The following is a 72,089-nucleotide window of genomic DNA, read 5'->3' as shown; positions in this document are numbered from 1 at the left end:
TAGAACAAATTTAAAATGGTAATTCTGATTAATTGTGAAACTTTAGGAAACATCTTTTATATTAAATGGCGGAAGACAATTTAAATTTGGAAGCTCCAGGTAAATTTGCGATTTCCTATGGAGTACAAATTTGGGGTGTTGTGCCTATACAAATGGCTCGCAGTGTGTGTGTGTGTGTGTGTGGAGGTGTTGATTAAAATGGATTCGGCGCTTATGCTCGGCGAGCGCGCTTTGCAGCGGGCTGAAGTGTTGAGCTGCAAACTTATTTATCATTCTTTATTCACACACACACACAAGCACACACGCATGTGGATAGACAAACTCAAACACATCAGCACATTTATAACTTATAGAACCAATTTTGCAGTTGCATAATGCATAAGAGCTACTCGCCATGTATTTTTAATGAGGCATGCGGCGGAGATAGAGAAAGAACTGGGAAAGAGAGAAGAGAAGTGAATTGCTGGTATTATTAAAATCACTTGCAATAATTATACATTCAGACAAAAGTTATAAAAATATGCCACAAAACAGAAGCAAAATGTATTCAAGAGAAAACAACAGAAAAGGCAATGTAAGAGGGCCATGGGCTGACCACCGAGGGCGGGCGTGCCGGTAGTGAGAGCCAGGGCGGGCAGCTGGCAAACAATGGAACGTTAAATCAACAAAAAGTACATGGCCAACACCACCCGCTGCCTGCCCAGATACACACACACACAAAAACACACTTACATTGGCAAGGCACTCAGCCGCAAAATGCAAATAGCCGCCTGCCACGCCCACCGCAACCGCCAGCAGCCAACAGCCAACAGCCAGCCAATAACAATGCAATGCAAATATGCAATAAAGGCAGCAACTAAAATAAAAAAATAAATAAAAGTACAAATTCACACTGGAAATTCACTGTGAAAATGTGAATTCAAATTCCAAATGCGTTGCCTTGCTGTGTGGTGCGGTGTGTTGAGAACACACAACGATAACAACAACAATAACAGCATCACCAACAACAACAACTGGCAAAAACAATGCAGCATCATAGTAAAAGCCAAGTTTAATCAGAATATGGCGCGGTTGTTCGTTCATTCATTCAGTTGGTTGATTTGCCTGCCTGACTGCCTGCCTGTCTGTCTGCCTGTCAGTTTTTATTTGGGTTGGTCGATTGTCCAAGCCCTGATTTTTAATTTTTTATAAGCACGCACATTTTCAGCAATTGCCACTGGACGCTGACAAGGACGATGCATGAGGATGTTAGGACAATTGATTCAACACAACTCAAAACACCCATTCATTTGTTTGCAATGATACAGATATGCCCAGAGAAAAAGGCAATGCAAATAATAATCGATTATGGAAATGACCAATTATTTTAATTCATTTATGGGTGCAACAAAGTAGTAGTAGCAAAAATAAATACGCAGTACTAACAATTGTCAGTATCTCACAAGCAGTAATTAACGTGCCCTGGTTAGTCGCCGAACTGCCAAGAATGTTGCAAGCTCCCATTAAATTATAAATGTTCCAAGAATGCTCCCCAATAAAAAGGGTCTAGATGTTCCCAGAGGAACAATCCGAAATGTTTCACAAAACATTCGGCAGACTGATAGCTAGCATCCAAAAATTTCCGAACTCATAAGAAAATAGTTAAGGAACAACCAGCAGGATTCGGAATACTCCGCAACCTTATCAAATATTCTAGAAACCACAAGCCTTCTTAAATACCAAATGATGAATTGTTGAGACTGTCGGAACAGCATAGCGCAGACAGGACAATCTAAAAGGTAAGTCAGATCCACATTATAGAATTGCCATATCGAAGTAGCTCAAGGAGCATAGCTAAAAGGTCTGTTGTTAACCCTTCTGCATCCTGTAAATTTATTAAATTCAGATTTCAAAACCGGCATTCTTCAGAGGAAATATACTAGAAATAACATTCATTTCCATTAAATTTTTTTTACCGAACTTAGAGCGGCCCTAAGTATCAGCTTTAAATAATATATAAATAATATAAAATTAAGTTGCAATACGTGAATACAATTATAATTGACCACAAGTGGACATTCTTTCTACATAAAATAATGTTCTGTAATCTTGTGAAATCAAACATCCGAGAGTAAGAAATCTTCCTAATATTCCAAAATCTTTAACTCTGATATGCTTTACCTTAATAGACATTTAAAACAATAGCTATAGTCACGAATCAAGCTCACAAACCGTGCTCATCAAGAAACCTAAACTAAGTAATTTAAAATTAGAAAACCATTGGAATCCTCAACAAATATTATATCGAATGTTACCCTCCCAGTTCCATAAAAACAAAAAAGCAAATCATTTCGTATTGTCACTTATCGCATACAGGAAGCCTTTATCTGCTGACAAAGGCAAGTTCCTATCATTTTACATGACGGTTCAAAATGTGCTCTGCGCTTATCTTTGACCCTGTTGTGCAGAATTTTGGACTTCTGAGTTTTGGAGTGCTGTTAAGTGTCACTGCCAAAGTATAATTTTTTCGTGTGCCATAAAATTAAATCAAATTCATAGTGCCCTGCCAATGAACACGATAACTAATTGACAGAACAGTTGGTGCTGCATTGCACAGTGGGCTAACGAATCAAAGCTATCAAGTTAAAGCCAATTGATTAAAGAATAACGAGTTCGAGGAATAACTATCCTCGGTAAAATAAGCTGAAATAAACATTGATACTATCTAAAACAAAAGAAAGAAAGAAATATAGGCATGTTACTAAAAACTTCAGAACTTGTTGAGAATATTACTGCGCGCTGTGTAAAAAAATACAAATACTTCAGAAAACATAATAATATAATAATATTCTATATTATGCGTTACCTAAGATATTGTTCATCGGCTTAATTTCCAATATAAACTAAATTTTAATTAACTTTCTGCGTTCAACAAATCAATTGTTTCTAAATGATGCAGTTTATTTTTTAGAATAAATGTCTCAATAGCTTTAAGCCAAATTCAAACGATATATAGTGCATACTCGTACGATCAAGAATCAATACCCCTTGGGTGTCAAACGCAACGGAACAATTTCATATTTTTGTTGAGGAATTTCAGAAGCAAATTTCTTCCATCGATTTAAATCATTTATTCTTAGGAGCTCCAATATATGGCGATGTAACCTGATTTCAAATTCAATCATGCTGTTCATTAATGAGAGCAGAAAGATCGAGTGATAGAATTGTTAGCTTATTGTTTATAAAAAATGTACACTTAAACTAAAGAGAATCAATTTTATATATTTTTGTATATAAAGAACAGCATTTGTAAATGTTGAATAAATAATTTGAACGAAGAACTACCTAATATATCATTAGCATTTAACATTTAACTTCTACGAAGAAGACAGTTCTTCTTAAAATACACCTTTTACTTTCTATTTATTTTAATTTTTCATAGAAATGTTAAATGTGCAATAAAATTTCGTTTATTTTATATTAATCGATATCTCCGATTATTCAAATAAGTTAAGAATTGTTTAGAAATATTTGGTTAATTGTGGATCACGGTGCATCGACCAGGAATTATTATTGATGATGCCATGTTGTTGAGTGGAGCAGATTGCGGTTGATAAGTCCGAAATGAGTGCTTGACATGGGAAGCAAACAATTGGCCCCCAAATGTACATAGATTGTGGCAATAACATGAATCAATAGAAAATGGATGTGTGAAGTATTTGATACTAAAGTCCATACGTTAATTGGATTTGATGTGGAAAGATGAAGAGCTGTGTAGAAGTTGCTGAATGGAAAGAGCACCTTCCATAGATTGTGCATAAATGTTATGAATAATTTGAATGATTATTCAATAAAAAAAATGTGAAGGCAATGTATTAAGCAGAATGGAATGAAATTGCAAACAGGGAGTAAAATAAAAAAGAATTCGCCACAAATGCAAATGCCAAGTTGGTAAAAGCAGGGGCGGGCAGAGAGGAGGCGCCTGCAATGCTTTCGATGATTAAATGCAAACACGCAAATATGACGAGTGTCTGTCTCCGTTTGCAAGTGAGTTTGTAAATGTGTGTGTATGTATTTGTGTGCTGACTGCTGTCTTCAAATATGTTAAAATAAAGAAAAGGAAAAAAGCAGTTGGCATTAATAATTTATGCAATATATAACGCATATCCACATACCCAGCGATATTTGCATGAGAGGCCAAATATTAAAACAGACTGACAAAACGGCAAACGGCAAAAAGCAAATGTAACATACAAAATGAAAATTGAATGCTTTACAACTTCCATAAGCTCACACCCATCCACACACACACAGACAGTTCTTTCTAACTGCTTTGGCTTATGGCCGTTTCCAATTTTGACAAAAACGCTGTCAACGCCCAGGGCAGTGGAAGAAACTTGCTTGGAGGAGTGTGCAGGGGCCAATAAATATTCGTATGTGTGTGTGCCATACATTTTTCATGATGCATTTTGTGTAAAGCAATTGGAAGAGCCTCAGACCAATGAGTGCACATAAGTCTGTATGTATATATTAGTTTATTTATGTTCTGTTTCTATCTTATCTGTAGCATTGTGTATGCCTGTGTGTTCAGCACGCGCCCAAACATATGCTACCATTTTTATATTTATTCGATTTTTGGACTGATGATATGCGTTTAATTAAGCACTTACATGGTTTTAATTTATGGCCAGCAGCTATTGGAACAGCATGAAAATGCAAAATTGAACAGACTGCTAGCATTTCAGGCGAAAAGCCATCCCAGATATGATGATATTTTGTACATGCTTGCTGTTTTATCTGCTGCCTGCGCTTATCGAAATACACACGGCCTGAAAATTGGCTAGCTGCCTAATTCTATATCTATACTCAACCACATGGCATTGATTTATGTGTACAGATAGCATGAACAGTGGCAATTGTTTAAGTAATATATTTATTTGTTATACAGCTAAATTCCGGGAACAAATGTGTGATATAATTAAATAATTTTTTGAACAATCGTTAAGATATAAAAATTATATATTATATTAATTTGTATATATAATTTAAGCATTACACTACCTTTATAGCAAAAATTCCTTCAACAGGTATTTGTATTTAAAAGAAAAAATCAGATCAACCATCCTTTATGCTCCTAGATTTATTTCTTTTTTACTTTAAAAGAATATGATGTCATGACGAAGCACTGCACTCTAATAATAGAGAATTTATTTTCATGACGTATTTGAGGGATTCTTTTGTATAACCCTTGTTTTAACTGACCAGAAGCCGAAGTAACTGATGCTTTATGCACCGGAAGATATATGGTATGAACTGGTATGTTTTCTGTATATAGAATATACTTTTAGTTCATTGATTAGTTCATTTATTAACGAGTCTATTCGGGGATGTTTTAAAGAGTCAGTTCTAAAATTCATTCGTACGCAATGTATTTCTGTAAAGAAAGTTTATTTTCATATCAAAAATGATCAAAAATTACAAAAATTCCAAATGGTCTTCTTACATAAAAACACTTCTGCATATCCATATCTCATCTATAATTCATTTTTAGACGAATTATTACTATATTAAAAATATTGTTAATTAAAAGATAAAATAAATAGTAAACTAATACCTGCCTGCTAAAAATACATACACATGCGGGAATTAACAATACATTTAGGGGAGAATTCTTTTGAAATATGTATTTATAAAGACACTGCTTGACAGATTTTGTACCTTATGGCATATTTTATTATTATTTTATTATAATTTTCCTTGATGGGATTTTGGATTTGCCTGCTTGGAGACGCTAAAGAGTCTTTATATGCTGATCAGCCATTATTATAATCAAAGTTGCTCATAAGCCATTTCTACTGTAATTGTTTTAGCCAATTTCGTAGTGGTCTGCGGCATTGCCTTGGGCATCAAACAAACATTTTGCTGTTCATTTGTCGAGCTGATTTTTATTTATGCATATTTAATATGCAGCGTACAAAGCCAGTTATTAAAACAATACAAAAGAGAAAAAAAAAACCATGGCAGAATTTATTGCCATATTATTTGTTATTTATTTAAGCTATAAATATGCATATGAAAATAAATGAATGGCAGGTTTTTTTCATTTTCGTTTTTTTTTTTTTCATTTTGTTTGCTGTTCTTTCTACAGCCACTGGTTTTCCTCTTGTTATTTATGAGGTCATAAATTCAAAGCTGAAAGCAAGGCTGTAAATGTTTCGAGTTTTTGGTTTTTCGCTTCAACAAATAGTTGCACATACTCACACCTACACACATACACACATACATATGTATGTATGTTCGCACAATGTAGCTGTTCCTAAGCCCTTACCGCTTGGCTGCCTCACGTTAGCCTAAAATGAGGAAAGCAAAAGCGAAAGCCGCTTAAGGACATGCGTCGGCGTCCATTGTGCGGCAGCTTAGGCAAAGGCAACTCAATATGCAACTACGGACAGCCGCCTCGTGTGTAACATAAATTAACGTTTGTTGCAAACATTTCCGCTGAATTTGAGGCGTGCACGCAACATGAAACACACACACACAAACACACACACAGCCCATTGACCAGCGACTATCTAGGTATGTTTTAGTATATAATCAGCTGGGTGTCATCGTAAGGTCATCATCGAAGGCTTTGCACGCAAATGTCCAGCCACCGTGCTTTTTACAACGTCAAAAAGTCGGCTAACAACCAACCCCAACACTGTCGAACTAAAGTAGAACCACTTCCGACTGTTCAGTTTAGCACGCATTAGGGATGGCAACGAGACGTGATCGTGCATCGAATAAAGCTGCAGCTTTAATATAAAGTTGAAAATTCAATTAAGAAGAATAACATTGTGTAAATAAGGAAGCTAAGCTATACATTTTTTTAAAGGTCAGTGCTAATTCCAAAGAAAACACTGCCCTTTAGAAAACACTATACTTATTCATACATAAGTATTTCATGAAAAGTTTTTCTCTTATCCCTTTTTTTATAGAGATTATTGTTGAACCAAACTTTACCACTGAGTATAATTTCTGATTTTAATTGAAGATTTTAAATTGAAGCCAAAAATAATAATTAACAAGACATTTCAGATCTAATTCATTGACCTCAATGTTTACTCCAAATTTCTGGTTAAAATGCAATCTTCAGCCGCTATCCATTTTAAAATCTCACAAAATGAAAGTGCATCTTATTTTTAACCTAATAAATAACATATCTCCCTACTTTTGCATTTTATTTAATAATATGACATCTATATAACCGCACAGTTACATGAATAAATGCATTAAAGTCTGTAAATGTAGGAACCATATCGTGAAACAGGCGAAAGTAAATCAATAAATAGCTCCATGTTTCAAATCACAAACCAAGATTTGTTGGTGAAGCCTAAAACCCTCGGAATCAGGCGGAAGTTTTGTAGGAGCCCGGTCGACAATAAGAACCAGCTAGAAATGCTAACTTGTTGACTTACCTGATCTTGATATATAGTATTGAGTTCAAATTCTACCCAACACTCACCTCAAGCAAAACTATGCACAGGATTCACAGTCATGGAAACAAATTTTGTATTTTTTCAAAAATACTATTAAAAAGGAGGCGATGGTAAGTCTGTAGGTATGGTTAACCTTAAGGTAATTGAAACCAACAAGTTATTCTAAAGTTTTATCACGCTTCCACCTCTATTCCGGTCTCCAGTCCATAGACTGCTTATCGCGTACTATATATCGCTCGTAATGTGCGCCTGACACGTCAGCCTCGGCAACGGCATTGACTTCAACTTCGCGTCGCTGGCTTGTAAACAAATTAGAAGCGTATCCTGCGGAAGTCAAAGCACAGCGCAGCAAACAAAAATGAAAAGTCCAAAATTAAAAAAGGACACAACGTGCACCAACTTTCCCTTTTGGCCACTTCGCACTGCTTTGGTCAACATTCCATCTCTATTTGTGTGTGTGTGTGTGTGTGTGTGTGTGTGTGTGTGTGTGTGTGTGTGTGCGGAAAAGGCGCGAAACTTGTTTGGTTTTTACACCGTTTGTTTGCTAGCCGCACCTTCAAATCAGTTTGTAGTCAACCGCACGCATTGCTGCCTCTTTAAGTTGCAATTAACTTTGCAGCTTGGGCTTAAAGGAGCACCCCATCAGACAAAGCCCTGCCTTATGCGTTCAATGCACGCAACACACATTCGTGGCACTTTTTCATTTTAATTGCTCAGCCTTGCGGCCCAGAAACTAATCTACACAAAACGCGCCTCTGCGTGTTGCATACCCCCAGGGGTTGTTGCTTTGTCATAATTTTGATTGAGGAGCCCTGCGCTGGCTATCGAGCGCCCATCAGTCCATCAGTCCATCAGGCCCAAATTGGTGTTTTGTGATACATGCATATTATTGACTTTGACGTTGAACTGTCGTCTGCTTAGTCATTTAGTCATTGCCTGGCAATTAGAGTCGCCCAGCTACTCGCACAACGACAAAGTGTTCACATCTACATCTACATAGCAATTATGTGTGTTTTATTTTACTTTGAATAAAAACCGAAAACAACTGTAGAAGGGTTGCTTGACGCACTTTCATTTCAATCAGTCCCCTTCCCTTTTTTGGCCCTGCAACTGTCAAGCACTTGCCTTTTGCTAACACCAATTTTCTCATTGCTTTTTGGGCTTCACATTAAAAATCAAATCAAGATCAAGAGGTAAGCACAACAACTCGTCCTGAGCCGAAGGTGACATACTCTTGTAAAAGTCTTATGCTCAGAACAAAAACAAAATATAGATTTCTAATAATATTCAAATTGTATTAAAAATGAGAACATATTTACTTTCTTTATGTTAGAAGATAGGTTCTAAAAAATATATAATACGCAAAGTATTTGCCTAAGCTTGAAACATATTTTTCAAATATATAGCAATAATCTTAAAAAATTAGAGCCTGCAACATAAATAAATATATATATACTTCACAAATACATAATCAATTTAATTAATAAAATATAACAACAACTTTATCGTTTCAAAAAAGTTTTCGAAAACAAATTATAGATTTGTTTTTAATATTACAATTTTATCATAAGCATCTTAAAATATATAAATCAAAAAGTATTTACCCAAGCTTGAAACACATTTTTGAAACTAAAAATGTATGTTTTTAAACTGTATACCAATATTTTTTAAACTAGAGCCTGCAACATCCATAACTTTACATACTACACGAGTATATAATCTAGTTCATTAATAAAATATAAATTACACTCAGATTTGTTGAAGTAACCCAAAAAAAAAAAAAAAAACTCAATCGTTTCTAAATGAGTTTTTGAAAACAAACTATAGATTTGTTTTTTTTTTAACCTAAAAGTGAATTATGAAAATCTTAAAGCTGAAAACATAGTTATTAAACTAAAAATATATATTTTTAAAGTATCTACCAATTATTGCAAGATACATAAATATACAATCTATATATAATCAAGTTAACCCATAAAATATAGACTATTTATGGGTAGTTTTGTACAATTTTTCTCGCATCCACTGCCATAATAGATAAAAAGATAAATAAGATATATTTACCTAACTTGGGAATAAATAGAAATTGAGAAATATAAACTACTCCCAGGCGTGTTGATGTTGGGTCCGCTCGTTTAAATTGCAGCTAGAAAGGTTTTATTCCAATCACATAAGGTAAAAGTAAAGCTTGAATATACAAATTGTGGAGATATCGTAAGACACAAATTATTCGTATAAAAGGAAATGATTTAATTGGTGAATAGATATGTTACAATATCTGAAACAAATCTAATATGCTGAAATTATGAAAGTAGTGACTTTTAATAAAAATAAGACTTCTTTTCGATACATTTTAATATGAAACTGTTCATAAAAACAAAGATCTGAATATACAGGACTTCTTTACATTTATCATAGACTTTCTTCAGTGTGTTGCAAACATTACCACAAATGGAGCATACTCAGATGTTACTCTTTGAGCGTAGGGAAAAGTGAAGAAAAGAGTAGTACCCTTAAAAATATAGCCGCATATTGTTGTGTTTTATTGTGCAACTGTTGAGCAACTTCCCTGCCCCAGCCGCCAAACTGTCGCATTTTATTTCAAGTTGAGTGATTTCAATCTGTCGCCAGAGACTCGCCAAGTTTTTCTTTGTGATTGTGCGTTGCCTTTCAATCTCTCCCCTCCCTCTCTCCTTCTCTGTGCAGTTGTTTTTATTTTTTTTTTAACAATTTGACAACCCTTGGTGCATATGGCAGCATTAAAAAATGTACACACGTACAATGTCCAAAGAAATTAGATGTCCTGTGTCCCAACGTGTGACACAATTCTGCGCTGGCTAAGGGCTAGATGCAGCAACAACATCAACAGCGAGAACGACAACACAATGGCCAACACGCCCGCCCACGCCTGGGCTTTTTCTTTTGGCCAAGACAAAAGACTCACGTCGACTGATGAGTTTTGCCTTTGTTCGAGTGCTGCGCCCACGCCCACAAATTGCTGCACATTACATTTTTGTCGTTTTTAATTTGTGTCCCCTGTACGACCTGCTCTCTGCTTTGGCTTTGTTTGGCGCACTTCAAACGTGTAATGCGAAAAATGTGCAGAGGGTTGGAAAGATGTGAAAATCATGGACACACATAGGTATTAAGAAAATATGTACCATGATTATTTAAATGACTCTCCATTTAATACACAAAAGTGGAGCTGCTATTTTACTTACAAATACAATTAGTTCGCTAGATATGGACTATTTGTTTTTTATCTCAATTCTCTAAATATGATGAAACTCAACGATCTATCTGCTACGTTGAGTAATACTACAAATACTATAAACAAAGGTATTCAGATTGATGTATCAACGATTCTTCAAGCAAATGCACCCACATTGCTCTTGATAGTGCGCACTAGAACAGGCTTGGAGGCAATTCAACCCAAGCATGAGGGAAACTTACCCAATGCTTCTTTAAAAAACCGCTAAGGCATTTCTCTCAAAATTGCTTCAACTATTATTCTGTGGGAATTACGAATTAGTGGGTGTTAAACTTTAGAAACACGACTTTTATCGTGACAAAAAAACATATATTGTTTTTTTTTTTTTTTGGAAAATATTATATATGGAAATATCATCGCACAAATAAATAGATGCCTTTTGGTGGAAGACCTCATGTAGCTACAACTGCTAGCTACTACGTCAGTTTAGTTGTCAGTTACATAAGCTCTTTGAATGCACTGGACAACGCTTGTAAAGCGAGCCAAAAGGACTGCAGGCTCTCTAATAGAATCAAATTAGTTCCACTTAAGTAATTTCTAAATGGACATTGTGGAATGTGTTATAAATGCGCAATGATGGTAAAGCGTAAATAATGTATTAATTGTTTGTATCATAGCGGTAAGAGGTTTTAATAGAATCGATATAAAACATTGAGCTTTCCAAGAACAAGTAAATAAATACTCTAATCCGAGAGCATATTTACTTCCTTGATAAAAATATGAGCAGACCAGGACATCGGTATCTCTAATTCCAAGCAAGCGAAACGTTTAAATGTTTTCATGTAAGCTCTTCAGACTAGCATAACTATTATTATTTCTTCTTTGTTAATACTTTCTTCTTTTTGTGCTTTCCGACTATTCTTTCTTCTTTGTTAATACTTTCTTCTTTTTGTGCTTTATAGAATGTATACGCAGAAATGTAATTTTCTTGCAGCTTCTATTCGAGTTTTGAACTTGAAATGCGAATGAGAATGAAATAAAAACAGCAGGCGTTTTGTTTTATATATTTATTTATGTATATAGATTGTTGATTTGTTATATAAAAATACGTAAATTGTTGTTGTTGATGTGTAACGTTTAGTAAGAGCGATTTTAAATCGAATAAAATAAATTAATTAAGGTACAACAAATTCGAGACTGAGAATTTTTCATAATGAGAAATGGCTATAACAAAAGTTAGTTATAGCCAAATGAGTTTATAATAATACTTTGCATTAATAATAAATTATGATGATGTTTATAAACTATGCGAGTTGTTGTTGCTTCTGTGTTCGAATGTTGCGAATGTTATGAGTTGAGTTTTAGTCACTAGCATAAATTATTTTTTGACATTATAAATTATTTTAGCATAAATATTTGTGTTAAATTCTAAGCAGTTTGTCTTTGCGAATGTTTTAAGTGTTTTCATGTTTGTTTGTATTGTTTTTTTTTTTTTTTAATTTTCTTTGAAAATAATATCACTTTGCCACGATCATGCAAATCCAGATGTGTTTGGAGTTTCAGCTCAGCCCTAGTTGCCGTTGTTGTTGCCATTATTAGTGCTGGTAGTATTGATGTTGTTGCTATTGCCACTGCCTTTATGTCTGTTGTGCATGAGCTGTATTAGGCGATTCCGCTTGGCCGAATCCGATTTGCTGTACTCGTCCAGAAACTGTCAACGGGCGCAGATACACAAAAATGGCGATAACTCTATGGATTAGCTTAAATGAACTTACCCCTATCTCGAAATCACGTGATATCACCTGACGTGCCGCCGCATTATTGTAACAAATGGTCACCAAAAATGGATAGATGACCGGATTGAATTGAGTCGACAGCTTGGCCAGACTCTTGAAGATGACGGCAAACTGCTCCGAAACGAGCATCTCCTGATGCTTGCGATTGTTCAGACTGAAGAAGGCGAGTGTCGCTATCAAATCGATGAGCATGGTCGTGCTTTCATTATTCGCCATCACTTCCGCACTCGTCGCACAATAGTTCAGTATTATGGTAACCACATCGAGCAGCTTGAACGAAAGGGCACCCTCAGCGCTGAGCACCTCCTGTGAGAGCAAATGATGGAGCTCAATAAACAAATGAGTGCCACTTAATTGGCAACAATAACAAATACAGCAAACAAGTAGCCGGAAAAAAAGCAAAAAGAAAACAACAACAAAATAAAAACCCACGACAAGTTCAAAGCCAACAACCCACACACCCGGCAAACTAAAAAAAAATGTGTGGAATCGCTGGGCAAATGTTTTAATTAAGTCAAAGTAAATAAAAGGGCACCAACAACTACAAATCGGCAGGAAGAGTAGCACTTGTTTAGCAGGAAATGAAGTGCATACATACGTTATATACTCGTATGTATGTACAAGTATATGTATACTAGGGGTGTTCCGAAAAGTTCATTTTGATGAAAATGTTAAAGAAATATTCGCCCTTAAAGCTTCTACATTTCGTCTAGAATATGTTCAAGTGAATGGTTTAAAAAGAAACTATTGAACTAATTCATGGACTACTTTTTATTAATTTTCCCACTTTTTCAATTAATGTCTGCTTTTCATATTATTTTTTAAATAAAATCTTTTCATTACAAACTGCAAAATAACCTCTGAAAAAATTGCTAAATTTTCCAAGTATTAAAACTGTCCTTTTAATACAAGAAGTTAAATAAATCAAAAACAAACAAAAAACTGAGTAAGTTCAAAAACTGAGCCCTTTACAAATATATAATTAATTTACTAAATCTTTTCCAAGAAAAAATAATATAAAAGTTATCATTAGTAGAAATTGACTGACAAATTGGTATAGCTACTAGTAGAAGTCCATAATCAGCTAATAATAAAAACAGAAGAGAATATAAAAAAGGATATAAAGACATACATTGAGAAATTTATGTCATCATTACTAAAAATTTAATGTAAAATTTGGTGAAACTACGAGTATAAGTCCTTGATCAGTTAAATAATAAACAACATATTGAAGAGAATATACAAATAGATAGATATAAAGATAAAGAAATTTATAAAAGTCATATATGTATACATATTTTTCTTCATGAGAAATGAATTAGAATTCGTTTGAAGATTTTTGAATCTATAAGTCCCAGAATTAGCCACTAAACCCGGACTGAAATGTAGTTATATTTCTGGAATACACCCCTGCCGTGTGGGTTATTTATTTTTGTGTGCCTGGTATACATTTATTTGCATAACGGACCAGTAGTAGGCAGGCCGCTTGGGCTCGCTTTAATTTGTTTACTCTGTCAGCCGTGCGAGGAAGCGGCAGCTAAAAAATATCAAACGCAACTGGCAACTAAGCAAATATTTGGCCAAACAATTGACGTACCATGCCAAGTACAACAGGATATGAACGAGGATTTGTTACGCTGCCTGACTCGATCTTTTGCTGCCGCTGCGTTGCACACAAAAACAATCAAAATGCCAGCTAACAAGTTGGCCAGCACGTCAGGGCAGGGCAGGGCAGCGAGGTGGGGAGGCGGGGGTCGCGGCTGATTTCAGGCATACTCGTACTATGTTGGGTTAAACTTGAAAATTTCATTTTACAAAGTCAATATTTGTGCGAGACGCAGGCTGGCTGGCACTTGAAAATTGAGTTGCCTCAGATTGGTTGCCTCTTTTCTGGGCCTGTAGCTGCTGCCGGTGATGCTGCGTCTGATGTTTGTCTGTTTGTCTGTTTGTCTGTTTGTCTCGCTGCTGATTAAAACCTAATAAAATTATTTGCAAACTCTGCCAACATTATATTTTGTGAAATAATTTAGAAAAACACGCAGCGAAGCAAACAGACAGACAAACAGACTGACGGACGGACGGACGGACAGACAAACAAACAAATAGACGCATCTATCCGTATTTTTGTGGTAATTTAAAACAAATAGCTAGCAAGTTGGCCTAATCTGTGGCAGGCAAGCAGCCAGCCAGCCAGCCAGCCCGGCAGGCAGGCAGTGGGCGTGGCCCACCACCAAAGTTTGCGCAACAAATTAGTTTGTCAAGTGCGCTGCGCTGCGTGGGCGCAACTTCAAGCCGTCTAAATATTGACAGTTGGAACAGGAAATGAAATGTAGCAGGCAGGCAGGCAGTCCGTCTGTCTCTCTGTCTGTCTGTGTATCTGTATGTCTCTCTGCTTTTCTGTCAATGAATATATGCTCTTTCAATTCGTAGCCACCAACTCTGTAGAACTCTGCTCCTCAATTTGTACGCCCGTTCCTTCGTCTGTCTGTCTGTCTCTCTGTCTGCTCGTTACGTTTGTTTCTGTAAGCGCGTTTTGAACTGACACGTGTGAAATCAGGTGGCGGAGGGATTCGTCGTCGCTGCCACAACTTGATGCATAGTCGTCCATACATATTTAAAATGCCATACCAAGGTACTTACAATCAGAATCAGATCGACGATGACGACTTCACACAGTGTCTCATACAGAATTCTTGAGATGACAAATATATTGCCTTTGAATATTACCAGTATGCATACAATTTGAGCAAACCATTGGTATAGAAAGGAATTCCACTCCTTTGACGAAACGAAAGCGATTATGGGGGCTTTCCTGCAACTTACTGAATATTCAATTGAAATGGGTGCCTTATTTTTTTTATATTTAAAACATGTTTTGTGTTTTGTTAATAGTTTTTCTAAAATAGATTTTTTTTTAAAGGCTTAATCCTTATTTAAGATTCGTTCAAGGTAGGACAATTATTACATTTTAAAACATTGTGGGATTCCTGCCAGCTCATGAGCAATGCCAGGCCTCAGGTTTTACTATTACACTTTTTTTTAGCATCTTTTCAAAGCAGTTACTAACCAAACAATTCTTGGATAGAGCAAATATAATGCTTCCAGAAGGCTTATCGCTCATTGCTTTCAAAATATTCTCTTGTGTTCTCATTTCAAAATGAAACCAAAGAATTTTTCACTCTTTGATCTGCAAATTACGCGGAAATGAAATTATTTTAGAGTTCACTTTCCAGTTTTGCTACCAAAAATAGGGGATTTGAATAGCACTTATTGCAAGAGCTTCTTTTCCTGTCATTTAATTGTGAGTCTAGGAAAACAAACGAACATTTCAGGGAAATGAAGCTGTCTCTGAAACTTGAACGGGAACATTGCCAAAGCAAGTAAGCTTTTGTCGTTATTTCTAAAAAAAAATAAAGTACTCGTATGTAACCACTGTGCCACACTGTGACGCTGACAGCGAACCCAAAGTAAAGTGTCAAAATATTTGCACACCAATAGGTGGGCTGTCAGGTTGCTCGAAATGTCAACGCAGCCAATGCCATTTTGGCACGACTTACGGTTCAATGCCGCGCGCTGATGTTGTTTGTCATTTTAGAGCTCCCTCCTATGCATACACACAAACACACATATTTAGACGTGTAAGTGTGTGTGTGAGTAGGACTGTCGCGCCGTGTCACTCAAAACGCGCCTTAAACATGCCCCGCCAAGTCATGACATTTGGCAATATGCAAATTCTCACAAATGCCTTGCGCGCCGCACACTTCGAAAACTGCAATCGGAAAGTTTGCAAAAACATTTAAGGCATGTTCTCTTTTTTCCAACCCCGCCAAGCGCCAAGCGGCAAGCTCTAAGCTCCAAGCCCACCCCAACACCACCTAAATGTTGGCCACCTAACTTTTGTTGTTGTTTTTCAATTTTGCAGCGATTTCACGTTCGACAAACTTTACGAGAGCAAAGCAAAGAAGAGAGCAGGCAATGAAATTTTCACTGGGCTCATGCTTCGTTGAACAAGCGCTCGTTCGTTCGTTTTGGCCAGTGGATTAAATCGGGGAAATTGGGGGAGAGGGGGTAGAGAAGTGGGGCGCCAGGCATCGAGAGATTGTTGGAGGGTTGTTGGCAAAACTTCTTGATTTGTTTAACCGCCGTCATCAATAAACAACAACGCCAAAAAGTAACCAAACTGTCTCTGAATGCATTTTTGTTTGCCGCTCATTCCCACTCACCTGAAATGTGGCCACATCGAGCGAGGCAAGTGACACGTAGAGATTAAACGCGGATGCCGTCAGAGCGATGGTCCGAGGGGGTATGCATTCACCTGCAAATGGAAAAACGGAGAGCACAGAGGCAGGCATATATACTATAGTAGTTGGTGCTCAGTGAAAGCCATAAAAATAAAAATCAAAACTAATTTCCGCCCAAGTGTCGAGCTCACGCACAAATGCAATTAGCACCCAAGCTATAGATGCAGATGCAGATGCAGTTGCCGTAGCCGTAGCCGTTCCAGCTACTGTTTGGGTTGATTGTACAAACTCACCCAATGGCACAACACAGGCATTAAGCATAGAGACGGTGCCGAAGAGCTCGGTAGACTTGGCTGCACTCATGAGGCGCGTAGGATCGCCAGGACCTGCCATAAAAAAAAAAAAAACGACAGAGGGGAAATATGTCATAAAACAAAATACAAATAAATAAATAGTCATGCATGGCTGCCTTGGCAAAGGTGCGACTTACCCGGCTGGCAGACATCAATGAAACGCGACAGGAAGCCCAACGTGGTCAGCAGACTGAGCATAACGCTCTGATTCTGTTCAATTGACTCGCGCACCTTCACGCAACGACGCGATAGCGTTTCAATCAAACCCGTGATCACCGCATAGCTGCAAAGGAGAGAGGATTAAAGGATTTGAATTAATTCACAATACATTTGCTTTAATAAATAGCTAAATGACTAAAGTTTCTCTGAAATCTTATGTTTCTTATTGGTTAGTTTTTAGTTTTCAATATTCCCCGAATGTTGCTCATTTCAGTTTATTCTGATTAGTTTTGAGTTTTTGTTAAGTATTTAAATAATGTATGATTAGTTTATAATGCAATCTTGATTAGTTTTGAGTTTTTGTTAACTTTTTAAGTAATTTATGATTAGTTTACAACGGAATCTTCATCCACTCCCTGCTGCACAACCTCCAACAATCGATACACCGGTCTGTAGGCTAAAATCTAGGATATGCTATTCATTCCCTAACACGTACTATGCTGTCTGAAGGTATCCCTCTTAACGTGATTGTATACGTGATAGCAACTCTAAGGGTAGCTTCCAGTCCCAAACACGGATATAATAGACATTATAATGCCAGCGTTTTATACTTCATACTTGAGCATCAAAAATTATAGTAAAAAACAATATAACGACATATTAATTGCAATTAATGGCAGATACAAGTTTAATTAAAAACAGCTTCAGAGCCAGCTAATAATTCACAAAAAGCCATCATCGCGACTGTAGAGCAAATCACTTTTGCATTATGGAATGCATAATAATGTCCTGGGATCTTCTGCCTAATGTTGTAATCAAGACAATCAGTAGACTGACTATAACTATAATTATTTTTGAATATATTCTCAACACAAACTTGATATATTTTATCGCCATATTGCTACTGAAAAATAAATGCAAGTAAAAAGAATAGAAAAAACTTTAGCAAAGCGCATGCAATTAAAAGTGATGCTAAGTTTCTGCGATTAACATCTCGATAAAATACAGCGATTAAACCAATTTCAATGAATGTGCAAAATTGAAAAACTGCGACAGTTAGTCAGCCCAGTGAGCCCCCTAACCAGCAGTGAGAACAAATCGTTTCATGTGTAATGTGACCTCCATTGGTGAATATGCAAATGAGCGACACGCGCTTTGCATTAAATATGCTCAAGTGCAGAAAACGATTAGCTGGGCAGAAAATGCTGCTAAGTAAATAGCAGAAAACTCGGGCAGAAACCAGGCGACAACGATTTCGGTGAGTGAGTGGGTCCTGTGTGCCTGCCTTTGCATGCATTGAGCGGCTCAGTGGCTGCTGAACATGCTCAGGATGTGAAAGCGCTACCTAAACTTGCTTAAAACTCTAGAAACACGGGGGCGCACATTTTGCGGCCCACTGTTGCCATTCCATTGGCATTGTTGTTGTGCAAATACGAGCATGTATGCACAGAGTATTTGGCCATGTTATGCTATCAATTAGTCCCTGTTTGATTACAAACACTAAAAATATCAAATCAAACAACACACATACACAACAATTTCAAGAGCGCACAGAGAAAACATTTTGCGCTGATTTATCATAATAAATGAATGACAAATCATCATCAATTACAAACGAATGAACCTAACAACAAAACCAACACGAGGACGGCGAGTGGGCGAATGGAAGCCTCTCTCCTCGTGCGATTTGTGTACAATAATAAATGAATGCCACAAACACAATTTTTACTATTTTGGCAGAGGGTTGATCGTTATTGGGGCACTGGGGGCACTGGGGACACAGGGGGCACAGGGGGCGCTGTTGGGGTTAAGCAAGCAAACTCGCATCAAGTGAGCAACTTGCATTAACACACATGCCAAAATGGTTGCTTGATTGCTCGACCATAGTGTAGAAAATGAGTGATTGATACGGCATGACAATGTCCAAAGCGAAATAATAATATTGAAGCCAAAGAGGAGAAGGGAGGCGGCCAAGGGTGACCTGAAACTTTTCGGCTCTCATAATTACATTTGACATTTGGCATAAAATAGTCGTGCTATGGAAAATGTAGATTTTACTCAATCAAGGTCTACCGATCAAAACCGTTTCATCCTACAAGTTATAATTCATTGTTTTTGATTTCTTATTGCCATTTCAAACTCTCCCTTTCCTTTTTGTTTAGTCTAATAAAGTTTTTGACTACTCTCTGCTTTGATTCGGGCTGGCCGTTTGCAAATAAAATTTCCCCACCAAGTCGGATTTATTATTTTATTTATTATTATTATTGAATAAACTAACATGAATAATAACCTTATTGTTTTATCTTTTTTCAACATTTATTCGTAAGTTTTAGAAACCCTGAAGGATTCTCTGGTAAAAAGATACACCAAAAATTAATTAATAATGTGAAATAAAACTCCCCCACCTAGTCGGATTCGTTATTAGATATTAAAGTATTTTCTAAAGCACTTTTATTCTTTATTTACGCTAAATAAAAGTATAAGTTCTCTATTGTTTTGATTTGTTTTTAAACAAAATATACTAAAAAAAATAAAAAATAAACTTTCGCTTATTCCTTTTTCAACTAATAGAAGATAGTAATTCGTAAGTTTCAGCAACCCTGAAGGATTCTCTGGTAAGATATAAGCCCAAAAATGGATAATACTAGAAAAACCAACAGTAATTTATATTTATTGTAGAGTATAATAAACATGCAGAAACCTATTCAAGTAGATTTATATGTTAAGACTAAACCAAGATCCTCTAATTGATCCAAATTTATAAATACTTTTCGGCTGGTATGTTGAAAAATAGCTATGTAATTCAAATTTAAACCATGGAGCATTGTAAAGGACTCTTATTGCCATTGCACTCTGCTATTTAATAATAGCTGATGTGAAAACTGCTTTCCTTAATATTTAACTTTTTAAAACTAGAGAACTAATCCATTTTCTTTATCGTAAGTTTACAAGACAAGTTTAAACAGGATTGGTCTCAGCAAACATATTTTTTTTTACTTTTCCTATAGCGCTTTATAATTGTTTCACAACTTACTTCATAACTCGAGAATAAAAAGGGCTTGCCTCTGTCTCCCAATGTCTTCAAATTTTATCCTAAAATGAATTCTCATAGGACACGTTTAGCTTTAATACTTTAGTCGAATTTCTCAAGCAGCTACTTGTTAGCAAAGCGTTTCTGAATGTCATTGAAAATGCATGACTTAAGAGGTGATGATTGAAAAAGGATTGAACTGCAATCAGAAGTTCTCGATACAGATTTATGTGTGTAACATGCGTGAAAAATTCCGAAACCCAATAGAAAGAAGACTGGAAATGGCCACCCTGATGAGAGCTTCAAATCGGATGCCCCCAAATAGCTGCAGTGGTTGCCACAACCCGAGCAAACAAATACAGTCGGAAAATCCATTTTGACCCCTTTTGACACACAGAGAGGCAGGCAGCGAGGCAGGCAACCAGCCAGCCAGCCCACCAAACAAGCGAGCCACGAACCAACTAACTGAAGGACCAACCAACAATGCGCGTTGCTTGACTCTCAAATAAAAGCGTCCATTACTCAAACTCACACACACACACACGCACCCACACACATGAGCGCACATACACAGCGGAGACAAACAAAGCCAGCTTCTACGTGCCTGAGCGCCATATATCAAGCGTTGCTTTGGATGATGCTGTTGCTTCCGCTCCCGCTCTTGCTCCCGCTCCTGCCGCTTGGTTAGCTCTGGCGTTGTCAACTGTAAACATACTTGAGCTTCCTGTTTTGCTATTTGTGTTGCGTTGCTGCTGACGCGTTGCACACTTAACGCTCTCACACACACACACACTCAGTCCACACACACTCAGTCAGTCAGTCAGCCACACACACGGACTGTCTCCACCCGCCATCGCACATGCGATCGCTATTGTATGTTTGTTTGGTCAGTCGCCAAAAAGTACTCGGCAAACTCATCAGCACCACAAAAATATCCTTTATAATTTTCTTAAACCAACAACAACAACAAAGCGCGCAGGATGCTTTTACCCAGTCACAGTCAACAGTAGCAAACGAATTGTGTGTCAAGCACTGCCCACACCCCCTCCCCCACATTCCTCCTCCCATAACCCACGAACCGTCATCACCCACTCTTGGTCAACAGCAGCATCACACTGTCATCGTTTGTCATGTGTCCTCGTCCTCTTCCGCATCACCATCACCATCACACCATCATCATGACCATCAGCTTCAGCTTCAGCATCATGATGATGGTCGCTTGTGCAAAGTATTTAGTTCGCCGGGCGCATCAATCCAAACACAAAATGGCCACACAAAGTATCGGATGTGGCTGAGGTTTCCCTTTTGCGGCGCCCAGACCGGGACCGGGACCGGGACAGCGATAGAGACAGAGACCGGGGCACATAATCGTCACTGCCGTAAAATAAACAGCAGCAGTAGCAGGCAACAGCAGCGGCCGCTCTCAAAGTGTCAGGCGAGAAGAAAAAAATACAAAAAAAAAAAAAAATAAATAAAAAAAAAATACGAGGACTATGATGTTGGATGTCGACATCGTCTACTTGGTGTGAAGAGGCATTTGTGCAAAGCTCTAAATAAAATAAAAATAGTGGCAAAAGTACGTGCAGTAGAGTAGCAGTGGCAGCAACAACAAAAAATTAACATCCTTGTTAGTTGGAAAAACACGTTCGCTAAATACGCGAGTGTCACAGCAACCCCAAGAGAACTCCGAGACTGAAGTTTGAAGTGGACGCCTCACACAGTGGATTAAATGGAAAATAAATGCAGGAAAAAACAATCAAGGAAATTCCATGGATAGAGAGAAGCTCCAACTATATTTTTCAGTAATACAGAAACCAAGTATACGTGGTGTGTTCTAAAAGTAAGCTGACTTTTCATTTGTCTGGAAAAATATTTATTTCAAAGTAATCTCCCTTAGAAATACGAAAATGCACTTATTCCAGCGCTTCTTCCAATCCGAGAGAAGCTCAAACTATATTTTTTAGTAATACAGTAACTAAGTGACTTTTAATTTTTCTGGAAAAATATTTATTTGTTTAATAACATTTATATTGTCCCCTTTAAAGCAATCTCTATAACGCATTTATGCCAGCGCTTCTTCCAATCCTCGAAACAGTTTTCGGTTTCGATTCTGACTTTATCTCATCAATTATGGCAAAACGCTTTCCTTTTATTATTGTCTTCAGTTTTGGGAATAGGAAAAGGTTACAGGGAGCCAAATCTGGTGAATACGGTGGTTAAGGCATGATTACGATGTTGTTTTTGGCCAAAAAATCACGAACAACGACGTTCCTTTTGCTCAAAATTTAGCAATTTCGAAATAAACTTCACTGCCACACGTTTCATGTCCAAAGCATTCGAGAAAGTTTCACGGCATAAGCCGATTTATATGCCAACATCCTCTGCAACTTCCCTAATAGTGATTCGACGATTTTCCAAAAACAATTTTGTTCCAGGACGCTCGTCGTCATGGAATTCCATTTTTAATGCAAAATTAAATATATATTCCTTGATCCATTTCAAAAGTCAAAAATCGAAGAACACACTAAAACGTTGTGTTGTCCACAACAAACTACCAATCCAAATTGGCTCATAATGCCAACATATGATAAACATATGTGTATCAACCAAACAAACAAACAAAAATCAATAATCGAATTAAATTGAATTGAAAAGTCACCTTACTTTTGTGGCTACTTTTAAGCACACCTAGCCCTCGCTTAACACGAACTCTTTTAATACGAATTCGGTCTAACACGATTACAAATCTTCTACCTTTTCTTTTTTAACACGGTGAAAAACACCTTTCTTACATGATTTCCAAAATCGATTTTGTATTTTGTCGATTGATGCGTGAGTATTTTTGTATATAGTATGTGTCACCACAGATGAGATGCGTGTAGAAAAAGGGAAGTCCCACTTTCTAGACCACCATCAGTATAAGAATGAGTACATACATAAATTTTTGTTGAGGCGAGTAGTTTTAGTTCTTCTTTAAAACTTTGTGGTGAGCTTTACAGCTCAATTAAATAAAATGTAAAATCATACAAATTGCCGTTTCTACAAAGGCATAAAAAGAAAATAAACCACCTCTAAAACGAAAACAAAAGTGGAAATTCTCAACCGCTCATCGAAAGACAATTAAAGTTTAACAGAGAATTAGGTTAAATTTTTTTACTCTCTAAGGAGAGCTACTATGCAGCTTTTACTGCTCTGATAATAAATGCCACCAAATAAATATCCATTTTTGAAAACGTTTGCCTTTTGAATAAACTTTCGTAATAATAATAATAATAAATTTAAACAGTAAAACTATTTCTTATGAATATTTGGAAATATAGGAACGTAACCTCTTATTTTGTAATGGTAAATAGCTCATTCAATAGTTTCCATTCCCATTCATGGATACTACTATTGGTTAGAATTTAAACGAAACCGTCGTCTTCGAGACAGATGAAGACACTTTACAAAATTTTTAATTACAGTGTAGAAGGTTTTCTTCCATTCCGATTCACTGCTGCTTATCAACTTTTTATCAATTGGAGCTGTTTTAATCCTCTCCCCCTTCTCCCTCCAATCACATGCTATAGACTTTTGCATACTTATTTTATAATTTCACCCACTGTGCCCCCTTTCGCCTGCAGTTTGTTTATACATACTCGTTATTTGGGCGTGTGCGCGTGTATGGCGCGCAAATATTTTAACAAGTGTCAAATGCACACGCTACTTAAGTTTTTCTTCTGCTCCTTTTTTTTTGTTGTCCAGCTTTGCTCACGTGTGCAACTTCACAGATTCGGAGAGAGAGCGTGCAACTGAAGCATTCAACAAAATAGGCAACAATTGTAAAACAAAGTTTGCACATTCCCTCCTGCTTCAGTCAGTTTGTAATTTGGCCATTTGTGTGCATTGATTTCGGCACTTAAGGCGCATAATCAGCAGCGTCAGCGGATTTGTGTACAACATGGAACTCACAGAACGCCTCAATGCACAACAATGAACGGTGGCAGGCAAACAGGCAGACGGGCAGGACCTTCTCTTTATGTGTATCACCACTAGACTTGCGCTGGCCCGGGGCTAGTCCGTTCAACTTGCAACGGCATGCTCGCCCGTCGCATAAGCAGGATTAAAATCAAAACAGATTTGCGTTGACAATGACAACAGGCAGCAGCAGCAGCAGGAGCAGGAACAGCAGCGATGCCAAAACAACAGCCAGGACATGTTAATGTCGCAGAGAGGTTAAGCAGCAACAGCCGAACCTTGTTGATATGTGAAATGGAACACCTTGTCGCAGTTAGCGCTGAGGATGTCAATGCAGCAAATGAAATGTCATTTGAAGTTGAGCTGGCAGGGAAGGCGAGCAGGGCAGCGTATGCGTTTAAATCGTTTTCAAATGATACGCTGGGCATTGTATTACCCCATTTATTGTTGCCACAATGCCCGAGGCGCTGAACAAGTGCCGCACCAATCAGACGGGTAGATGCACAGATTGGAAGGCGACAGCCACACATGGAGAGATATATTTAGAAAGGAATGGGCAGCATATGTTCAGTGAAATAAAAACATTCTGAATTATTGTTTAAATTAATTTACGTCTGATTTAAATTTTAATAGCTTTACAGATATGTCCATTTCTGAAATAATTATTTTTAAATTATTGATCCCGACCCTGACTGATTGTGACGTATGTAAGGGTCGCGAAATTAATTCGACAAATTGTTGGCACGTATTATTTATTGTCCACAAAATGCAATTCTTTATTTCTTCGCTTCCTCCTATACACCTAGAAAACCTCGTGTTAAGCGAAATCGTGTAAAGCGAGACATCAGTTGGAGTTGCGTTCCTAAATTTCGACAAAAGTGAAAAAAAAAAAGTTTTGCTTTTTAAATTTCCGCCGTTCCTAAGGTCCATTCATTTTTTAAACTAACAAAAAGTTACAAGTGTTGAATATTTATCAAAAAAGGGAAATATTTTGAATTCTGAGCAACCCTAGTCATAATTTCTTCCAATATCCATTCATTATTTTCTCCTTAAGTTCTTTTAGAGAAAAAGTAAACAATTCAAGGCAATAGGAATAGGCAGAACTGATAACACCGATGGAGTCAGTTTTATTTTAATATTCAGATTCAGCTAGTATTAATTGCAGTTAAAGTAATACGATTCTTTTTTAAATATTTTCAACTTCTATCGTGTAAGAACGAGAAAAGGTAGCAAAATTTTAATCGTGTTAGACCGAGGTTGTGTTAAGCGAGGGCTAGTTGTATTTTGTTTGTGTTCCCGGTATGTTTATTTGTTAGAAGTCAACGTTGACTTTTGTGAAAGAAATAAATAACTAGGACAGATTACTTTGCTTTAATTTGAACTCTTTAAATAGAATTCTGTTCAAGCCATAAGTTTAATTAAAAATAACTGAGTTTCAATTTAAATCAAATCATTTTAAATTTATATGTCCCCACATTGATTTGATTGCATAGCTCTAAAGAAAGGGATCAGTTTTTTGCATCGCTATACCCTCGATTTTTACATGCCTTTATTGAATGAGTTTTTTGAAATCCGCAACAAAAGTCAACAACTGCCTAATGTAGCAGCTGTAAGGAATGGGATTCTCATTCAATGTGGTTGCCTAAAACAACACTAGAATTGTGGAAATGTAACGACAACGGCGCAAAGGTGTTAATGGAAAAATAAACCAAGGGGAAAGGAAAGGGCGGACACTAGGTTTCGCTTGGCATATTCCACGCTTACACGCGTCGAAGTTTATTAAAATTCAATTTGAAATGTTGTGCTGGTTGTCAACACTTGATTAAGAGCGGCAGGAGCAGAAGCAGCAGCAGCAGCAGCAGAGGAGGAGAGCTACAAACGTGCAGCCTGCAACAGAAGTAAAACAATCGCATTTAAGGGGTGACTGCCACGCATGCGCTACCAACTTGGCTGTCCTTTTTTTTTTTTGGTGTCATGTCAAAACAATGCAACTTGAGCCGATTTTAGGGTTGGACCCCTGCTCAGTCACAGTCACAGAGACTTGTACCATGCGCACTGATTGCCCACAAGTACAGCGAAAGCGGCGGCAGCACCGACAACAACAACAACAACTGCAACAACAACACCAACAACAACAACAGCAACCCCAAATGCAATTTGAATATGTAGTCTAGCAATAGAGGCGGAGGCATGAAAGTATCGTACATAATTGAAAGTGAAAGGCAAATGCGTCCAACAGCGGGTACAAAAAAAAAACAGGCATCTTGTTGTTGTTGGTTTTGTTGTTATTATTATTGTAGCTGATGCTGCACACCTGGTGCTGAAACCGTTACGTTTGCCCCAGCCAAAAACTTTGGCCATGTTTATGCATTAGCCATGTAAAATAATGTGCGGCATTGCAGCCTCATTCTGGCTTCCCTTTATGGCCATAAAGTTCCAGTCAACAGTCAGAACAGCTAGCGAGAATCTCGCTCCCACCTGATACAACAACAGCAACAACACACACACAACACGAACACATTTAATGGGCAGTTTGTTGCGCAGCGCAACGCAAAATGTTAGCATGTGCAGTTAAGTGCGCCCGCTTACAACATTATCAGCAACAATAACAACAACAACAACAGCAGTCAGTGAGCAGCAACACGAGTGACACGGAACAGCGTCGTTATCATTAACAGGGACATCATCATTTTATCATCATAATTATCAGTGTTATTAGTGCATGGCCAAAGGGCAAGCCTCATCGCACACACACACTCTACTTCTGCTCAGTATTGTAGTTGTTGTTACTCTTAATATCAGTATTATTATATGGTTGTGGTTGGGGTTGCTCCTAGCACGTAGCTACCTTCCTTATAAATCCGTTGAAAAAGTAGCCATAGCTGTCACATAAATCCGAAAGCCACTTTAACTGGCAGGGACTAAGACAATTCGTCATGGTCGTTGTCGCAATGTTGCATGTCATAAAGGAATGTGGTTGGGGTTGGTGGTTGGTGGTTGGGGGTTGGGGCGCAACAGCAACAGCAACCACAACAATGCTCTGATATCTCAATCCACCTAATGGATAGAGACACACACACAGAGGAAACTTAGATTAGAGACGGGTGCGTGAAATGATCGTGGAGCTACTGAATCAGAGAACGTTTCTATAATGCTGAATACAAGTAGAGAGAGTTTTGGAATTGTGGACAGCAAACTTGATGGTTTCATTGCAAATAAGAAGAATAAAAGTTTACATTTTCATAATTCGGAAAAAAAGAAAACATAAATTAATATCATCAGTGGAAGGATAGAGTCAGCGTTTTTTGATTTCTTTACTTACATCCCAAAACAGCTTAACAGTCTTCTTCAAATCAAGTAAGAAGGAGAATAACTCACAGAAAATGGTTTACTGGATGTCCAGGATTCTTTGAGAGAACAGCAACTATCTAACGATGTCTGTTCATATTCATAAAACGACGACAACTACCCATAGTTTGGAAAATGAGGGAAAATTGCTTTTGATTTCTTTACTTACATCCCAAAATAGCTTAACAGTCTTCTTCAAATCAAGTAAGAAGGAGAATAACTCACTGAAAATTGTTTACTGGATGTCCAATATTCTTTGAGAGAACAGCAACTGTCTAACGATGTCTGTTCATATTCATAAAACGACGACAACTACCCATAGTTTGGATAATGAGAAAAAATTACTGTAAAACTTAACGCAACCGAAGTATCTGCAGCTGGAAGTCAACAAAAAAAAATCACTTTACTTAATTTTTTGCCGAAAATTTAAGCCGTTTAAGTAGGATTGACTGATCAGTTGAGATCATCGGTATCCTCGGTATACTTATGAGCTAGTTGACCAGCTGCTGGGCCGTTGATAATGATTGCTTCACTTTAATTGTCCGGCAATTCCTTAATAAGCAGCCTCGTTCCATTGCACATGCTAAGAAGGCTTTAATTTCATGTGGTGGCAGTCTAGAAGGCTTTAGTGAATTGAAATGGACTGTGTCTTTGATATTAGTCACGGTGTCGATGGATATTTGAATAATATTTAAAGTGACCAAATTTTTTGAAAAGAATTCTGAACTAACAGCATCCTGTTCAGAAATTTTTGTTAGGGATTTTTTTGTACACCTTAGATTACATTATTGGCGTTTTAGTGAGGATCCCTATCTTATAATATAGCTTACTGGGAATAGGAATAGTTTAGCTTCCCAACAGTGAGAGAATCCTTTAATTCGCTCCAGTAGCTTCGGAGCTTATTCAATTCAAATAAACAAACAATCAAATCTTTCCTCTACAATATTATTAGTACAGACATGTCGTCACGCGCTCATCTCTAACGCATTGCTTACCAAGTCAAGCACTATGGACTGTGCTGGCCTAATAACAATAATCAACGCCTTCTTATGAATTTCAATTGGGCAAAATCTGGTGCTTTTGCTGTTGATGCTGCTGCTGCCCCATAACTGTGTTTGTATTTGTGTGCTAATATGGAACGCCCACACAACAACAGAAACAACAACAAACTAAGCTACGTGCGGCACTAATTCACAGCGGGAAGGACTGTCAGAGCAGCGCTGGCATCCCGCCGCTTGCCATCCTGCTATCCTGCGGCGCTAATAACCCACTTACTTATAGTTATCCCTTTGTGTCATGGCAGACTATAAATTATGTGCGTGTGTATGTTGATTTTGATTGTTCGCCCTCTATGTGTATGTGTGTGTGTATATATATATTGCATAGGCCAGGGCGCAGACGCGAATGCGAACCCAAAAGCTGACCACAACCGTCCAAAAAGCGTGGCAAATCAAAATCAAACGATTAAATTATTAAAAATCAACAACCGAGCAGCAACGAAATGATGAAAGCGTCCCTGTAAATTCGCCAACAATCGAGCAGTCGAATGAATGACGAATGGACGACCAATGAACAACATTTCGATTGCCCACCCATGGACTTAATTGCACTTTAAACTGCAGCCAATTTTATAGAGAAAATTCAGCTGCTTTGTCGCTCTAAGTGCCTCAAAATATCGCGCAATTGTCCACGCCCACAGTTCCGAAAATGGGCTGCGGCCATAATGCGGGAGATTTGCAGTGCAGCTGCTACGGGCTATTGGCCATATCGAGCTAAGAGTCAACGTTTTGCGGAAATGTTTCTAATTTCGTATTTGTGCACACACGCCATTAAGCGTGCATGTAAAAAAGTGTAAAAATTAAACGCAAATTAAAAAAAATAAAATAAAAAACAAACAATAAAAATCAAATGACAAGCGAAACGCTCGCGTCTCGTGCAGCTGTGCCGGCCGCGCCTTTGCCTGATAAGCGAGAGAGGGTCTGGAAGCCCCGAGCCAAGCGCAGGCAGCGGCAGCAGCGGAGACAGCCCAAGGTACATGACAGCCACAGCAGCGATGCGGTACAGTGGAACGATTTTCATTAAGTTTGACTAAAACATGGTCACAACAAATTGAAACCATCGAATCTAGGGGAAAAAGTTGAAAGATAGATAGAATTATTTTTCTTTTTAAGAAACAGAATTATTTGAAAAATACACCAAAAATATATATGTTAAAATGTTGATGTTTCCTATAAGAATTATTTGAAAAATACGCCAGAATATTTATTTTAAGCGGATCAACAAATGTTAAGCTAATTTTCTTTAAGAATTGTTTAAAAAATACGCCTAAGCTAAGTATACATTTTAAGGGGTTCAACAAATGTTAAGCTACTTTCCTTTAATTTAGATCATTAGAATTTCAGATTGCTCACGTTTCTGATGAATTACATTAATTATTAAAAAGGGTATAAATATTATAGAATTATGCAAAGTATGTAATATGCAGAAGAATATGTATCTTCGACCCATAAACACATATGTGTTTAAACGCTTGCTTGACCAAACTTGGTAAGTAATTTCTCCTAGTCCTAGGTTACACAAGTCTCTTTAATTTTTTTTTATTTCACCCCCCTTCCCACGCTACAGAACTTTTTTAACACTCCATAATTCCATATAAACCAAATTTTGCACACGTCATTAATATATAATTCTTAATATTGTTTTAAATCTCATTAAAATCTTTTAATTTTAAGAAAAGATATTGACGAATCAATTACACTGCTTCTGCTTTGGGATCAGGTTTTCTTCCTTTTTGCTTGACTAGCAATCTCTCTTGTTTTCTAATTAAAATATTTTTTGATTTTTACGTTTACACTTTGAAAGTCTTGTTTTGACCATAAACATAGATAATTACCTTCCAAATTGGCGCATTCTACAGGCTGCTCAGAAAACGACTCGTGCTTAAATAGGATCTTCTTTTTTAATTCATTTGCAATCGTACTATTACCTTGGTTGACAATTTATCAATAGTCCTTAAATGTTAAATTGGTACAATCAGAAATCCAAAACGGTTGTGGACAAATGATATTCGATTTTGTTTAGATACGAATCAGAATTCTTTGGCAAATTCTACAGTTTCTAAATAATTTTATGTTATTAAATATAACCTGGTGGGAAAACCCACTCACGAACTAATTCGTATTATTTATTTTGAATGAGCCACATGAAATGGAAATTTTAAAATCAACTACATTTGTGCCCCTTATTTTTCGTCAACATATTTTGCTGCCTAACCACCACTGTGCGGTTGCAACGTAATTAATTTTAACTTTCGTGTCGCGCTGTCGCTGATGAATGCAAATGAATTTTTACGTATACGCAACGAGCTCTGTTAATTCAGTTACCGGCCGATGAAACAGATGATGTCGAAGCCGATGATGTTGCTCTTGCTGTTGTCCATGATGATGATTCAGTAGCGGTGACGCAAATTGATTTTCAGAGACAGGCGTTGCGAAGCCGCAGGCCCCAGCCACAACAACCACACGGGCAACCGCAGGCAAAGGATTGTGTATTCGTGTGTATAGTGTGAGCAGAACTCGTATGTGGAGCATCATAAATAATGCCTGACAGTCGGTCGTGACCCTCTCTTATCATGCAACGAGAGAGTTGAAGAAGTTGCCAAACTTTAAAATGCTGCGGCTCATTAGGCGCCAATCTTATGGCCGCTATTAGCCCTCAATGCCCATTAATGCAAATTAAGCGCAATATATGTGCACATATGCTCTACTGCCTGAGCAATGTCAGGGCGCATTATCATTCATAAATCACGGCACAACTGGAGAAATTGCTTAGCATAACGGAAGGCGTTCGCCACTGAAGCGTGTGGCAGGCAGGAGGAGGCATGAACAAAAGAGCATCAACACTGATACGAGTTTATAAAAATTGAAATGTTATGCAGGGGCTGCTTACTGCTGTTGCAACATTTGATAATGTTATTCAATTTAGCACCCCTCACCTCACCACACCACACCACACCACACCGCACTCTCAACCCTCGCATCCTCTAATAAACCTATAAAAAGTTATGAATAAATTAAAACATTTGGCTGGCTGTCGAGTCGAGTCGCTTCGCATCGCGTCACCATCGAGCTCTTTGTTAGAGGGTTGCTCATTTTTGCGTCAATGCCTCACCGCCGTCTATTAAATTCGCATTAAGTGGATGAAAATAGCTCACGGCATTGGCGGAGAGGGTTGCCAAGTGGCTGGCTAGAGATTGAGTTGTCAAGTGCATGGCGAGTTTATGCCGCACTGCATGCATAATCATGAACACAATTACAAAATGATACAATATGATATGTACAGGGAATTCGAAGAAGTTATATTAGGAGGAAAATAGTTCCGCTTTAAAAATATATGTGTTGTATGAATAAATGTGCTATCTGGATGAACCACTTTTCTTCAGAAACAGCAGAGTCCACATTAAGCAAACTTGGTTAATAGAGTTGCCAAACTGTCCAAAGGTCCGAAACTACACACTCTCGAGTGTTGAGTCGTACGAATGGTCGTTTGAGAATGAGCTCAACACAACAATCAGTTCAAATCACAACCTTCAAATTCATTTATGATCATTAATGATCGTGCATAATATTCAAAATCATACATACATGCGTGATCAAAATGTTCGCTAAAATTCGAAGCGCTCAAAGCCCCGACCAATGATCAACACGATTATAAACGACAAGCAAAATAGACACAGACCAGACTATTCATAAATTCGGCTTAGAGAAATGGATATTTTTAGGTTAGAGTTTAAGAGTTAAAAAAGTTAAAGTCCTCCAAAATCAAATACTTAAAATTATCTATAGCCTTCCATGGCATTTTTTTTAATAATTGTTCCCGCTTTACTATTGTTGTTTAACTTTTTAAGAAAATTAAATCACTTTAATTGAATTGAAAAAGTAAGAGTATAGAATAAAAATATATTTTTTAGTTTTAAACGTTAGTTTCTTTTTCATATTTGCAAAAATAGAATGAATCATCTTTCATTAAGTTATATAGCTTATCATTTGTTTAGTAGAGGAACAAAATTAATAAACCAGTTCACTTTTCGTCGAGTGAACGAACAAAAAAAATGTTTAGCACATTGTTGGCACAAACTAACTTTTATTTCTTAACCTACATTTCAACTTTCTTCCAATTGGCTAATTGATAAATAAAGTTATTAGTGAAGGAATCTTACTCCAAAACTACAAATTTGTTTCTCTAAGCACATGCAAAGCCTTTTTTAAATGCATAGCATTTTACTGTCGGCCTAGCTCGACTGCCAGGTTCTCTCTAATGTGGAGTTCTTTATTCATAATCCAGAAGTTTGCATTTATTTTCCGCATAAACATTGTGATGGAAAGCAATCGACACCTCAACAACTTTACTTTCCAGGAAAATGCGCAAATTTTGAAAAAATGTGTTGAAATTCGAGAGCATAGACAGAGAGAAGATTCGAGTATATCTTTGGATGCGGTAGGGCCGAGACGAGAGTCTGAGTTGCCCAAGACAAACACGGATATGGCAATCACAAATCCTGTCGAGAAATTAAATGAAAATTCGTCAACACGTCGCGCACTGACAAGAGCGTCGTCTGCCTTCCCCCCTCCCTACCTGCCTAGCGATACATTTTGCTTCTTGTATTTTCTTAGTAACGCCACCCAAAGCGTTTTCCATTTAAAGCGTAACGGGGTAAGCGTTGCTCGCTTGGTTTTTATATATTTTGACAGACAGTCGGGAACGCGTCAGACAGCCAGCCAGCCAGCCAGCCAGTCAGCCAGCCAGTCAGCCAACGGGATAGACAGCTGCTGATGCTTCAGATGGTGGGAGCGGGGATGGGTTGTGTGCGTCTTCAATTACGCACAGAGCGTGTTGAAAATAAAATTTCAGCATTGTCGTGCCCGTCGCCATATGTGCTTTGTCAGAGAAGGCTTGCCTACCGCAGCAACTAGACAGGAGAAATCACAAGACTCGCATATAACAACAATGCGAGCGCAAATGGGCAGCACACGTGGGGAATGACCCCCTAGTACCACCCGCTCTTCAAATATGTGGCTGCTGCTGTTAAAAAGCCAATGCCAAATAGCTGCGAAAAGTAACGCCGCTCGTAAAACTCAAACGAGGCGAGCAGGAAAGCACCAGCACATTCAGGCACATATAGACACACACACACGCATACAAAAACATGGCGCCAAATAACCGCAACCATAACGACGACAACTACCAGAACAGGGACAACATGTTGGGCTGGATGGGGGGGGGAGGAGAGGGAGACTTGCAAAGACTGGCGACGTTTGCCGCCATTTTGTAAAAGAAAAGTGCATATAATAAAATAAAGGACCAACACACGACACGAAGGCTACGAGGAATCATGGCTAAAAATGGCATTAAAATGAAGCCATGTTGGTGGCTCTGAGGTTTGAGGTCTGAGAGCTGAGAGCTGGGGCTGTCTGAAATGGGCGCCTGTGATTTCCTTTTGTGAAAAGTGGAAAATTGCGAATATGTCGCCGAGAATCGTAAAAAATTATGCCCAAAGTAAGACCAGGCCGTCGAGGCCCTGTTAAAAAGCCAAAACAAAATGGCATCAATGGCCGAGCAGCAGACAGAGGGAAGAAAGGGAGCGAGAAAGAGAGAGAGAGCGAGGGGGAGCGGTAGAAATGGCTGCATATGGATGCTGGGCAAATTGCGTTCTTATAGCACTTTAGTGGCAAAATGAAATTAGAATTTATGTTAAGTTTCGTTCCACGTTGCCCAGCTCAGCAATCATAAATGGCGCCCAACGTGGGGCAGGCACATTGAAAAGTCATAACCATATACATATGTATATACATAGTGAGCCAAATGAGCAAAGCTATTTAAAAATATATATGCGGCCATAAGTGCGACGCGGTTTTTAGTTTGCGTCGTAAACTTTTACAGCGCTTTCAGTGACTGGCCAAAGTCGTTGAGCTGAAGCTGCGGGAGTTGAGCGGTGAGGGCTGTAGACTAAGGTATAGGCGCCTTGGATTAGTGGCCTTGTAATGTGCGCCATCTGCTGGGCACACTTGAGGGCATTACTCACGCCACATTTGGCGCATTCAAGTGCTTAGCGAGTTAATTTGCACCAGCGCAGCGAGAACAGACCAGACCGGATCAGACCAGACCAGGGATGTACCTATGCGTGTGTGTGTTTTTGTGTAAACTAGCGAGGGTTGCAAGCTGCGCCGCTGGCCATGTTAAGCCCTCACAATTGCCGTTTGATTGAGTGATGCGACTCTCGTAGTTTGTAGTCTGTAGCTGATAATGTTATTGCTGCTGAAGATGCGCATTAACTGTAACAACAACAACAACAACGAAAACTTGCCTCTTGGAGGGTGCGACTGCGTGTGCGGGTTTTGGGCTTGCTTGCATCGCTTTGACGAGCATTAAATTAACTGCCCGAGTGCTGTCTACCTTACTCTGAATCCTGCCTGCTGCTCAGTCTGTTCCTTTATTTCTGCTGCACTTTACACATTTTACATATGTCGCAGCAGTCTTTGTGGGTGGCTACTCATCCAGATTGCCGCTCTGCCTGGTTAGCCCGTGCAGCCAAAGCGCGTTAATATTCCCCCGAGACGCAGCTTGTTCAAAACAGCACAAAAAAACATGAATAGAGAAGGATATTGTCGGGCGCACAGTTGATAATCGAATACCCTAACACATGGAACACATGGTGTAATCAGAGGTCATTCGGCTTAGAAATATAATGACCATCTAAAATTATATAGAATGGACCAATTTTGGCTTAAACAAGTTATATCGTAGTTTTACATTTATAGAAAATATTTAAAATTAATTTGCTGCCTTTTTTTATATTAAGAACTCTCATAAATGGCTGCAAAACTATTTCAAATATATTTATCAAAAATTGAAGAAAAACTCGATCTACACTGATATCAGAGCGACGCTTTAAAGAATTTTAATGGCCATAACCCCTAATAGTTATAGAAATGAAGACTTTCAGACAGTCATACACCGCAAGGAGTAGACAGGTGGGCAGGCGAGCAAAACTAGATTGAATCAGCAGGGAACACATGGACAGAAAATGAATGTACCCTGTTGCCTCTATTGGTTATAGGATATAGGGCAAAAAAAAAAAAGACAACAAGCCAAATCAAAGCGTTGCACTCAAAGGGCGCCGAGACTGAGACTTAGCCAGAGCCACCGCCCCTTGCACGTCCTCTTCGGTAGGTAATTCAATAGCTAAAAGCCGCATAGACCCGTTGGCTAGGTACATAGGCCTTTGACATGCGGCTGGACAGGCACTCATCAAACTTTTGACATGCACTACACACCATTACATGCAGTAGCATCTGAATTAAGAGGCATAGGCAGTAACAGCGCCACCACCAACGCCACCAGCACCACCACCACCACCATTGCTGCGCCTTTTTGCATGCAAAATGTCAGCGCATATGTCAGACTTTTGCATATAACCCAGAGCGGGCAGGGGACGCGGGCATGGATCACATATTTTTTCTGCCGCCCTAGCCAAATGCATTTTGATGCAAATCTAGCCTGAAGGTTGCCACTGTCGCTGCCACTATTTCGCTCTTTTCAGGGCGCACTTCTTTGAGTTGTGTCTAACTGTAATTGATGCTGACTTTTTGACAGTTTGAATGTCGTTTGCGAGCGGGCGGACGGACAGACGGACAGCCACCGGGTTACTGTTACAACAGCAGCTCTGACAACTCTGATTAGTTCTGTGACAGTTTTTGATTTGAATTCAATTATGACATGCAGGTGGATGCCAAAGACCAACTCAGAAACAAGAACTACACGAACAACAAGTGCAGCAAGCAATCTAAAGGATAATTTCATTTTAGTGCCACCACTAGAGTTCCGAGTTGTACATTTGGTCAGAGTTTTGAGACAGACCGAAGCGGGAGGGCGCAACCTTTAGGTAGGGCACATCAATAAACATGCCGTTAAGAGTCAATATTATGATTTGAGGGACGGCAGGAAAGGAGAAAAGAAAGAAAGGAAAACGAAGAAAATTAAGGGAGCGACTACGCTGGGTAAATACAAAAACTTTGCTCGTTCAAACACAAAGCGAGGACGATGACAACTACACTGTAAGAAATTTTCAATGCCTTTTCAAAAATCAACAAAAACTTGAAATCGGATATTAAATGCACAACAAACAATAAACACAACAAAGAGAGGGCCAAGCTGAAGAGGCGAACAAAGAACAAAATGTGCAGAATGTGCCACACATGAAATTAATATGGGAACGTTGGAGGACAGACAGCACAGGACAGAACGGAAAGAAAGACAGACAGACAGACAGACTAACTAGTGACAGAGAGACTGCAGTCAGTCAGTCAGGCAGCTAGAAGAATGGGAGAAAATCAAGGGGGTTTGGTTCCAAATAGATGCACTAATATATCGTTGGTAAAATAAAACCCACACACGTGCCGATGAAACAATGGTATAGCATGGGATAGGATGGGATGTATTTGATAGGATGGGGTTTGAGCCAAAGTTCAGACATTGAAGTTGACACGAAGGACGCAGGATACTAGTTGGTTGGCTGCTCTAAACTGCATAAATCCAAATGGCCATTCGATATGGTTACTTAAAGGGTAATTAAATTAACTGTGCACAACAGCAACAATAACAATAATAACAACATTAGCAGCAGCAGCAATCGCCTCAGCGTGTTGTCAATGTTGACATCCACAGAGCAGCAGCCCAGCCAGGCTGACAAACAAAAGGACACGCGGCGCTTCACAGCAGGCCAATTTTTTTACATCTTTCCTTTTCCAGTAGCAGCAGCAGCAGCAGCAGCAGTACTGCCTTTCCATATTTTGTATGCATTTCTAAAGGGGGCAGCGGGTTGAAAATGAATTCACCATATACTCGTATATAGTATTCGTTTATGTATATGGGGGTTGAAGCGGTACAAGCTTATCGCGTGTCAAATCATCGTTATGATTGCCGTTGCCTTTTTTATTTGTTTAGAACGCGCGCGCCCCGCTGAATTGATGATAAAAACATGATTAAAATATTTGCAGCTTTTTATGAGCTGCTTCTGCTCCTCACTGCTCACTGCTCTTCTACCTCACTGCCTCCTGCTTACAATGATAATGATGATGATTACTGGTGGCTGCTTGGCTGCCTGACTGCCTGGCTAATGATTATGTTGATTAATTATGAATCAATTACATTGTAAAAAAGATTGTTAGACCTCTATGAAATATTGAGGTGAAGTCATAATTTGTTATGGGTAGCTAAACAGCAGCGCTGTCTTTTGAAGGTGGGCGATAAGTGATGAGCAAAGATTGTGTTCAAATTACTTGTAGTTGGGTTTTGGTAAAAAGCGAAGAGCAGAATATGAGAATTGGAGACAAATAAACTAGGAATAGCAAAAACTCAACTGCGCAGCTTCACATCGCAAGATATAACAGAATATTAAGTTTATCTAGAACGGGTGAAAATATTCACTCAATCGGTAGAAAACACATTTAAATGTTGAACTATAGAGTTAAAATTTGAACCGAATCATTTATGTACACAATAATTTAAAATACATGTCCATCGTAAAGAATTTGTAGCTTAAGTTTTTAAATAGTTTTGAAAACCTTAGTAAACATTGGTCTATGAATTCGAAATCAGACCTGTTCAAAGGTTTATAGGCTTACAACTGGTTTTGAACCTGGTTTAGACATTTTTCTACAAATATACTTAGGCTATGAAGTTGAAAATGGTATATAGGCCAGTGGTATGGAGTTAAATAAATTTTTAGCTCAAAACCGGTTCGAAACTGATTCATTATTAATTCATAACCGGTTCAAATGCACACTAATATGAAGCTTGTCCATAAATGGTTCAAAATATGGGCAGCGCTACATTTCTAATTATTATTTTGGACATGATTAAACCAAATTAAATTTGGGGAAGAATATAAAGAAGTAATAATATGTGTGAATATGTTTTGCTCATCAAGCAACAAGCTTTAAAATATTAGTTAGAGCTAATCTTTTGTCAGATCTCGAGAACATGGAATACTTCGAAATTTAAAGCTATAACTATAGCTGCTGTATTAACTGTTTTAGTAGAAGCATAAATCTTCCTTATCTTTCTAGATATACTTTAAAGTATGTCATATCATAAGAGCCCAAACGCATTACCTAATTTATAATAGCAATTTGTTTCCCAGATAAGATACATAAATGATACATAATGCATAAATTGGCTGCACTATTGGGCATATTATTTCATTTTTAAATTCGGAATTTAATCGAATCTCGTCTTAAGCTTAGCTCGACAAATATTCGCACTGCAATGATTGCATAAAATTTGGCTTGGCAATGCAAACGAAAAACCAAATTTACATCTTCCTATGTAAGCGTGTGCTGTTCGTATTGGTGTGGGCTTTTGGGCCAAATTTGTGCAAAATTCAAAACTGCAACTAGAAAATACAAAACTCTAACCAAATGTTGAGAGTACACACATATGTATGTATGTAGGTATGTAATTTATAAAAGGCAGCACTTCGGGAATTGAGAGAAAGGGGCCAAGTGAAGTCAGTCACTTGATTTAATTGCAAGCATCAAATTTATAATTAAAATCAAATTTTTGCTACATTTGTACAAAAGTTTTGTGCTGTCCACGCGGGCTTTTCATTCGTTGCTATTCGCACTCGTTCCCTCTCTCTCTCTCTCTCTCTCTTTCTCTCTCTCTGTCTGTCTGTCTGTATTTCTCTCTTTCTTCATTTATCTTCCACTTTCAACTCGCGCCAATTAAAAGTAAACAAAAATTTAATTATGCAGCTACAAAAGCTGCACGTAGCAACAGTGTGGAGATGAGAGACGATGAAAGGAATGGAGGGTATAAAGAGTGGCCCAGCCAAAAGCTGAAATTGAATTACAACAAAAGAATGTTACAACAACATCAGTAACAACAAAAACTTTTCTATAGCCACGTTGAATTCAAGTTTATGCGGGCCCCCATTGAAGCTCGACGAATTGGATTTTTATTTCGTCTAAGTTTGTCAAAATGGCGCAGGGTGAATGTATATGTGTATGTGAATGGAATGGATGGCCTGGAAGAGGGGTGCAGAGGGGCAGGCCAGGCAACCCAAAAAATTATAGCCAAGGAAATTTGATTTTGCTGCAAGGTACACACACACACCCACACACACACACACACACCCTCACACCCATGCACCCATACACACAGAGCGAATTTCGTTCGCTTTGTAATTGAATTGAGCGCAGAAAAGCGCGCTACAAAAAATAAAGAAGACACACAACCACAACCACAGAAGGCACTAAACAGGCGCGCATATACACACACACACACACTTACACACATAGACTCAGGGGCATAACAATGGCTGCTGAAATCTGCTAATAAAATAAACGAAAAGCTTTTGTAAGCAAATTGAAAATATAAACAAACGAAATTGATAAAAAGAAGAGAAAATAAATGAACAAAATAGAAGCAAAAACTACGCGGCCAGCAAATGGACTAACAGCACGAAAAGCAATAAGCAAGGAGGGGAAGGGGCAGCTACGGGTACGGGTACGGGTGCACACGACAGCGCACAAAGGATAAACAAAATGTTTTTACTAGCGTGCAAAACACAGCAAAACAAAAGACTATGTGGGGCCCAAAAAAAAAAACTAAAAATCGAAAAAATAAACGAAATGGACAAAAAGCAACAGACAACACCATATACATACATACATACATACATGGCAGCAACAACGAAAACTACAACAAAAGCTGAAGGCAGCAAAATGCATAACAACAAAGTTTTTATAACAATGAACAGAGCAGCAACAACAATAACAGCATACAAAAGATTCAATTTGTGCGAAAATAAACAAAATGGCAGTCCAAGCGTGAGTTTTGTGCATGTGTGTGTGTGTTTTTTTATTTAAAAAACTGGCGCGCAGCAGTGGCCAAAACAACAACAACAACAATTCGATTAAAACTTTTGCATGGCCAACAACAATGGCAAACGCAAACACATACACACACACACACGCTCACATAGACCGACACACACATACAAAAATAAGGCGCAAATTAAAGAAAAACAAGCGGAAATGGGAATTGAAAGAATGGCGAAAACGAATGAACAAACGAACAACGAAGTACAAATGAAACACACATTAAAGTTGCAAAAATTAAAGCGCAACAACAACAAAAACAACAGCAATAAGAATTGCTGCAACCATCATCATTGCCGCAATCATAAAAACGCAAGCTCGGAGCAGCAGCAACAGCAACAACAACAAAAACCATGGCACAAAATGGCAACTTGATGGTGTGTGTTGAAAGCGCAATAGCAAAAACAATGGACTGGGTATACTGGCTATATAGTCAAGTCGTAGCTGGCATAAGCGCATGTACACATAAAGCCGGCAGCGGCATAAACGTCTGCCTCGCCGCGCAAGGAGCAGTCGTCGCTGTTCAAGTCGCGTCCCAGTCTCAGTCTCAGCTGAAATCTCACTCTGTTCCCAAAATCGCCGTTACGTTTGACGTAGCGCCAAACGATTAACGTTGCGGCTAAACGCAAACGATGTCGCCGACGACGACGACAACGACAACGCCGACTACGGCGTCGGCATATTTACATAAATATATACATATATTAACACATAGATAAGACCGATTTACATACACACACACACAAATATATATGTATAAACGCACACAGCTATAGCTAGCTCGCTCACTCCGCAAACAGCCACGCCCACTGCATGCGTTAGAGTAGGACAGTTATAGCAGCTATTAATGCCATCCTGCTTGCACGCAAATGCACGCATTTTCGAAACTGAAGTTCGAATATTTCCCCTTCATACGACTTTTCTTCGTCGTTTTTTTTTTTAAACACACACACACACATGCGCATATATAACAAAAAGAAGTTCATTCTACTTGTTGTTATATTGCCTCGCTGTTGCTTTTGTTGTACTCACTTTATCATGTCCGGTAGGCGTTCCGGTACTTTAGGGTGGGTGTTTTTCTTCACGTAGCTCGATGATAGCGCTTCGGTGCATGCCAGCATTAGCTCGGTGGATAACTCGACCGGATGTTGTGGTGATTTTTCTTCGGGTAACTGCAAAAGGAACAAGAACGGCGACAACAACAACAACAACAATATTAGTAATAATAACAACAACACAAAAGATAAGAAAACATAAATGTGGCTATACATGAACAAGAAGACGAAGAAGAAGAAGAAGAAGTTAAGGAACAGCCGCAATTAAAGCTGACAAAAGTCAAAAGTGACAACACAATGGCGGCTTTAAGTTCAGTTTCTTCTTCTTCCAAGTGTTTGTGCTCTGCTCTTGTTGTTGTTGGTGCGGCAAGTTATTTGCAGCATAACACAATTGTTGCATGCTTTTGGGCGTGATAATTAAATTGAGCGCCAAAAACAAGCTGGCGTTTATCAAATTAAAACAATTGCAAATGCGCAAGCCACATCAATCAAATTATTAATTGATTTTTCGCATTTACATATTTACACGCCAAGTCACGTGGGCGCGCTTCATCAGCGAAGGAAGGGGAAGAAGGTGTGTGCGGAATTGAAAGTGCCGCATTGAAAAAATATTTTTATAAAATAAAAAACAACCAAGTATCCAAAAGAAATAACACAAACGCGCGGGGGGGGAGGGGGGGGGGGGGGGGAGTTGGCATTTTTCACAACTGCCTCGAACTGTGAATATTACAGTGAAGATTCTCCATAAAGAATTTACCAGAAAGTAAAGGAAAAATAATTTAAGTTTGTCGATTAAATTAATGTAAAATATAGTTTTTTGCATGACGTAATATTTAATACACTTTTTCTGGAGTTTAGTTATTTGTATGACTTGGTTAAATTTTTAAATGACATTGTGACGTCATTGTTATTTATAAATATTTTTAAGCAGCTCTCTCATTTCTATGCTGATGTGTTGACTTAATAACACTTTCTGGCGATAAAGTATGATCAATCTACATAGGAATTTGGATAATTGAATCTAATAAAACTGTCACTATAAAACCAAGCAATAATTCTATACTTAAATATAGCTTCTGTCTCAAAAAGCTTCAGGAATAATACAAATTATTTTTATATCGTATCGAATTCTATGATTTCTAAATAAAATTGAATAAAAAGTGAACTCCCTTAATACGATAATTTTAATAAAATTCGAAATGAGTCCAATATTTAGAGACGTAAACAATTTAAATTAGGGTAATGAATAAATATTCTTAACAAAGAAAAAAGGCTACCAATCGTATTATTCTTTTATAATCCATCAATCCTACACGAATGTACAGAAGTTTTATTTAAAGTCCAGCTAAGGCATACAACTTAAGAAACTTTTCTATTACGACAAATTACTAACATGGACTATCCGTGTGGCCCTGGCATTCTACATATGCATATATTTAAGAAAGGCTACAATGTTTTTCTTTGATTTTCTGCCATCAAATATTATTTTTGTTAACAAGCCATAGGATATATGTTTACTACTTATTTTAGATAAAAGTGTAATTAAAATTCATCATTCAATATAACGAAGTATCACCGTACATACGCACATCGTATAAACATTTAAATCGTCGCGCTTTACAAAAAAAAAAACTAAAAACAAAGGGAAAAGGCCAACTGCTGCCAAACACTGACAAATTGGCGCATGGCAGCGCTAGTCGCCGAGAGAGATGGGGCCAACAATTTATAGGCCAGGCGACCAGTCGACGACGCAGCCAGTAAATAAAATTCGAATAAAAATGCCACACAAGCACACTAGAGTGTCGTCGAAATCAGGCGGCAAGGCGCATGAAATAAAAGCGTCAAAGAAATGGCAAATAAACAAAAAAAAAAAACCCAAACGAAAACATAAACATTAAACTTAAAAAGCGCCAAGCGCGGCCAAGTGTTAAGTGGCTGGCAAGCAGGTCGGGACATTTAACAGACAGACAAACAGATACACAGAGTCGGGCAGGGTAGAGTAGAGTAGAGCAGAGAGCAGGCCAGGACCAGTGCCAGTGCCAAGTTGAAGGCGACGCTGGGGAATTGCAGCCAAAACAAGTTCAAGTCGCAGCTCCAGTCGCCAATCTGGCGACACTTTTATTGTTCTTTAACTCACCTGGAAACTTTTGACGATGGCATCGAACATTATTGTGATGGAGTTGCCCAACAAGGCGTGCCGAGCAATTTGTGGACACACGGAGCAGGCATTCCGATACAACTGCACGGCCAATGTGGTAGATCTGCAAAGAGATTCCAACAAATAACGCTATAGAAAAGGAGAGTTTCTAGAAAAAGTTATGGGATCACTCACTTCCTTGAGATCTCAGAGTTTTCGTCCAGGCCTTTGCTTATCACATGACTAGCCAATATACCTAGGCCATCCATATTGAGAAAGGCTTGAAAGTCCACGGTCTGGGCCTTGGGTATCACTCGCAGCAGATTGCCCAGCGTGCGATCAAGACCCTGAGCCCCACCACCTTTAATGACCAGATTCAGCAACTTGGGTACACTGCTATCACGCTTTACATGAGCTGGTAGCGGTTCCAAACCAGCCAAATATTCAGCGGCACTGGAAGAAAAAAACAAAGCGTTACAAATATGATACTAAACAAATAAGCATAATAAAATAATTAATCGAGTGTTTTTAAACTGAGCTCGAATATATTAAAATATGATGTTTAATATCTTTGGAATATCCCAAGAAACGAAAATGTCACTCTAGGTAGGTTTTCTAATCAATGCGGTCCAACTATATGATATGTATTATATATCATGGAATTGCTAAGCAATGAAATAATAATGATTTGTATTTCAATTTCTGTATATCTAGCTCAACTGGTCTACATTCAATATGTACTTGATTGATTATGCCCAAATTTTAGCTCCACTCAACAAATTATAAATGAAATATCATTTATAACAATAAGGAATAAACGAAGTAAGAATAATAGATGTGTTTAAAGACTCTACTTCGAATAGTCTGGCAAACATCAACGTTCATACAGACAAACAAGCATCGTTTGCAATTTGTATCTCTTATTGAGGGCCTACCACAGTTTCTACACAAGCTAGCCTACTCATCACATAAATCAAAATGTGAGACTACTAACCATTGGGACATGCGTTGACGCAGCTTCTTCATCTTCTTTTTGAAGCTGCGTGAGTGCTCGCGACTGCCGCCCACATCGGACAGGGTAGAAGACATATCACAATCCTCGTTGATTGTAACAGCTGCAGCATTGGCACTGAGTTCCTCATCCTCCTCCTGATCGCCGCGCTGCTCGTCAGTATTACGTGTGGGTATAGTCAGCTCCAAGGCACGCTGTCTAATCTGCTCAATATTCTCTTCGTGGCGACGTTGTGATTCCTTTTGTTTTTGCTCTATTTTGCGCTGAAGTTCCTCTGTGGTCTGCTGTTGCTGCACTTGGCGGGCAAAGCGTCGCTCCTCGCGATCTCGTGCCTTCTCACGGGCCAGCGCCTGACGCTCACGCTCCTTTTGTTCCTGCATCTTGCCTATGCGCTGTTCCTTCTCCAGTCGCGTCTCGTTCATTTTCTCTAGCTTTAAAAGGCGCTCTTTTTCTAGAGCCTGACGGCGTCTCTCCACCGCCGCTTCTTTTGCTGCCTTTTCCTCCACACGCTTTTGTCGTTCCTGTTCCAGATCTTGCAGTCGACCCTCGGTTTCCTTACAGGATTCCTGCAGATCTAGACGTTTGTTCTGCGCCTCTATGTTACGTATAAAATTAATTTCCTTCAGTTTCTTCTCCTCGTCATGAGCTTTCTCGATAATTTGGCGTAAATATTGCTCCCGATTTTCAGCGGCACGTTGCAACCGTCCCTCCATTTTCTGACGCTTGTCCTCAATCAACTGCTTCTGGGCCGCCTTTACATCCTCGACGCGTGCAAAAAGTTGTTGCAATTTGGCAGCTTTCTCTTTTTGAAGCAGGTCGCGCTTCTGTTGCGCGCGAGCCTGTTTGGCTTGATATTTCTTCAGTGTTTCCTGCAGTGAGCGACGACGAGAGGGCGAGGAAAGCTTCTGGTGCAGCTCCTGGGCGCGTCCCGGATGACGTGCCACATAAGCCTGCAGCGTGGCCAACGTCTCCGCACGCTCATTCCAGGACATCTCGGAGAGAAGGGCCTGATAGCGCAGCTCTAAACTAGTGTTTTCATCATCGCTCATCGTGACAAAGACTACGGCTGAGGCATCATCAATCGCCAGCTCTGCGTTGTCCTCGTGATCCTCCAGCACCACTTCGCAATCGGTCTCATCGGTTTCCGTGTCCACATCAATCTCGGTGCTTTCTAGCTCACGTATTTGTCGCTCCAGCGACTCTTGCACTTCCACTAGCATACGCTCATTGCGCTCCTCGTCCCCATCATCGCCATTTTGCTCATCGTTCTCATCACAAGCGCTGAGCTGCAAGTCCTTGACGCAACCATTGGGCAGCTTGCTACGCGCAATGCTTTCGTAGAGCTCGCCTATGGTCTTAGAGAACTCGCAGTTCGTTTGTATTTTAATGTCAATTTTGTTATGGTCTCCATAACCTTCTGCATCGCTGACGGCTGCTGAAAAATGAATTAAATAAATTAAATTCTAGCCACATTTCCAATATAATTTTGGTTTAAATTAGATTTTAGTGATACCTTAGACGGCTGAAGCTTACAAAAGAATGCTCAGCGACCACTTACCATCCACGACTGTCTCCGAAGACGAGCTGATATTGGAGCTCTGCTTGTGCTCCTTCTGCTGCTTGCGCAAGGCATTCTTCTCGCTTCTCATATACTCTTTGTGCAGCGAGGTCATCTTGAGTCCAGTCAGATCCGATTTCTGGCGTTTGATTGTAGCTGCGCGACTATCTACAGTGCTGTTGGTGTTGTTGTTTGAGCTGCTAGTGCTGCGTGTGGCATTGGAGATCATGGGTTTGGTTTTCTCTGCGTTTTTCACATTGTTGCTATTATTGCTCGTTTTGAGAAACGAGTTCACCTTGGCCTTTGCATTCTTAATTTCCGGACGTGCTGGGACCGAAGCCAATTGCTTCACTTTCTCTGAAGGCTTAGCTGCCTTGGCTATTTTAGGTTTAGTCTCTGCCGTTTTAACCGGTGCCGATTTAACTGCGGGTTTGGCCCCAATCGTCTTCTCTTTTTCCTCCTTTTCTTGCTTCTGCTTCTCCTCCTGCTCCTTCTGCTCGTTGAGCAGTGTCAGCGTTGGCAAACTGGCATACCCAGTGGGCTGATTGAAGCGATTGGCCCAATGCATGCTGGATCGTCGTCTATTCTTCACTGTCAGCCACCCATCATTGGCGTCCGAGGATAGCTGCTTCGGCTCCGAATGCCGTTCGTCCAATTTAAGCGTGCTCCGTGAGCTGGCCAGCTGCTCATTGCTGGCCTTCAGCGTGGATGTGGAGCTGCCAATATCCTCGCGAGAGCTGCCCTTAAGGCTGGCCCCAACCGCCGCGGTTCCCCGGCGCGTGGCTTGGGACTGCGCAGTGGTGGTCAGAGTTGTGGTTGCACGTTTAGGCAGTGATTTTGCGTGGCTGGCATTGTTGGCACTGGGCGGATTGCCATTCATGTCCAGCATTGTGCGTGAACGGGCCGAGAGACGTGAGGCCACATTATTAGGTGGTCCATAGCACTCGGTTTTGCTCGAGGGACGTGGCGGGGGCTGCACTTGGGAGCCACCCGAGTTGCGTGCGACGCGTCCGGCTACTGGCTTAACTTGGTTGCTGTTACTGTTGTTATTGTTGCTGTTATTGTTCGCCGTACGGCGCAGGCCGTTTATGGCGGGCGCTGCCACTTTGCCTGCGACTGTTGTGGGCTTAACAGTATTGGCAGTAGGCGTAGTTGTAGCAGTGGTCTGTTGCCCTGTCTTTTGGTTGTTTGCACGCGATGTTGCAGGACGATTTAGCACACTGGAGTATTTTAAGGGACTGTTCTGTGCAGCTGTGTTATTGCTGTTGGTGCTGAGTGGTGCGAGGGGTTGTGGTTTTTTGAACAACTCTGCGACCGGCTTGACCACAGTTGTGGGCGGCGTAGGCTCCTTTTTGGCCTGTTGTGCGAGCAGAGCGTTCTCCATCTCGTCTAGACGTGCCACAGTCAGCTCGACAGCTGTAGGCTCCACCTTAATCGGTTCTATATCTGATGCTGGACTAGCTTTAGCATCCTCTTCCTGCACTACCGGCTCCGCTAGTGTAGGGAGATTCACCTTTTCTTGCGGAGGTTCGTCAACAGCTTCAATTTTTGTCTCGGTTTCGCTTATAACAACTGTTGGTAGTTCTATAATTGTAGACTCACATTAGTATATACTTAAAACTGGTGCTTAATGGTTACCTTTAGTTGCAGAAATCGCCTCTAATTGTTCAACTTGCTCCTGCTTCTCAACCATTATTTCCACATTCTGTCCCTGGTCCTCTAAGGCAGCAGCTTCAGCGGCGGCTGCAGCGGCCGCTTCGCGTTCTTCCGCCTCAAGGCGCATCTTTTCACGTACATCGGCTAGTGTAAGATGCGGGTCCTCCAGATCAGTTTGCGAGTATTGCGTGTTTAGCTGCACATAGGGCTTGTCTGTACTAAGCTCCGGCTGCGGTGCCTCGAGCATGGGCGGATGTAATGATGTTTCCGAACTTGAGCCTTGTCCTGCACGTTTACTGGCTGCGAAGAGTTCACGTACATTGACGCGCATCGCTCCTTTTGGCACTTGATCGTACGCACGCAACATTTTCTTTGGCGACACATTTCCATCACAGCAGGGCGAAGTCTTTCCCGAATTGCAGACGTATAGGGCCGGACTAGATTTGCCGGAAGTTGTGGGACTGCACAAGCTTTTCGTGCGAACGCGTGGCGTGGGATTGCTTTTGCGCACCTCCCAGGCCAGACTCTGTGGACGTTGCTGCAAGGGCCGTGACTCATAGTCCCAGGATACCTTGAACCACTCGCTCAAGGCCTTGAAGTCACGCACATAGTTCTCGAGGACCAGTATGGCCTCCTGGCAGGAAGATATGTTTTCGTAACACTCGACAGTCTGATAAATTTCGTTGACAGCGCGCTGTAAATTGCCAAAAAGCAGCGCCCAGTAGCGTGCCTGCAGCTCCGACTTCTTGTCTCGGCCCGTGGACGCGCTACGCACACGTGGTCCTCCATTTTTGCCGTTCGTACCCCCGCTGCCGCTGTTGCTCTTGGTGCGTGCAATGGTGGGCGATTGGCATTTTTTCGGCGTTTGCATGCCATTTGGCGACTTGGGCGGTGCCATGGGCGGCTTGCGGCAAGCGGAACCAGCAGCAGACGCCTGGTAACCTGAAAACGAAATCGCAAAGTGAGCATAATTTTTTCTTTTCGTGATCGATATGGGCAAAACTCCAACTTACAGTCGCCATTGACGACGACATCGATGCCAACGCCTCCGCCTCCGCTCAAATTGCCATTGCTGTTGTTGTTTGTGGTCGTCTCGTCGCAAAACTGGTAGACGAGCAAATTCTTTGCCTCGCGCCCCTCACGACTAAGCACCTCGCGCATTTCCATATCGTGTTTTAGCTCAGTTTACAATTCACTTAAGTTTCAGTTTGTTGTTGCTAGGTTTCAAGTTTTTTTTCTTCTTTTTTTTAGTACGATTACGTTTTTGTTTTCAACAGCGTCGCCGCCGCCCACGCACGTAGCCGACGCAGCTGTTCACGCACCTTTTCCTTTTGCCAACTTCCAACAGGTTAACCCACAGAAACTCAATACTAATTGCTGTTGCGCTCCTTAAACTACGGCCTAAATCTAATTTCTAAGTGAAGGTTTCGTAATTTGCGTTGCAATGCAACGCATGTGTTTCCTAATGTCTTTTTATTGTAACTGTCACTGTTGTTGTTCTAGTGTATGCCTTTTGTCTGCTGCCAATTTCGCAATACCAGAACATTTTTGCGCAACACACACGCAGCAGCGAAAAATATGAGAAAACGCGTACTTATATTTTGCCTACGTCTACTTAGACTAACACTGATTTGTTCGTTAGTTAGTAGTGAATGTGCTGTAGTTCGACATTCTTAAACGCAAATTTACAACGATTTTCCATTTGAGAACATCTGAATTGTGATCCGTTTGGCAAACTACTACAAAGCCAGCTGTTTGCTAGCTGTCAAACTTTAACGGCTTGGCAGCGCCGCATACGGTATTTTAATACTTAACCTGAGTCGGCTACACAGCTGGAAATTAATTTGAGTAGAATATCTAAAAGGCAAAACATTCTAGGCACATTGTTGGCTCACATACCTTTATTTTTACTTAAATAATTTACAAAAAGGGAGTTTTTAATTATTTTGGTTTTGTTTAGAGTACATCGATAATATCAAGAGCTCATCGATGGTGGTACAATCTTTCAGCTATCGATAATTGGGTTTGCATTCCACCACTATTGCGCATTCCGTAACAAACTCGCGTAGTGCGACGACGTGATTGCGGGTTGATTTTTTGTTTGGAATAAATAAATTAAGCATTTAAAAAATTAACAATTTTGCAAAAACGCATATTGCGTGCCGCCAATCCGTCTACTGTGCAACGAAAATACGTAAATTCGCTCTATTTTTTAGGGCAAACTGCACAAGTGTGTGGAAAAATGTTTAAAGAAATGAAAGTGGAAATTGTGTGATGTCATTTTAGAGCTGTTCGCAGTCGTTGTTTTGTTAATTGAAGCAACTTCCTTTGCTCGCTGTTGGCTACCCGCGGTACTGGTGCATGTTTTATGATTGTGTGTTGGATTGCTTTGGTTTAATTTGTGTGTAAATGCATTGGCATTTGTGCAATTTATTATTCGTTAAACGGTAATTTGCTTATTAAAGTGCGACAAGTGAAACACATTTAGGGCGCATTGGAGAAAAATTCCAATTTTCATTCCACTTTGCACGAAAGAGAAAAGGTGAAACGGAACACACACACGCTCACGCACACACACACAGAGCGAACGTTTTATTGTGTGTGGAGTTATGAGTGCCGTCTATGCTAGTGTGTGTGTGTGAGTTTGTATTTTGGGAGCGGGCAGTAGCAGCCCGCATCAACAGAAGCAGCAGCAACAGCAGCAAAAAAAAAAACGCTCAACGTCCGGCACTTGTATTGATTTCCCTCCAAAATCAACGAAATAAAAATTAAACCCACACACACGCAACAACAACAAACTTACGATTCCGCCCAAGCAACAAGAGGAGCAATTGCCACGCCCACGGCTGCAGTATTTGACCGTCCGCCTGTTGGAGCAGCAGAAACAACAACGCTGCCATCTTAACACACTCACACACATTCCTCCCGCAATCCCCACCAGCTGATTGTCCCTCTATCGATCATGTCCGGCGCCAATAGTGGGTCGGCCACGAACGATGCTGCCACAGATGGTGGCCAAACCATTCTGGAGCTGCAAATGGAAGTAGAGCGTCTGACACGCGAACTCGATCAGGTGTCCAGTGCGAGCGCCCAGTCGGCCCAATATGGTCTCTCACTGCTGGAGGAGAAGTCGGCGTTGGAGCAGAAATGCGACGAGCTCGAGACGCTCTATGACAACACAAAACATGAGCTGGATATAACGCAGGAGGTGAGTTTCGTCAGCTGTTTCCAAGTAGATTTTTGCTTATCGGCAACCCACACACACACATACAAACACTCTCATAACACTCACACACACACACAAACACCTATCGTTCACACCTATGGCAAAGAGTTTTGCAATCAGCGGCCGTTGCGTTCAAATTGTCTCGTTGGCAAATTAACTGGCTCGCCAACGCCTCCGCCGTCGCTCTCCTCTCTTCTCTCTGCCCACCGGCACTTGTTTCTCTATACTACATAGCGCAAATAATCACGGCCAGTTATTGGCATTGTTTTTGTTGCTGTTGCTATTGCTATATACATAGCTGTTGTTGTTGGTCACGTGGTGCTCGCGCTAAAACAAACTGGACTTGCGGTTCTTTGAGTCGCTTCAGTGATTCAGATCCCAACCTTACTTGTTTCTCCCCTCCCTGATTTCTGCTCTCTTTCACTCTCTTCTTCACTCTGATCATGCTCAATTTGGCTTGTTGGTCGAGCAATTCATTGTTGTTGCTGGCTTTTTTATTACAGCATGGCCAATATACACAGTTTTTCCATTGCGCTTTGCACCTTTATTTATCGCTATTCGTTCGCCATAGTTCGCTCGCAACTTTGCCATATGGCCAACAGAATAGTCTGCCAATTAGGCAGCCCGGCCCCTTCGGCATTTCCGCTACAAATTTATGGAGCGCAGAATGAAGGCAGAGAAGGAAAAACTTTGTCCTTTGTCTGGGCGGGTAGTCAGGCAAAGCAAAATCAATGCCAAATGCGCATAAACAGTTTTTTTTTCTAGCCCTACCAACCAGCCCAACATTCATTATCTAATTAATGGCGCCGTCAGGTGTTTTGCTTTCCGAACAAAAGGTTTCGAATACTCCGCGAAAAGGATATCCATTTGTTACAGTTGTTTAATTCAGAAATGGATTTAGGATTTAGGGAAGTATACCACGATACAATTAATACCAGAATTCTTTAGAAAATATACATTTTCTAAAAATGTCCCTATCTGATCAGACGCCCATTTTAAATCCCGATTATATTACATTATAAAAAAAAAAATTTTATTTAGTTGCTATTCTTGTCGGCTACCTAACAAAAACTTGTTTTTCGATCAAGCGTTTGGTGACAAAAACCATTTGAAGGCAATACAAATTGCACAGTATTCTTTGTAGCTTTTATTCTTATTGGTAAATCCGTTCATTTTCCAATTCAAGTATGTTTACTTCAATTACTAAATTAAATTAAAACGATTTAAATCAGATTTCGGACTATACCGAATGCAACTGCAACTAAATAGTCCCAAGTACAAACTCTCGTGTTTAGTGACAAAATAATTTGAGGACCAAAAAATGGTGCAACATTTTTTTTAGTTTTTATTCAGATTGGCAAATCCGCTCCTTTTCCAATTCGAACATTCTAACTTTAATTCCTAAAACTAATTTTATCTGATAAAATCGTTAACGGATAATACCGAATGGAACTGCTAAAGTAACCGAACTTATTTTATGAAAACACAACTTAACCAAAATACCCTTGCACCTTATTTTCGTCTCCCATTATCATCTGACTGTCAATTAATTGGGCGCCACTTTAATGGCGGGCGGGTCGGCGGACCACTTTAGGTGATAGTTTCCAGCTTGTTGACTTCTAACTCAGCCGAACTTTTATAGCACCTGACATACACACACACAGACACACACACTCATTCACACCCACGCCTACACAAAAACCAGCGTGCATTGCACACCCAAACATATATAAAAGCCTGCTTAAAAATTAAAATTTTTGCAAGAGCTCTGCAGGCAGTTTCTCCGTACGAGCATGTTTGTTGGTCTGCTTTCGCGTTCCTGAAACTTGGGGGACATTTCCACTTATAATCAAGATATCAGCCGTGGGCGTCGCGTCGCGTCACCATCGTCGTCTTCACCGTAAGGCAAATTGCCATGAAAGTGACATAAATCGGGAGCGAGTAACACGCATTCCACGTGGGCGTCTTTGCCGCCGGCTCGGAGCTTAAAATTAGCCTGACAAAATTAATAGAAATTTTCCAAGCTAGAGCAGCGTAGGGCTGATTCGAAAATGTAATGGATGTGCTATACAGTGTGTGGGCTTGGCTTTTGATTGCACAACTTCTGAGAATGGGCGAACATTGCAAATTGGCAACTGCAGCGATGTGCAGGGCAGAAAAGCAAATATTTGGCCAGGAAAGTGTCACCAACATTGGGCAATTTATTTAGTTACTCAAAGCGCTTCTATGTGTGAGTGCGTGTTTGTGAGTGTGTGTGTGTGTTTGTGATGTGCGGGGTGTGGCTCGGACATGTTGTCGCACGTTTGTAACTGCAGCAATTAAAAAGCCCAAAACAAGAGCCATAAAAGGACGCGCCGACAGAGCAAACAACAAAACACATGCAGACCGTATGTATAGTACTTATATGTGTATGTTTGGACTCCTATGCATGAGTGTGTGTTTGTGTCCGTGTTGGCCATATTTTATGACCAGCCCCGGCCAAAGCAGCAAGGACAACAAGCCCAGGGCTGTTGACTGTTGCGCAGTTTTGTAAAATGTATGACTGGCTTTTGAATTTTGTTATTTTTACTTCTTTCGAATCAACAATCAGCATTAAATAATTAATAATGGCACGAATTTTATATAATGGTCAATATTAAGTAAGAAAACATGTTCTATAAAGGCGAAAAATGTTATTTAGTACATTTGTCCACTCATTGAAAAATAATTCAAAATTATATTAATCTTACGAAAGTAAAAATTGTAATTCCGAACAATAATGCATCCTTAATACTTATCTTTCCCAAGCTATCAAGATTATTGCGTGAGATTCAAGACTTACCAAGTGTTGAGAAAGCAAGATCAATATATCTATAACCATTAACCAATTTGTAAGCAGTTTGGATTGAAATCTTCGGAGGATGAAGCATTAAAAAAGTATCTTTAAAGCTTTGAAATATTTGTCGTGATTTTCGTGATGACGATGTCTGGCATAATTCTGACTGTTTCTTGTGTAATTTTGCATTCTCTAGAATTACTAATGGCTACAAGTTTATCTTTTTCGCCTGGTCTATATATACATATGTATATATAAGACATCTTATAACTATTTAGGAAAAGGAAATGTTCTGCGTATCTTAATCCCAATATAGCTTAACTGTAATACCAAACCATAAATTGTAAATTCACAAATGAAAACGGTTGTTAATTTGCAGTCCTTTTTCAGAGCTGAATTCATAAACGATTACAAAAATATTCTCTTAAAATTTCACTTTTTGATCAAAACATCGAAAATGTATCCTGCCTAGAGATCGTTTTTCAAAAAGCGTATATCGAAAACATAATAAAGAGAAATAAAATTAAATGTTTTCAAGAATGTGGTTATTTCGATAAATGTGAACAGTAAGTATTAACTTTTGGTAACCGTACTAGACCTTTGCTTAAAATCATGTTAAACAAGTTATTAAAAAAGGAGGAGAGGTTTTCCAAAGGCCACTGATTGCGAAATCAGAAAATGTAGTGACTGTAATCAAGATTTCGGTATAAGATTGAACAGAGAGTGTACTTTTACAGCCACTTTTTGTTTACCTCAAGGCCTTATTTTGATGCATTTGGGTTCTTTTACAGTGCATATATCTAAGCTACTTACCACTTAACACCGGAAACCACTGAAGTGCTTTGCTGGCGAAAAACGACACCTTTCAGTAAAGTTATCGTTTAAGCAGATTTCATTTATTATAAACAATATCCCATTAACTATCGAAAAAAAACTTCTCAAACCGATAGCCTTACAGATTTTCGGATTTAAACACATTTCAATTTCGCATAATTAGACTTAATTTGTAAACGGTAACCTGCCCGATAATTCCAGTTTTGAGCATGTAATCGATGACTAAGTAAATAAAGATAGTCTTTATCAATAGCTGCAAAGGGCTAGAGGCCTAGAGTAACCTTTGATAATCACTCGCAAACCTATCAACACTTTCTAATCAAACCCGTCAAATATTCAGGCCCTTCAGTCAAGTGACATCAAAGTGCGCGCCAAATGCCAACTAAACGGTCATGAAACGGGGGAAGTGGATTTGAAAGAGAGCGGTTGGGACTTAAGCGACAGTCGGCAATAAAAAGTATCCCGACGAAGAAATTATAATGATTTGACGCTGATGTTCTGTTCTGGCGCAAATTACAATTCTACGGCAATCAAACCAGCAAGAGCAGGAGGAGCAAGAAAAGCAACAACCATGTCGCGTCGTTGTTGCTGCATTGTGTGGCTGACTGAGTGCCTGACTGAGCGCCTGACTGGGTGGAATGTTGGGCGACTGTCTGGCAGTGGATTTGTGGCCCCTCTTCTGGATGGGGATAAAGATGATGGTGGCAAGGGTTAAATGTGGCGCTTGAGCACTGACAAAACATGTTTCCGTTGTTGCTGGGAAAGGAAATGAGTAGGAAAAATATTGTTGTTGTTGCCAACAAGCAGCCGACTGCATTGAGACTGTGGGGTCCCCGAGCACCAGCCCAAGTACGCCCACTCCCCAGGGGGGCCGTTGCAATGAATTGCAAGCAATGAAAATGTAAAATGCAAGCTTGTTGTGCATGGCCGGGCGGGCAGGGGCGGCTAGGGTGGCACGGTATGGCAAGTGTGGACAAACTTTTAGCACAATTTGATGTTGATGCTGATGAGTTCTGTTCTCTGCATTGTGTGGAAAATCTCGACGTGGGGCAACTGTCACAACTTGCCTCGCCCTGCGGCACATAATGGCCTGCAATTTATTTGCGTGAACTTCGCCACTGATTGGTTGCCAACAAACAACAGCTGGACACTTTGTTTGGGGCAGCACTGTGACAAATGCCTTCATAAGCCTTGGATCGGGGCCAATGATCAGAAAGAGAAAGACACACATTGAGTGCAAATTGTTGGCATTTTTCTTGCCACATTTGGCCATGATGATTATGGCCTGTTAAATGCAACTTTATAAAGCTCATCTTTGTGCTGCTTATGCAACAGACCAGCACCCTTTACACCCCACCTCCTCCCATCCATATATGGATATGCACACCCACAATGGGTGCGGGCGGCACATTTTGAAAGTCGGACTGCTGGCAGCAACAATGCCAAAGATTATATTGTTCCATGCATCTGCAAGGATTTCCGCCTTGCGACATTTTCACAACTATTTTTTGCTTCCTTTCTTTCATTTTCTTTTGAAGAGCGTAATTTCTAACGTTTTCTCTTTTATGGCCAAGCCAGCAGGCAACGAAACGCTATTCTCCATGCTGACATTTTCATTCCACTTTTTGGCGGCGTTTCAAATTTGTCGTGGCCACCAACGCCCCTCCCCAACCAGCTCCTCCTCAGCCTTCTCAGTCCACAAAGCTGCAAAGTGTCAAATGCGTGCATTGACATGCAACTAAAAATGCGCGTGTAACGCTACAGTGAAAATTCAATAAATGTAACTACTTTTATTATTCACCAGCATGCCAGGCTGCACAATCTGTGGACATTACTAAAGAGTAGTCAGTTTTTATTGGCTTATGAGGTCAGGTTGTTGCATTTAAGCCTGTTTAAAATGGTCATGTCGAAGTGATTTCTATTTATTGGCAACAGTCGATAAGTTGGCAGGGCCATTACAAAGAGTTGGCAGAGCGACCACTATAAAGTAATGTTGACTGTCTGTAAAAAAATAGACAGATTAACCGTCTTTTTAACACCTTTTTTTGTTTTTTAATATTGGTTTTAAATATAAGTAGCTAAAAGAAGAAGAACTAAGAAGAAGCGATGAATATGTTAAGGAAACTCCACAATTACCAAAAACATTAGAATACAAAACTTATCAAGCAAAGCGGTAGCTAAGATTAAGTTTTTATTTTAGGCAACCAAAAATTATTCTCTTAAATCTAAGTGATATTCTTTATTATATTAACACCACATCTTTAGTTTAGTTTCTGCAATTTATTCTTTTAAATTTTATTTTCGTATTTGGAATTGTTATGCCATTTAACAAAATTACATATTTACGTGTGCCATACGAATTAATATTAATTCTTGTTTAAAACTAGTACTACATAAAACAAATTTCATTTTCAAACCATTTTGATGCATTTTAATTCGTAAGCTTAAACATTCAGTAAAATTAAATTCTCTTTTTTTTTAAATATGTAAATAAAAATTGTTTATAGGGCTAAAAAGTTGTTTCCCCATCGCCGTTATAGATATTCTCATCTTACGCATCGAAAATGCCAATGTTTTAAGCCCAGCCCCCAACAAAATTCCTTTTAAATGTTATATAATTGATCATAATTGACCTACCGTATAATTGTAATCTAGAGACAAAGATCGTGACCGAGATACAGTTTAAATTGCTTAAGAAAAGCTGTGAATGGAAGAACTACAACTTGTTATTGATAACATCATCGAGTAACACTCTTTTCCATTCTACTTTGTATCATTATTGCTGGGAATAATTCTCTCTAAATTATTTCGAAAAAGAATTTCAACAATTCGGATATTTGATACCTCCAGGTCATTTTGATTTCAAATAGCTGATCAACCGCCCACAAATTCTACAATAGATCTATTCGAATATTATTTAGGAGTGTTTTATTGCAAATCAAGTAATGCTCAAAAAATTAATAAAATGTAGAATCCAAATCGAAAAGTTCTATGGCATTTCATGTTTTTCTAAATGGCTCGACTAAAAAGCAATCATCAATTCATCAATTGGCTTTAGAGAAAAATGAACTCTTTTTCAAATCAGCAACCCTTACCGGAAATATAAACATTGTTTGAAAATCACTTTTTGTGAAAAATTTGTTAAAGCCCACTAAGAAATGTTGAACTTCAATTTCTGTAGCAAAAACGATTGTCAGATTTTGCGAATCCAAATAGATAAGTTCTGTCTGATGCTGTGATGTTTCATTTAAGCACTTTTCACTGTACGTGCATAAATATAAATGTGTAGGCACAAACATATCTATTTGTATGTGTGTCAGTGTGGCTTAAAAAATTACACAGCGTGCCGCAGCAACAACAACAATAATAAGAACAACAAAGACAACTACAAATGTGTTGCCGTTTGTATTTGTAAAGTTGTGGGTATATTTGCTGCTGTTGTTGTTGTTGTTAGTGCTGTGACAGATTTAAATTTCCATGCGACAAAATTGTGGCAGAGGCAGAGCTGGCCGTTAACTGTACATAACGACTGGGGCGTTGCTGCAGCAGCAGCAACAGCGGCGGCAACAACAACAAACTGCTCAGTCATTCATGGCATACTTTATCATTATGCACGGCAAACAGGCCAGCCATTCAGCCAACCGTCCATCCAACCATATAGTACATCCATATAGCCAAGCACCCACACATGATATGGGAGGGGAGCGGTTATAGTCAGAGCATCGCGCGTCGTCGCATTACAAAAATGAGCACGTAGATAGTGATGTTTTGTTGTTTTTGGTGTCGTAATGTGGGCAATCTGCTCTATTTTTAATGCAACAGCAGCTGTTGCTGTTGCAAATTTGTTGACGATGACGATGTGGGAAACAGGCCGAACAACAACGGCAAACATTTTAGACCCCATTTAGCAGTCCAAGTTACTTTTCCAAGCCCCACCCTTTTAATCCAACCGCAAACACAAAACGTGCGTTGCACTTTAGCTGAGGTGGCCTAGAGGGGGTGGGGAGAAGGTGCTCCAACTACACTTCATTATGCAGAGCCAGTGTCTGGGCAGGCTAAACTAGCCGGAGAGCCTGCCCGTATCCTGCCGGTCGTGCTGAACCTGCGCCCTATGATAATATTTGCACAAGTTAATTAAAAATTTTCTAATTTGCATGAAGTTGATCCAGTCTAGGTGCGGGCACGTGCTTCACAGGTCTGTGTGCATATGACTACTGTGTGCCACTGTGCACAGTGAGACCAACTCAAATTTCAAACGCCTGCCTTCCTGGCCCACTTTTGTTTTTGACTTTTCACTGCCCGCTTCTTCTATTAATTAACGAAATGCACTCGCCACTCTCGGCTTTCCACCGGCGGCTGCCGGCTTGATTGTCAAATTAAGATTACAACAACTACCAGAACAAAGGAGGAGGGGCTGTGGGCACAATCCACTTCAGCAATACCCGCCGCTAGCAGCAAGCACAGCCAGTTGACAGTAATTACGAGGACTATAAAAAGGATTGAGAAGAAACGAAGCTGAGCACAAAAATGCTTGTGGGTGTTTTTGTCCGTTTCGCCTCCTTTTAACACTTTTGTGGCAAACGTTGGTTGCACATTTTTGGCGCACAATTCACGTTTCTTAATTCCACAGAAAAACATCAAGACTTGTTTTTTTTAACAACTGAAATATATTTCAGCTTTTTAGGGTAAGCCGTTATTAAACTCTAAACTTAAGCATCATGACGTATTTGGTTTAAAGGAAGATTTAGAAAATTAGAAGCTGGAAAATAAAAAGCTTAATTACATGTATTATCGTAAATAGTATATATAGTACATATTAAAATCTTTGCAATTTCATGGTCTCTGGAATTGCATTGCTGCTTTACTTTTAATAACGAATTTTGAAGTGACGACAATACTTTCCAGTTGTGTTTTCTTGTCCTTGTGCTCTTCTAATTTTTCAGAGAAAATAATTTGATTCATTACTCGTACAAGTATATATCATAATACATATCATATTAAAATTATAATATTATTTCCATTATAACTAAAAAGCATGACTGTTGTCCAAATTCAATCATTTTTGAGGAAAAAGCACTAAAAATTCCATTCAAAACATCTCGTGCAATATTTAAAAACCAAAAGTATCCGAAAAAAAATGTAACGTAAACTTCTAAAATGGGGGGTATCTTTCTATACAAAGTCCTGTTGGGTACACCTTTCTTAAAAACGTTCATTAGCCTTCAACACCTTATTTATTGTAAGAAACGAATCCGACAAAAAACCATCAACAGCGAACTCCAACCCGTCATTATTTCTAGTTTGGAAACAGGAAATAGGGTGGATGAAGAAGAATTTCGAACTCTTACTCATTGATTTTGGCAATAGAAATAAATAAAAAATAAAAAGCATCTCACGTGCAGTCCCATAAAAAATCACGGCTTCGATTTTATTTTATTTTATATCAATTAAAATTTCTAAAATCCGCTTTGGCAAAATGTTCTTTTTTAACCAAATGGCGTTATTTCTTACCTCTTACTCGTTTGTAGGTAGTCGAATCGAATTCTCTAAATTCTTTCATTTGTTTGTAATTGAAGATTTCATAAAATTTAATTCGAGAAACGGAGCATGCTCCGATAAGTAATTGAGTGTTAGCTTTATGATGACACCAGTGAATTATCAAATATATATAATAATATTTTAACAAAATGTTATTATAATCTAAAATATAGTAATAACTATCCGAGTTTATAAAGGCCAACTTAAAACATGAAAACTTGAGTGAAAACACTGCAACGTAAAATTTTTTGCATTCTTGAATATTTGTACTCGAATTGGGCCATCAGTGGGTTAATACTGTCGTCTGTATTTGTCACTGTAAGAACTTTGTCGCCTGCTAATTACACAGCGCTTAAGCCAGTGGAGGAGGTGGCATTCAAGGAAAGAGTTAAGGAAAATATAAAGAATGCATAGTCAGTTGGTTGCTGGCTGTGGAATGCATTTTCTTCTCCCCGCCGGAGCGCCAGGCCGATTCCTCCGGTCAGTTACATGCCACAGCACTGCGCAACATTTTTCAAGTATTTTGCCCTCACTATGCAGTCGACCGGCGCAGTTTTGATGATGAAACTTTCGCCATGAAGCACGTCCTTCAAATGCCCATAAAAAAGCGCTGCTGCTGCCTGCTGGCTTCATCGCTTTTATGTGCAACTACCAGCGAGATTTCAATTAAAGCTTAGCGCTCTTTGTATGTACATACATATGTATATGTATGTATGTATATACTTTTGTTTGTCGCATGCTCATGGAAGCAGCAGGATAACAGGATTATGGCCGTACATATGGACACGCGCCGCAGGCCTTCAATCAGCTACATACATGCGTCTCCAAAGCGCAGTTAGGGCTTGGCCAGGTTGCTTCAAAGCAGTTCAAAAACATGATACGATGTGTGTTTAGGTGTGTGTGTGTGTGTATAGGTGTGGAGTATATGCTGTTAATGTGTTCATGTGCGTGTGCATTTATTTACCTTTTTGACCAACGGCTGGGTGTGTCCAGGACGCGCAGCCACATGAGCACGGCGCGCCCATCAGCCTTTATGGGACCTGGGCGCGTTTTGCAACACTGCACGCACCATGCAATTAACGAAAATCCAATAAAAGCGCGACACAAGCCATAAAAGACACGCAGCGAAGGATGCTGCTCCAGCCGAAACAGCTTCTGGCCTCCAGTGAGGCAAAATCTGCAATAATAAAAAAATATACAACGAAAAGCGGCACGCCATTTAATGAAAAATGTAACCAGCTGAACAGCTCAAAAGGGGGCAGGCGTCGTCAGCAGACAGTGCTCCCCAGTGGCTGAGAAGTGCTGCTCGCAACGATGCTGTCCCACTCCTAGCCAGCCCAGCCATCCACTACACATGCAAATAAGAATATCTGTACATGCATACATAGTATATGTGCAATAAAATTGCGAAGAAACTTTTTTATTGTCTGCTTGCTAACTCAAAATTTCAATTTTCTCGTATCTCGGCAGGCACTCACCAAATTCCAAACCTCGCAAAAGGTTACCAACAAGACCGGCATTGAGCAGGAAGAGACGCTGCTGAATGAGTCAGCCGCACGCGAAACATCCCTGAACTTGCAAATTCTGGAACTGGAGAATGAGATCAAGCAGCTGCGTCATGAACTGGAACGCGTACGCAACGAGCGCGATCGCATGCTGCAGGAGAACTCAGATATTGGACGCGACAAGTCGGACAATGAGGCCGATCGGCTGCGACTCAAGTCCGAGCTGAAGGACTTGAAGTTTCGAGAGACGCGCATGCTGACCGAGTACTCTGAACTCGAGGAGGAGAACATATCGCTGCAGAAGCAGGTGTCCAGTCTGCGCAGCTCACAGGTGAGTTGACAATAAAGTTTTCCTTTCTAATTACCTTGAGTTAATTGTTTCTGCTTCATCGTTTCCAGGTGGAGTTTGAAGGTGCCAAACACGAAATAGGCCGCCTCAAAGAGGATTTGGAATTGCTGCATCAGCAAGTTGATGAGTTGGCCAACCTAAAGAAGATCGCCGAGAAACAAATGGAGGAGGCGCTCGAAGCGCTGCAGGTGAGAAATACACTCTATAGTATAATGCAATTAGAAAGCAACTCAAGCACAAATCTTTCCTTTTCAACTACAGGGCGAACGCGAAGCCAAATATGCACTGAAAAAGGAACTCGATAGCCATCTAAACCGCGAGTCCATGTACCACATCAGCAATCTGGCATACAGCATACGAAATATGGATGATACCACCAGCACTAATTCCGATGGCGAGGAGGAGAACTTGGCGCTTAAGCGACTCGAGGCTGATTTAACCACCGAGCTCAAATCACCCGATGGCACAAAATGCGATCTCTTCTCCGAAATCCATTTGAACGAGCTGAAGAAGCTGGAGAAACAGCTGGAGAGCATGGAGAATGAGAAATCGCATCTGACGGCCAATTTACGTGAGGCCCAATCGAGTCTGGACAAGTCACAAAACGAACTGCAAAACTTTATGTCCCGCTTGGCCCTGTTGGCCGCTCACGTCGACGCGCTCGTGCAATTGAAGAAGCAAATCGACGTCAAGCAGCAGACCACCGACGAGCAGCAAAAGGATGAACTGCAGCAACAGCTGCGTGGCATCATCACACAGTATGCCAATTGGTTCACGCTCTCCGCCAAGGAAATTGACGGCCTCAAGACTGACATAGCCGAGCTGCAGAAGGGCTTAAACTATACGGACGCTATGACCACGCTGCGCAACGAGGTGACAAATCTGAAGAACAAGCTGCTCTCCACCGAACAGAAATCGCTGGATCTGCAAAGCGATGTGCAGACGCTCACGCACATCTCCCAGAACGCAGGCCAGAGCTTGGGCTCGGCGCGCAGCACGTTGGTGGCTCTCAGCGATGATCTGGCGCAGTTATATCATCTTGTCTGCACAGTCAATGGGGATGTGCCTACGCGCGTGCTTTTGGATCACAAGAGCGACGATATGAGGTGGGTCATACGGAATAAAAATTTATAATTTAGAGCACCTTTTAATGTATTTTTGTGTATAGCTTTGAGAACGACTCCCTGACTGCCATACAGTCGCAGTTCAAGTCGGATGTCTTCATTGCACGCCCACAAATTGTTGAAGATTTGCAGGGACTGGCCGATTCGGTGGAAATTAAAAAGTATGTGGACACCGTCAGCGATCAGATCAAGTATCTGAAGACTGCAGTGGAGCACACTATCGAGCTGAACAAGCACAAAGTGCGAGCCGAAGGCGGAGAGGGTAAGATCTTCAATCGTTGCAAACAAGAGCAAATATTGGATAGTTTTCCTTTTCCAGTCACTGAGAAATACAACCCTGAGGAGATGGAAGAACTGCAGGAGCAAATTGTCAAGCTAAAGAGTCTTTTGTCTACCAAACGCGAGCAAATTGCCACACTGCGCTCCGTGCTCAAGTCTAACAAGCAAACCGCCGAGGTTGCGCTCACCAATCTCAAGTCAAAGTATGAGAACGAGAAAATGGTCGTAAGCGAGACCATGTCCAAGCTGCGAAACGAGCTCAAGATACTCAAAGAAGATGCGGCCACCTTTTCAAGTGAGTAGAAGCCGATTATAGAAACGAAAAAGATTTGAATTGCTTTTCTAAAATGCAGGTCTGCGCGCCATGTTCGCCGCACGTTGCGAGGAGTACGTCACCCAGGTGGATGATCTCAATCGCCAGCTGGAGGCCGCCGAGGAGGAGAAGAAGACCCTAAATCAATTGCTCAGGCTGGCAGTGCAGCAGAAGCTGGCACTCACACAACGTCTCGAGGAAATGGAAATGGATCGGTGGGTGCATTTGGGTCGCTAAACAAACCAATACCCATTATCTGCAATTTATTTTCACAATATCACTCAATAGAGTCCCTTGTAGAGTAGCCCCCTATCCAGCATTTGGTAAGCATTCCAGTACATGTTGTTGCATGTGCCGCTTCCCCCAACTGCTAACCACAGCTGCTGGCCTAACCCACCCACAAACTGCACAAATTCCTGCGCTCTAATATAAGCTTAGAATTGCCACTCAATATAAAGAATGTAATGGCGAGGTAAGGGAAAGTCTACCAAAATTAAAAACGTTTCTGAACTTTGTAACTTTCCCTTCCTCCAATTCTTTTCACACATTTATTAACTTTGCTCAACTAATCTTTTCCTTTTCTATTCACCCACAGGGAAATGCGGCATGTGCGTCGTCCAATGCCACCCCAGCGCGGTACCAGCGGCAAGTCATCGTTTTCCACACGCCCCTCCAGCAGAAATCCGGCGGGCAGCAACGCGAATCCCTTCTAACATAGAATAAGCGTGCAGCGTAAACTTTTGGCTTTAGTTTATACATTGCTTAAGTTGTAAATTAGTTCGGCATGCGTCCTCGAAGGCCCTCACAAATCCACAAGCTGGCACACACAGGAAATACTACAAAATGTATTGCCAACGAAGGTATAACTAACTATCTTACGTTCTACTGCGTATAACTATTTGTATCTGTTTGTATTTGTATTTATTGAAAGTTTAGTTAGACGAAAGTTTTTTGTTAGGTAAAAAGTCGATGAAATGGTTATTAACGGTTAGTTACTTAAACGTCCAATTAATTTAATTAAAAAAAACCAAGAGCTAACGTAAAGTGCCAACAAGGCCATCGTATTTTTCGATATACTTAAGTTAACTGAAAGTTCTCTCAACTTTCGCATTAAATGATTTGAGTTTTGTTAACAACGCTGCGCGCAAGCGATTAAAATTTAAATGGTGAATCAGATGAGATATTTTGATCAAATTTATTATTGATAATTGACAAATGTATTAATTGGCTAGCAAACCATGAGTATTTTCTCAGCTGCTGCCAAAACGACAGCGTTAATATGTACGTAAAAACAATTAAAAATGAAAAGTAGAAAGTGTGCAGCAACACAAATTTTTCAAATGTGACTGCCCCCGAACGCAAATGTAAAATATAAATCAGTATAAAAGTGTAAAACTCTATAAAAGTTATAAGTAGCCATTGGCTACGTCTCAAAGACGTCGTTTCTCAATGATTTTTGTATTTATTGTGCGTCCCATAGAGGAGACGACAGCAACAGTAATCAACTAGATTAATTATCTTTGTTTGCAATGAATGAGAAAAAAACCTAGTTTTTTTTGTTTATGTAGCCTAAGCAGCTGAAATAATAATAATAATTTATATTTTATGTGCATTATTATTTAATTACAATTTAATTGCAACAACAAAAAAAGTAAATATACCTTGATAAAACCATTAACATTTACTAGCTAAATTCATTTGTATTTACTTTAAGTAAAACAGAACTTAGACATCAACCTACACATTTGTTTGTTTGTATTTTAAAAGCACGGCGCTGCAATTTCGATTTTCGGCGACGCCGCAAAGTATGCTATACTATTTTATCGTGCACGCTCCCCCAGTGGCGGCCTAAGAGCAGCAACTAAATTTATACTATAAAACATAAAATAGCCAGCATGCGTTAAAGTTTAACAAAGTATTTATGTATTAGTAGCAAATAACTGAAGAAAGTAGTGACAAAAGCACGCACTTAGCACTTAGTAGCAGTTTTTCTCTACCCTTTCGCCAACATTTGTTGCTTCTATTTGTGTTCGGAGAAATCCACTTGAAATTCAAAAATATACTGAACGTGGAGAACGTGAAGAATATTGTGTAAATTACCGAGCCATTAAATTGAATTTATATTTAATATATATATGTGAAATTCTCTCACACAAACACACACATACTCACCAGCACAGCAACAACAACAAAAAAACAAAATAACATGAACAGACAACAAGTTGTCAATAGAAATTATTTACTACATACGCAACTAAATGGAAAACAAACATATTGTAAATATATTTATACAAGCCATTAAAGTTAGTAGAATTTGAAGAATGAAGTGAAATAATAAGCAAAATGACGACGAAGCAAGCTATTTGTTAAATCTAAACTAATTATACATTGAGCGACAAAATGCATATTTCAAAATGATTTTATTGTAATTTTTACCGTCCCTTTTTGCAAACAGACCGATCGGTGAGCCGCGGTTTGAAGTCTATTTATGCAACTCACTGAACCAACAAAAAAGAGAGATATTTAAAATGAACAAAAAATATAACAGACAACTTTATGTTTCATGTCCAAGCAACAGTCAGAGTCTCAGCCATCAAACAAATATACATACATATGCATCGATCGTAACCCAGAACAGGCCAAAATATTGATAAATTTAAATACGATATATAAAATAACGGATTACATATTTCAATTAGTGAATATTACTATGCGCCCAGCAAACTAAACGACAAATTAAACATAAAGCAAGATAGTTATCTATTTCGTAAAAGCAATTGAATTTAAGAGATTTCAGAGATATCATATTTAAGATAAGTTTTACGATAAACAACGGCAACCAGACATTGCCTCCGAGTGGTATTGTGAACATATGAGAATGCAACAGAGTATGCAAAAAAAAGTAAATAAATAAAAATTAAGAGGAAATAAATGAACAGTATAAATAAATTATACAAATATTGATTGTATTAACTATGAAATATGTGAAAAATAAACAAATTAGCAAATAAAATCATTTTGTCTTTTCCTTTCACTCTGTCTATACCATTCGCCAGCATTAAATTAATTCTAAAATCAAATTCAAAGTGAATGGAATGATTTATTGAATTGATATTCGCGAAGGTCGATTTTCAGCTTCTGACAATTAAATATTGTCACGTAAAGGTAATAACTTGTAGTGTACTTATTTTATGTGTTTTTTCCCCGATCCAACTTATTTGTTAATAACCTCTCTTATTACAACTAACATAGCCCAACAACCTACAACTTTTAAAGCTCTCTTTAAAGATCTTATCTTGTTATTCTAGACGAAACTGTTGATTGTTTTAATAATTTGTTGTTACCTTATAAAACAGATATTTCTTAAAGGAATTCTTCCAGTGCCAGTACTCGTGAAGCTGTGAATAACTCAGACAAATTTTTAAAACTTGTGGGGGGACATGTTTTAATTTGGAAACTAATAAATGATTACGAAAGAGAACTGAAGAATGAATATATCAGCTCAACTACTTCCACTCCACTTACACAAGCAAACTGTTTATATATACTTATATAGAATTTGATAGCGATCTTGTGCCGAATAAGGCTCTAGCACACTTAATATTGCAGCCAAGTGGAAGCTATTGCCTATATACAATGAACAACCCAATCAAATCTAGTCTGCTTTCCTAATCAATAAACTTTAATACTAACCAAGAACTGCAGTCAATTATTCCTTCTCTTCGCCCTAAGCCTAGACTCTTCACAAGTACACGATATAGTCAACAGATTTGATTAAAAATTGATAATGCGTTGATAATTTATACTAAAAAGTAAAGAAGCTACGGCTGGCTTCAAAATATCAACATAAATGTTTTTATTCATTCCAAGTTATATTCAAATATTTTCAGTGTTTTAAATAATTTGTAGGTTGTATGTTTAACAGACACTTTGTAGCTTGCTAATTAAATCTTAAAAATGGTTCAAAAGCAAAATACCTGATATGGCACGTTATACTTATTACGTTTAATTCGAAAATTAATTTCACTCTACTTTTGCAATATTTTTATCACTTTTATTTATTGACAAACTTTGTTGCTTATATTCTTTCAATTTTTAAATTTGCTTTGAATATTTAGCTTTAGTGAATTTAAATTTAGAAAATTGGTATTAAAATAATAATAATTAGCCAAAAGATATCTTCATGTTAAGAGTACAGGCAGCTTACCCTTTTCTACTTAATTAAGCAAAAAGGTTAAATAAAAATTGTAACAGCATTAAATGAAAATCCTTTAGCGTGGAAACCAATCGCTGAATGAGGCTTTTGCATAATGCGTAATAAATGTCCTCAATAAAAATAAATTTGCGGGGAACTAATGATAATTGAACAACTATGTGGCTAATCCAATCTCTCGACTCTAGTCTCTCAAAATGCCTAGAAGCCACCGCATCGGAAATATCGAAATTGTTCGAATAAAGGAGAGTGGGAAGAAGAACAAAAAGAACTCTTCGATCTTTAACTACATTATTGGCATTACAATCTGGACTACTTACTACAGTTGTCGTTTCATGGGACTTGGTCGTTTCAGATATGACTTGAAAGGATTCAAATTAGTTTTGACAGAGCAACTATGGACTAATTTTATAATTTCCTGGCTTTTCAGGTTCGGATTGGTCCTATGGGATGTTGATGATGTTATGCTAGTCGCGTTATATGTATACTGTAGATTTACGGAGAATATACCGTCACTTGCAGAATATAAAATAATATTTAAGTCCACAAGATATACGGTCACAGTATGGCAGTACTTGCATATGTTGATTTTGTCTCAAAACACCAATTACAACAAACTCCTGATAGCGACTGTCAATAATTTCATCGAACTTCACCGGAATATAAGCAAATGCTTTGGCGCCAATCATTTTAAATGCGAGACACTGATACTTTGTACATCTGTTTTGAAAAGCGGAATCACCTTGCTCCAAATCTACAACACCTTATTAAACACGCAACCAAGAATAATCCTAGTGAAAACGCTGATATTCGACATGTTCTACTCTGCCTTTTTTGCTTACCAACTCCTCCTAATGGCGTGGCATAAAGCGTTTCAAGGCTTTGCTAAGCAATACTTGGACTTGTTGCAGAGTGGACGGGTTCCGGCTCTACGTTTGCGTCGACAACTTTTAGAGATTTATAGAATCTATGGACGCATAATTACCGAGCACCACAATGTTGTTCTTCTCTGGTTACCCGTCTCCACAATTCTTTTCACCAGCATGCTTAATTTAACAAATGATTTATGTGAGATGGAGTACACTATAATGTTTGATAATACGAGAAATATGACCATGACAGATCGATGGATATACGTCGTGCGTGATAGGCTTGGTTTTTGTGTTGATCCTTGCCTAAAAATCTTTCTAATAGGACTATGCAACGATCGTATTGCCGAACTGAATAGGCGTTTCATGGAACTCATATTTCTGATCGAGTTACTGCATTTGCAAACGAAAGCGGCTTCTTTTTCCATACTCCTGAAATGCAAAGTAAGTGGCATGATGAGTAAATAAATTTCCATGAGCATTACTAAGATCATCATATATTTTTCGTAGAACACTTGTATCGGACTGCAGCAGCTTGTGCAACCGATACGAAATTTTATGTGGACGTGGGAATATACTTGTGATCGGAATTTCGTATTGCTTTTTATTTGCTCTGCCTCTCTAAATGCCGTTTCGTATCTGCAATTTGAAGTCTCTCTCTATAAAAGCTAAGACGTTTTCATTATACTTTGTACCCTAATAGTAAAAGAGTGTACTAGTTTAGTGTGAATGTATGTAACATACAGAAAGAGGCGTGGCAGATTATAGAAATTAAACAAAATGTATTTTACAACGACCTCTCGGCTGTCTTAATGCCAGCACAAGCGACTTTTGTCTTTGGCTGTTATATACGTATTTTGAAGATAAGAAAGATATTAATGCAATGGAATAAGAATTGTCCTTTAGTTCGGTTTAAAGAGATTTCAATTCCTGTACAGCACAAAATTCTTTAGCGTGAAAATCAATCGATGAATGAGGCTATTGGAAAATGAGTAATAAATGTCCTCAATTGAAAAAAATTGCTTAGCATTTGTGCTGAGAGCTAATGATAATTGAACGACTATTCGACTAGAGCCCAATCTATTCACTCTAGTCTCTCAAAATGCCTCGAAGCCACCGCTTCGGAAATATCGAAATTGTTCGAATAAAGGAGAGGGGGAAGAAGAACAAAATGAAATCTTCGATCTTCAACTACATTATTGGCATTACAATCTGGACTACTTACTACGGTTGTCGTTTCATGGGACTCGGTCGGTTTAGATATGACTTCAAAGGATACAAATTAGTTTTGAGAGAGCAACAATTGGTTAATTCTATAGTTTCCTGGCTTTTCAGACTCGGATTGGTCCTATGCGATCTTGATGAACTTATGTTAGTCGTTCTATACGTGTTCTGTAGATTTACGGAGAATATACCGTCGCTTGCACAATATTATAAATTATTTCAATCCACAAGATATACGGTCACAGTCTGGCAGTATTTTAATTTGCTGATTTTGGCTCAAAACACCAATTATAACAAACTCCTGATAGCGACTGTCAATAATTTCATCGAACTTCACCGGAATATAAGCAAATGCTTTGGCGCCAATCATTTTAAATGCGAAACACTGATACTTTTTACATCTGTTTTGAAAAGTGGAGTCACCTTGCTCCAAATCTACAACTACGTGTTAAACAGCGAACCAACTATAATCCTAGTGAAAACGCTGATATTCGACATGTTCTACTCTGCCTTTTTTGCTTACCAACTCCTCCTAATGGCGTGGCATAAAGCGCTTCAAGACTTTGCTAAGCAATACTTGGACTTGTTGCAGAGTGGACGGGTTCCGGTTCTGCGTATGCGTCGAAAACTTCTACAAATTTGTAGGATCTATGGACGCATAATTAACGAGCACCACAATGTTGTTCTTCTCTGGTTACCCATCTCTACTATTTTCTTCACCAGCATGCTTAATTTAACAAATGATTTATGTGATATGGAGTACACTCTAATGTTTGGAAACACGAGCAATATGAGTATAACAGATCGATGGATATTTGTTGTGCGTGATAGGCTTGGTTTTTGTGTTGAACCTTGTCTCAAAATCTTTCTTATTGGACTATGCAACGATCGAATTGTCGAACTGAATAAACGCCTAATGGAACTCATATTTCTGATCGAGTTACTGCATTTGCAAACTAAAGCGGCTTCTTTTTCCAGACTCCTGAAATGCAAAGTAAGTGGCATGATGAGTAAATAAATTTCCATGAGCATTACTAAGATCATCATATATTTTTCGTAGAACACTTGTATCGGACTGCAGCAGCTTGTGCAACCGATAAGAAATTTTATGTGGACGTGGGAATATACTTGTGATCGGAATTTCGTATTGCTTTTTATTTGCTCTGCCTCTCTAAATGCCGTTTCGTATCTGCAATTTATGGTCTCTCCCAATTAAGCGTAAAAGAGTGTACTTGTTTAGTGAAGGTGCATGTAAAAGAGTTTTTTTGCATTCTTTCATAGATTATACAAACCAAGTTTAATGTTAATCGCATGAACATTTATGTTTTTTTATCAAATTTTTGAGACCATTTTCCACCTTTTCGCGTTAAATTTTAAGCCCCCTCTTAGGGCGCACCTACACCAAATGTCCAAATATCAGCTTTCTAGCTCTTGTCGTTTTGTCTGTGTGTTGATCGGCAATCCGTCAGTCAGCACAAGCTGTTTTATACGATTTAAAGAGATAGAGTTAAAGAACTGTTGCGACGTGAATGAGTAGTACAAGTATATGACATCTGATCAACGCGTGTTTGGCAACACATAATATACATAAAAGTACACATAAACCTATACACCCATATTGTTTTAGCATAGATAATATTGGCACCATAGTCTGCACGCGCACACGAATTACAGATGCATTGACATTGGCCAGCCAACATAAGCAATAATAATAAGCAAATATTATTCTGCTACCACAGCATAAGACCAACAATCAGATATAGCTCATAGTTCCTCATACTATATGCTTGCACATCATTATTGTGAAACCGCCAACACATAGAAATGGTAAATATAAATAGTGATAAGTTAGTTTTAAGCATGGCTATATAGTAAGCCATAAATTGTA

General features: G+C 39.2%; 2 protein-coding genes across 3 annotated transcripts; one reads left to right on the top strand and one right to left on the bottom strand.

Moving 5' to 3' along the window:
* Positions 1–11,769: 11,769 nt before the first annotated feature.
* On the bottom strand, positions 11,770–49,567 carry LOC115631444 (S phase cyclin A-associated protein in the endoplasmic reticulum). 2 transcript variants are annotated; one of them, XM_030528187.1, is made up of 12 exons: positions 48,926–49,567; positions 47,895–48,854; positions 46,257–47,840; positions 44,681–46,133; positions 43,882–44,139; positions 43,687–43,810; positions 41,527–41,666; positions 17,196–17,341; positions 16,999–17,091; positions 16,688–16,779; positions 12,444–12,770; positions 11,770–12,379 (listed from the first exon to the last, which is right to left on the bottom strand). In XM_030528187.1, exons 1-12 carry the CDS (start codon positions 49,077–49,079, stop codon positions 12,239–12,241), a joined length of 5,472 nt encoding a protein of 1,823 aa, XP_030384047.1. In that variant the 5' UTR covers positions 49,080–49,567; the 3' UTR covers positions 11,770–12,238. The 2 variants fall into 2 exon arrangements, with proteins under 2 accessions (XP_030384047.1, XP_030384048.1); XM_030528188.1 differs by having other exon boundaries at positions 44,681–46,130.
* A 443-nt stretch (positions 49,568–50,010) lies between these two features.
* LOC115631290 (protein bicaudal D) lies at positions 50,011–66,825 on the top strand. Its single transcript, XM_030528004.1, has 8 exons — positions 50,011–51,120; positions 61,796–62,161; positions 62,230–62,367; positions 62,441–63,285; positions 63,348–63,565; positions 63,623–63,877; positions 63,936–64,110; positions 64,491–66,825. Exons 1-8 carry the CDS (start codon positions 50,875–50,877, stop codon positions 64,606–64,608), a joined length of 2,361 nt encoding a protein of 786 aa, XP_030383864.1. The 5' UTR covers positions 50,011–50,874; the 3' UTR covers positions 64,609–66,825.
* The last annotated feature ends 5,264 nt before the right edge of the window (positions 66,826–72,089 follow it).

This window comes from Scaptodrosophila lebanonensis, unplaced genomic scaffold (assembly GCF_003285725.1).
Source record: "Scaptodrosophila lebanonensis strain 11010-0011.00,11010-0021.00 unplaced genomic scaffold, SlebRS2 tig00001412-arrow-pilon, whole genome shotgun sequence".
In the NCBI taxonomy this organism is placed as follows: domain Eukaryota; kingdom Metazoa; phylum Arthropoda; class Insecta; order Diptera; family Drosophilidae; genus Scaptodrosophila; species Scaptodrosophila lebanonensis.
This window is presented reverse-complemented; position numbering and strand designations above follow the sequence as displayed.

Excerpts from the sequence above, each read along its gene's own strand:
- LOC115631444 (XM_030528187.1), bottom strand. The coding sequence starts at position 49,079 with ATGGAAATGCGCGAGGTGCTTAGTCGTGAGGGGCGCGAGGCAAAGAAT. Across the intron at positions 46,134-46,256 it reads TTCGGAGACAGTCGTGGATG|CAGCCGTCAGCGATGCAGAA; the intron begins GTAAGTGGTCGC and ends TTCATTTTTCAG. Across the intron at positions 16,780-16,998 it reads TGCCTGTGTTGTGCCATTGG|GTGAATGCATACCCCCTCGG; the intron begins GTGAGTTTGTAC and ends TTCCATTTGCAG.
- LOC115631290 (XM_030528004.1), top strand. The coding sequence starts at position 50,875 with ATGTCCGGCGCCAATAGTGGGTCGGCCACGAACGATGCTGCCACAGAT. Across the intron at positions 51,121-61,795 it reads AGCTGGATATAACGCAGGAG|GCACTCACCAAATTCCAAAC; the intron begins GTGAGTTTCGTC and ends GTATCTCGGCAG. Across the intron at positions 63,286-63,347 it reads CACAAGAGCGACGATATGAG|CTTTGAGAACGACTCCCTGA; the intron begins GTGGGTCATACG and ends TTTTGTGTATAG.